This window comes from Ischnura elegans, chromosome 1, assembly GCF_921293095.1.
Source record: "Ischnura elegans chromosome 1, ioIscEleg1.1, whole genome shotgun sequence".
NCBI lineage: Eukaryota > Metazoa > Arthropoda > Insecta > Odonata > Coenagrionidae > Ischnura > Ischnura elegans.
In genome coordinates this window covers 108449345-108521433 of record NC_060246.1, presented here as the reverse complement: position 1 = coordinate 108521433, position 72089 = coordinate 108449345, and the positions used below count along the sequence as shown (strand labels likewise).

General features: G+C 37.9%; 1 long non-coding RNA gene and 4 other non-coding genes across 5 annotated transcripts; 3 read left to right on the top strand and 2 right to left on the bottom strand.

The window, feature by feature from the left end:
* Nucleotides 1–22193: 22193 nt before the first annotated feature.
* Nucleotides 22194–22356, top strand: LOC124173808. Its single transcript, XR_006868769.1, has one exon. It is a non-coding gene; the product is annotated as a U1 spliceosomal RNA (small nuclear RNA).
* Nucleotides 22357–32733: 10377 nt separating this feature from the next.
* On the bottom strand, nucleotides 32734–33494 carry LOC124153450. The gene is made up of 2 exons (XR_006863653.1): nucleotides 33410–33494; nucleotides 32734–32896 (listed from the first exon to the last, which is right to left on the bottom strand). It is a non-coding gene; the product is annotated as an uncharacterized LOC124153450 (long non-coding RNA).
* An 8904-nt stretch (nucleotides 33495–42398) lies between these two features.
* LOC124173777 lies at nucleotides 42399–42539 on the top strand. Its single transcript, XR_006868747.1, has one exon. It is a non-coding gene; the product is annotated as a U4 spliceosomal RNA (small nuclear RNA).
* An 8294-nt stretch (nucleotides 42540–50833) lies between these two features.
* Nucleotides 50834–50974, top strand: LOC124173776. The gene has a single exon (XR_006868746.1). It is a non-coding gene; the product is annotated as a U4 spliceosomal RNA (small nuclear RNA).
* A 16942-nt stretch (nucleotides 50975–67916) lies between these two features.
* On the bottom strand, nucleotides 67917–68057 carry LOC124173775. The gene has a single exon (XR_006868745.1). It is a non-coding gene; the product is annotated as a U4 spliceosomal RNA (small nuclear RNA).
* Between the last annotated feature and the right edge of the window lie 4032 nt (nucleotides 68058–72089).

Sequence of the window (72089 nt, the reverse complement as noted above, 5' to 3'; positions counted from 1 at the left end):
AATTATATTAACAACTTCCCCTAGTGCCCTAAAATTAAAAATGTAAGCAAAAAATGTGCCAGATATCAGGAAAGAAAGGTATACCGAAATCAAGTCATAATTACCACGGCCATTGCGTTAAAGTATATGCAATACATGCAAACTAAGGAAATGGAATTTATTTGCTTGTTTCAATTTATGAATAAGCTTTGTAAGTGGAATTTATAGCTATCTTATGCGTGGAAATTGAGAAGGAATTAACAATGGATACAACCCACCAAGCAAATGTTCACTAAATTATTTAATTGTCAACTGTTTCGGAGTTCGAAAGAGGAAGGGACGCTACTTTCATTTTATTGTTCCGTATCCTATAATAGGAGCTATTCGCGGAGGAAAATCGACGACCGAAGTAACTCTTTATCACATTTATACATAATATACACATTATACATATTATATGGAAAAATTTATGCACAATGATCGAATGATTATAGAACATAGTTCCCTTTAAGTTCATGTTTTAATGTAATCCAATGAAAATGTTCAATGTCATTTTAATATAGCGTCCACTCTTCTAAATAATCTTTGCTGTTCCTAAAGAAATTTTTAACGTGGTTAATGATATCAGCATGATTTATTGCACCCACTTCGAGCTCACTTATGCTCTTTCCTTTAACACATTTGCTCACGGCTTATAATCGGCCTCTCGCTTCCCTCTCACATCGGTTGATATTGTTAAACACTGTAGAGAGTGATTATTTTTAGTTAGGGAACGGGTCTCTAGTAACGCGTTTATGAGCCAAAACTACAATGACGTCACCAACTTATTAAAAGTGGGTGGCAACTCATTCTCGCGCATTCGTCTCACGTGGTTCTTTTGTCATTAACTCTCTCACTCCACTTCTCCGCCACTTTTCGGCCTCATGGTTGCGTCTTGTGGGGCTCGTTTGTATACACACACTAACTCAAGGCCTGTTTACACGGTACATTAACACGTTCGGGTTAATGTCTAAATCTATGAACGCGAGAATGAGCGCCAAAATGCACCGTGTAACCACCCAACTTGTGCGAATGCATGAACAGAAAATAGAACCTGTTCTAATTTGGTTCATGCTTTCGTACATTTTCCGTTCCTGTCCACAAAAATCATTCACGCAAACGTACATCAACTCGTACGTGTTACTGTATCGTGTAAACAGGCCTTAACGAGTGATTCTTTCCGTCAATGATTGGTCCTCTCTGAACGACTTAATGAACCAGATCTTTCATGTCGTTGCTAGCTCATGAAAAGTTGGCATTTATTTATTTTCAAGTTGCATGCGAAAATAGTTGAATGTAGTAGATAATTTGTTTTTACTTGTTACTTTTTTTTCCGTTCCCTCGACCGATTCAATTACGTTAATTAATTTAATGCGATTTCGGGGATAGGTGAACGGCCTGGGAAAAGCTACGCGCCTGCCTTGCGGCGTGTTCTCTATTTTCCCTACAAACGTGTAACTCCGTGACGTCTTTTTCTTGTGGCCACCCTGGGTACCTCCCCTTCATCCCCGCCTTTTCCATCACCTCCGCCTCTTCAAGTGTTGGAAGGGATGGTACACTTCTCTCTCCTCCCCCCTCTCCATTCCCCTCCGTTGCCTGCCCATAATTCTTCGCGCTTCCTTCTCCTCCCACCGCCCGCCACGAGGAGATTGAGGAGATTTCTCCGCCGTCTCCAGGGTAGGAAGGGTCGCCATAGTTCATCTTCGTCGCGTGGGCAAGGTGTTCAACCACGATCCTTTCCGTGTCATGTACTGTGTTTTTTCGTCGTGTTGTGAAGTGCCAAACAGTTTATTTTCTTCAAGTTTTTTCTTCTTCTTGTTGTGCTTCTCAGCCAGTGTCGTGTGAAGTGAGTCCTGCTGCTTCTCTTAGGTATTGTGGCCTTCTCTAGTGTTTAAAATAGTGTGTGTTTTATTAATCGCCCGTGAAAATCTCTGCTCTCCATAACATTTAGTACTTCGGTGTGCAAAGTGATCCCATCTCAGTCGTTCTCGTGTTAGAAGAGTTTATTTCCCGCGGTCGAAATCATAATTCTCTTGCTGAATTTATATTTCTCTTTATGGTGCTAGTATTTCGTAACGTTTTACTGTTCTTCGGTGTTTGAATATGTTCAGTTTTGTGTGTCACGTTCTAAGCACGTCACTGCGGTTCATACATTATCATCTATTTCTCTGTTACTTTAATTGATTGCGTGTGTTATTTGTCTCGTTTCAATATTTCAGTTGTTGCATGAGTTTTCGATTGGCTATGAATGAGTAAGGTTATTCCTTTTCTTAAGATTTATCCGTTCACTTGCCACCGTGGTTTTTCTTCGGAATGCGACGTAGTTTTTCTGCACAGTTTCCATTGTAGCTGTTGGGGTTGATGGAATGTCCTTGTGAAATCTCCGAGTCCGACATCCTTGGCTTGTGTCGCTGGGACGAGAAGTTTCTTTCTTGCATCCCGTGTTAAAAAAAATAATCGGTGTTTTATTTTATATGACTCAAATTAATATCCTTTGGCGAGTTAATAGCTTGTGGGCAGCGTGTTTACTTTTTGAAGCTTTCTCTAATCCATATCAGTATCTTTTATTGTTCACAAATCGCACTAGTTAGGTTATAAATAATCAACTCAATGAATAGTGTTTCGCGTTCCTATCATGATGACCGGTGGGTGGCTTTATTGGTCCGGTCTGAGTCAGCCTCCAGTATGATTAAATAATTTTTCTGGGTTCGGGATCGTGAAATTTTCCTGTTGTAATTCAATTACTTTGTTTGCAATTATGTGCGCTCTTGTGTGCCCTGAATCATGTTGAGATCTTTAGGTGAATTAATTCATTGTGAAGCCATATTATTGTTCGCGAAGCGTTGCTTTCTAATGTCCCTTTGTGATTTAGCTCTGATTTATTCATGCGATTTAAATTAACTGTGTGGATCGGTGGATTTTTCTCTCACGTCACGAAACTTTTATTGACTTATCTGACACACTGAACAGGGTATCGGTCATGTTAAGAAAATGAACTTAATGCTAATTTATCGAAATTTGCTCAATTGTGTTTTTATCTGGTACACTTGTTCTCTGGCATGAGGCAGTGGTCACGATAAGGTTGTATTCTTAAGCTTTTTTATGTTTTTAAATTTATGCCATTGTCAGACAGTGACGCATGGACCAAGTTTTGAGTCTCGCATCACGTAATAATTCTAATGTAGCCGTGGTTCGGGATTAAATCTTGCAAAATGTGTATTTTCCCACGCACGTAATTATACTTATTGTGTCTCAGTGATTGATCGAAGTCTTTTTTTTTTTCTCTTTTTAACTACGATGTGTTTTTCTTTTCAATTAGACCATCAATTTTGGATTCACCTCCGTTCATTATTTGGTATTAATGAGGGATTTGATCGTGCAAATTGACAATTTCATCGAGTACCTATTCTCTCTTTTTATAATCGCCGAAGGTCAACCGGATACCTTTCAATGTATCGCTGATTACTCCAAACTTGGCGATAAGTTTTGAATCATATAATTGAATGCGGTGAAAAGATATTGGCTTTCTAGCGTGGGAAATGAGTAGCAAGAATTTATTTAATATTTGATTCTGTCGCGCAATGCGTCGTCATAATCTCGGATAGAAATTCTCCTCATGACTTGGCTCATTGAGACCCTATTGAATCAATTCGTGAAACGACCCCATTTGGTGAAAAATAAATTTAACGAGGAGTCAATGTATCTCTGCTTCCGTTATTTTTTAGTGATATTTTAGCTTGGAATTTTCGTTCTTTTTGGTGGGTGTTTGTAGGATAATTTCCTAGGCGATAATTTAATCACTGCTGTTATCATCTTATAAATACAGGTGCTTTTATGACTGCAGCTAAGGCAAAGTCGACAGAAAGGGTCGGGGAGGACGCTAGGGTATGGTAATTATCAAATGATTTTCAATCCCAGTTAATAGAAGAATTGTTCCAAGTATTTTCGGTTAAGCGGCGTGGTATTTTCTGTATTCTTTCTTGATTTTTCTATGTACGATACATATGATTCAATAGCCTATTCTTGTGTGCCCTGGTAAATATCTTAGTATATTTAAATATAAGTACCCATTTCCTCTGCAGGCTGTCCAGGCAGGCTGTCCACCATGGCATCTGCAGGAGGCAATCGACGGTAGGGTGAGTACGAATTTTAAATTATTAATTTTACTGTAGTAATTTATCCGTATTGTCTTATGCTTTCCGTTGCTATACGCTCAATGATAAACTAAATAAAAAACTGAATATTGGAAAAGGTTAATCGACTATTAAACGTTAGAATATAATTGGAATGGTTAAATCCGTGTTCACGTGGTGGTTTTTTAGGTTTGTCTGACAATGAGTACGAGGATACGTTATGTGCTCATGTTGTATATTTTTAATTTGACCTCTGTGGAATCAAATGCTCAAGGAAAAAAAAGTTTCTGGATTTTGATAAGGTTTATGCGTATGTATTTTCATTTTGTCTTTTTCCATTTATGGTAATGATACTTGTGTTGTGGTTTCAATGTGAACCATAAATTTTAATGAGCAGCCACCAAGACTGCTTTCTTTATGATTACATATGGAATTAAGCGCTTTTGAATTCGACGCATTAAATTGGTGGCGTCCAATTACGATGCATGAAATGCCGGTTTATATTTATGTGCAATTCGTAACTTCAGTATGCATTTACTGCTTGCTAATAAAGGCAACGGTGGTTACCGCAGAGATGATGAGGGTTAAAGGATGTATGTTCTACGTGATCGATATAATTATATGAGAATTAATGTAAGGGTAACTTGGGCCCTAAGTAGCGTGGAAAGTGAAGATTTCGAGTTTATTTCATCGTTTCGCTGTTGAAATGTTAGGTTCTTTCCAATTTTGATGCATCGGTGGACATGACTGCCGCAAATACTAATTGTTATTGTGATCTTTCCAAATTGCCAATTTCGCAGTAAAAATTTGATGATCAGAGAAACTAGATTTCTTGAGAATATCCTATTTCTGATTTGGGAAGTTGCGTTGCACCTCATTTAAGCCCCTGGGAGTCGCGGTTAATGGAAATGGATGTGGTTTACTAACGGGGTAGTGATTCATGTGCGGAGAGTCATCTCAAAGGCTAATTTACGAATGAAACAAATTTATTACTGTCTTTTCACCATTCGATTCCGTATATAATATTCTTTCGTTATTACGCATGTGGTAAATGTAATCGTTTATTATTGAGGCCTTTTTCAGTGTGAATGAAGAAATATTCAATTTATTTTTTCCGAACTCTGCACCCGTATTAGCGAGGTAACTTAAGTCACCTTTTCATGGTGTGCTCTTATTCTTTGAGGTTGATATTGGATATAGTTCTGGACGGGGAAAGAGATTATCGAGCGGAACAGCAAAAACATACCAATGAGGTATTTTTCGTTCTGATTGGTTGTAAATTTCATCTCGAAGCTAGTGAATAGATGCTATGACGTTCGAGAGCTGTTCAAACGTTTTTATACAGTATTTTGATGGGCGAAATATATATTCGGATTCAATCCTCAAATAGGCATTTATACGCCAATATTTGCATTTATTTGGCACTTACCTTCTTTAACCCATCGTTATGGGAATTATTTCCCTCTCTAGTACGAGTTCATCTAGGTATAACATGTGAAAAAGTGATTGAAAATTATCCCAATATTCGGCTTCCAAATAGCTAAATTTGAAGTGATACCACACGCAGCTACACATTTAGAGTGGCACGCTCTTTGCATTTACTCGATATTATTGGATCATTCTCACCTATCGTATAACAATAAAAGTTCCTAGGAAGATTTCAATATTCGCCAAACATCTTGTATGTTATATCCATCATTACCTAATGGTATTACTCTCAAAATTCAGCCTGAAATTTCGCACCGTGCTAAGACTTCTTTAAAGCTATGGCGGCAGTGGGTAGCATTATCTGCGATTGAAAAAAAAATCGGATATGAGACCCTCATATAAGTTACCAATTTTCCCGCGTAGGACATATTTTAAGCTGAAAAATAATCATTTTCTGCCCAGCGTAGTTAAGGCGCATATCGCAATTGAAATACTGATTATGGCTTCTCTTGCGTTAGGCATTGTTATAAAATGACGCTTAAATTAGGATTTGCGACAAGGTTGATGCCGAATAAAATATACGCAGAAAGATTATTTATGTCAATCCTATTCTTATAAGGTAAGGTGTAATAATTTTTCGTACAAAATTAAACTCTCAGCGAAATTTTGCACGTCTCCCTAGAATTGCAATACGTTGGAATTATTGGAGCCTCATCTGTGTTGTCTCCAAGCATACGATATGCATACGACCTTGTCGACTGCTTTGCGACACCCACGGTAGCACGTCCCTTGTCTACCCAAACATGCCCAAGGATCCTTTCAAAAGGCTCAATGGAGGGAAGTGTGTTCCTCAGGGTTATTGTTGGCGATTAGCAGACCTGTTGGCCCTCCCATACTCCACGGGGAACATTGGGGAAGGCGACTGCCGGATTTAAAGCCCTTTTGAAGATTCCGAAGACCTGTCTGGCTCGAGTGTTGAAGGGGCTCAGTGAAGTGCAGCATGGCCTTGTAAATATTTTAACTGCTTCCCCAAACCCTTGGGAGTGCATTGCGAATGTTATGCAGCACGCGAACGGCAGTGGAGTGGGATAGGATCCTTAGAAAGGGAAAACCCGTTATGGAAGGGAAAACCTCGTCGTAAATGTGTATGGCAACACAAGCTGGCTGCATGTGCTGAACTTGAGGCCGTGAAAATTCGACATCAATATTATCATGGGAAATGGATAACATTAAAGAGTAAATTATTTTAATAATCTTGATAAATACTCCTCTTTCGTCGTGTTTTATATTTAAAAGTAATAATATTTCCTATGGAAATGAACACCTCGTACACGAAGGCCACAAGGCATGGGGAAAGCATATTCGAGTTCCCAGATGTTTGCATTCCTTCCCGATAGGTTAACACCAGTGGCGTAGCCACGGGGTGAGTGTAATTATCGGGTTCGCGGGTTGGTTCCTTGGAAGGGGTTGCATTCCTGGGCTGAGGTTCGTTCAGCCCTGAAGATGAGTGCAGAGACGGTACTTGAAACGTTGGCCGATATAATAACATTAACCCGGTGGGAATCCCGAGAAAAGTTTACCCACATTATTCGCCGGGAAAGCATTAAATCATATTTCGAGATATCATACTTGTTAAATTTTCCGTTTTTTCACGGTTCTGGAGTCGATTGTGGAATGGTTCCGTTTGCAGAAGGGTTATTTATAATAGACGCAAAGAAACTTAAGTTCTTGTTTATGGCCTCGCAAGGACTCGCCTCGTAGTTAATAAAAGCATCAGAGCTGGTCGCGCCGAAGCATGATAAACTGGGCTCGCAGAAAAAAGTGCTCGCTTATACTTTATTTACCGTGATTATAGGCTCGCCAATAAGGTTTATTTATTCCGAAAGACCTTGATTTGGAGATTTGGATTGGATTTGGAGATAGAATGAAGAGGCTTCCGTTTTTTATGAATTGACTAGGGAAGTAAAAATTAGGAGGGAATATTGGGTAATTTTCCGTGTAAAAATATGTTTTTCTATGATTTTAACGTCATTTTTACTGTCGTCGCTTGGCCCTTTGGGACCATGGACGAAGCAAGAAAACAATTTGGGCTTGCAAGAGGTCTCTACCTAATGGTGAGCCCGATTGTAAAGCTTACGTGTGGCTTGGCGGTGGATGTGATATGTTTCAAGCTTTCCTCTTGATAAGTGGTGAAAGTCACATACCAAGGGGAAAATATTATGCATGCCTTAGTCGATATGTCCACTTCAACTCTGGTACAACCGCGTCTTGTAACTTTCTTAAGTTGTGTTTATATTATGTACTGATTATTTATCTTTTGGCACCGTTAACCGTCGCTTTCATTTGAAACCCTCCTATATCTATAAAAATTCTACCTGGTAGCGGAAAGCATTTTCACCCGCTGAGGTGCTTATAAATCCCTAATAGGAATCTCCTGCCTTCTTTCCGGATAAAGCTCTCGTTCTCAGTACCCATAATACTGATCTTTAAAAACTCAATTTTGATATTACGGTACCACTTCACCGTAGTCTGCTCACGCCCATCTGTGTATAAAAATCTACATCTACCCTGCAGGTCACCTCAAGGGTGTTTGGCAGGGGGTGTTCAATCATCAGCATGTAGCTTGCAATTGGACTCCCACATGCTCACCACATGGTCCAAAATCGCCAAGCATAATAAAAAATTATCCTACCACATGCTGTTAGGAATAATTATAAAATTCAGAAACATGCATTAAGTTATGTATAAGTTATTAGGCTACACTTCAAGTCATCTAATATATTTGTGATTTCTAACGCTGCCGTCATAATCTCTTATTGATGGTGGAAAATAATTCATCCTGAATCTGTCTGTTCGACGGTCTCTCTTATTTTATTTATATGATCAACATATCATCATGATAACATATCCTACAGTGTTTTATATATTTCTGGAGTAAAGTAAGTTAATTTTAAAGGCTCTCACCAAAAGTACGTTTTCACACATGAGATTTAATGATAATAATAATGATTTTTATTCCATATTACATAATTTGAACTTGAAGAAGTTTTTGTAGTAATGTGTACTTAGAGATTTTAGAGGTTTATACACAATGATATGTTTGTAGGTGGCTGGCGTACCCCTAAGCATAAGTGCTCTGGCCTGTTCGAATGGAAAGATTTCTTGACGATCCTATCAGTTCTACCTGTAAGGATTCGTGGAATTAAATCCCCACCATTACTCTCTCTCCGTCGCCCTTGCTCCCTAGTAGATGTTAGTTACTGAATGGCTGATAGAAATGCCAGAAAATAATTTGAAATAGATGCTTTTATCCTGGTTTCAGTAACACCAATCTAAAATACAGCGCTATGACAATAATTTAATTTGAATTCATCGGAATAAGCATTAACGATTTTACCTTATGAAGAGAGATTTTCATATTTGCATCCGAAGTCGAAAGTTCGGATTTTTCACCTTTTGGATATGTCCATCACTAATAAAAAATAATACAGATATTTTTGTGAGTTAATGGCTGAGACGGTAGTTCCCCCTGACTGCCGAACAAGGATATTGCAATTTCTTATCCATAGTAAATTTTTCGCTCTGCCGTTCTTCTTAAGATCTCTTTGCTCCGAGTTTCGCATGTTGTTGGGTTAGTAATCCCTATGTAAAGGTTTTAGAGGGGAAGGACGATACATTTAACTGCCGTCCAATGTGAAATTTCTCTTGGTAGTCGCATTCTCTGGAGGTGATATCTTTTTCCTTACTTCCTAAAGCTTACACCAATGGCTGGTGGAGTGATTGGAGACTTAATTCGTGAACTTGTAAAATACAAAGGAAGGCTGTGCGATTCCTGAAAAACTGCTATGGGCCTGCAGAACTCAGTGGGCTGAAATCGAGAAAAGCGGGTCAAAAATCAAAATATAGACTTTTTATTTCGCACCGGGATTAGTATATCATCAAGTTAGAATGTCATGGGCATGTGAAACTGATGTTAATATTTAAAAAAATTGTTTAATTTATGTAGCTGGTCGAAAATCAATAAAAATCTACGATATCTTGAGTTTTCGACTTTTACGAAAACGTTCAATGTATGTTTCCCAAGCAATGAAGTACCGTTAATAATTTGGAATTTTGTAGGACATTCGTTGATATTACTATTCCTATAATTAATTTAAAGTGAACTTTTGTTGAAGTCATATGTTTTTTTGAACTTCATGATTTGTTGAAAAAATCACCGTTTTTCGTTAATTTTTACCTAAAGCCAGGGGCGCCGACTTACAAAAATATTGGGGGGGCCCAAACCGGGGATCTTGCCCCGGGAAATTTTGTAAGTAGTGAGTTTTAAGTTTTTTAAGCATTTTAGAAGAGACTTATGATCAACATTAGAACCCTGATAACCGACATCTGGACAGTCCGGGGAAAATCGACAAGCCTGACACATTTTTTTTCTCTTATCCATAACGAATTTTTGAGGGGGCTCGGTCCCCCTCAGGCCCCATGGAGTCGGCGCCACTGCCCAAAGCTAGGATGAAAGATACCGCCGCTCCAGAGATATTTACTCCACGATAGCCTATATTATTAGACGGAAAAGATAAATCTTGCTCCTACTTGCAACCCTCCGATTTTTTCATGGTAAAGCGAAATGATGTCGGGCGGATGTCGCGCCCCGTAACGCGCAATACACGGCGTAGGCATTCGGGAGTCACTTGCATAGCAGTGCGTTAGAGAGAATCAATTATCCCTAAATATTGAGTGCATTACATTCAATTACTTCTTACTTGCGGTGTATGTATGGTACGTACCCTCTTCTAATGGTTTTACCCCTGATTCTTTGTGCGCAAGCTGCGTGCGTACGGCAATGAACGTAAACGGTACGCGCGCTCCCCAAATCCTTTGTCCTTGGCGGCTACCTCTTTATGCACCCGGATTTGTTATTTTAATTTGAACACGTGCAAATGTTTCCATTCTACGTATAGTGTCTCCCAAATAATGCCGTCTATGCGATTGACGGGCCTTTTCCATTCGCTTCTGCTTACATCAGATTCTTATATTTCTTGCTCTGTGGGGATTACCCGTAAAGTAAAAAAAGATACTAGAGGGAAAAAAAGGACGTTAAAAATTTTTCTAATTAATAGCGAAATATTTTAGAACGTTAGAAGATTTCATTCTCTGACTCAGAATAAGATATAAATTGGCACGTGTTTGTTTTGAGCATGAAAAACATTTGTAAATGCTATTCTTCGTTATTATAACTTATTAATGACCAATCATTGTAGTTTATAAGACTCTATAGCAATTTTAAATCATCACTTACTATATTAAAAGCTATTATATATCCAAATCGCTGTTAACAATAGAGGAAATTGTATCTTTCCCTTGATACTCCCGCATAAAATTTTCGAGTTTCCACCTATTTTAAATTTTTAATGCCCTCATGAAAATAGTATGGTAAAGTAGTAGACTGCATGGCACAAATTAAGTGTCATTGTATCCTAAAAATACACAATTCGCAAAAAGTTTCAATAATTTAGCAATATCTAAGCCTACAGCGATATGTGGCATACTTGTCTCGATTTATGCCCACTGTGCAGCGTTGGAATTCGGCTGGGAGCCGCTTGAGACTCGGAGGCTGCGCGCAAGGCTTATTGTGAGATTTCTTGAACAATTGAGAAAAGAGATATTTAGGAGCAACACGGAGAGAACAGCCCCACTGTATTTCCAGGTCCGACGAAAGTGATAAATTAAGACAGATATCTGCAGTTCTCTCATCGTCGTTATTTTTTCATTATTCTCGGCGACTTTTGCAGGTATGTATATCAATGCAAATCAGCAGGACTTTCCCTAATTTAATTAACTGTTAGCTATGACTACTGGCCAACGTTCCCCAGTTATTCGTTCTTGCGGATTTAAAAAAAAGCAAATTCTGGTCACATTTGAACTTCTGTCATTGATTTTAAATTAATTTATTCTATCATTACCATTGTACGCTCGCTAGTAATACTCCCCAAATAAAAGTAATTCTCACCAAAATATAATATCAATTGAAAGTATCACAATTTAGTGCTCGGATAGCAATGTGAAAGACTTCAGTGCCGCAGTTAGTCTGTGAAGTAAAATCATTTCATTGGGATCCATTTGCGTCAGTTGAAAATTTCGTCGGTTGGAAGGGATCCAAGGAAAGTAGTTTTTTATCACTTCCCAGCGTTTCGTATTTCACTAACCGTTTCTCTTTCCAATAAGGGGCCGGGGGGCGGGCTTCTCTGATTTCCTTCCCCCCAACACCTGCACCAGCTTGGAGCGTGGGAATGGCTCCAGACTCAGGTTCCCACGCAAGTGGTCGGTCGGGCGAAGCAGGGAGGGCCATGCACTTCACTAATTGGTATATCCAATCATCGTGGGAAAATAACTATCCTGTTCTTAGCTTATTGGCATTCCGGGGTGGTACGCAGGGTGTTTTGCGACCGAGAGGAATTTCTCGTATCATCTAGAACTCATAGGAGAACGCAAGTAATTAGCATAATTTATTTCCCTTTAATTTCAATTGTTAAAAAAATTGAATATTAGAGAATTGAGGTATTAACAACGTGGAAAGAAATGAATGCTATCGATCCGTACGACTTGAGAACATTTTTTATATCGAATGCTTTTAACGAGCCAGAAACTATATTATGCGGGTTTTGTAAGGACTGTGCCTTCGGTTAGGCAGTGTTTTTTTCTTAGGAAGCAATGACGTGAAAGGAGCATTGTATATAACTTTTATCGTCGTGATAAGGGTGCTCATTTCTTATTTCAGCATTCATGCGAGGAAGCGGTGAAAAAGCCATTTTTCTTAAATGTATTGAAAATATACTCGACCAGGAAGAGTTGGTCAGTGCTTGAATGTTACAGTTTGTAAAATACGCCAAGAACCCGTTGATTTGCGTTCGTAGACGTCTGAAAAATTTGTCGCCATGCACAATGAAAAATTGCAACGAGGAGAGAGGTGCTTCCTATGACAATTCACCCTTCTGGAAATTTGAAAGTAAATAGAAATATCACCAAAATATTAGTAAAATGTTTCAGCAACAGATGGTAGGCCTGTGAAGTAATGGTGGAAGACAAATCGCAGAGGGGAGGGAATTGGGTTTTTCAGCAGATGCTTTGCTCGGCAGTGACCACCCACGTGGGAACCGGTGTTTGGACCCGTTCCCACGATCCGGGCTGCCGGAGTAGGGGAGGTTATCAGTGAAGCCTCAGACGCCCCACCAACACGAGGGATGTTCCAAGTAATATGATTTGCTGATAAAGAAAACTAGTTTTTGTCCCCCCTTTCCAACTGACTAAATTTTCAATGGTGAGGTATCCTAACCAACTCAAAGGAAATGAGTTGCGTCAGGCCATCATTCATAGTGATATATGAAGGAAATTAAAACAAAAGATGATATGTATAGTTTTAATATCTCCATATTTATTTAGCACTTTAATGAAACATATTTAAAAATATCGATTTTTGAACGGTTCTATTATTGGTCAAATGTATGTGGTCAATTTCGTTCGCAATTTCAAGATTCCGTGGAAAACATTTCTTTTTTGTATCATTATGTTCTAAAAAAGTAATGGTTCTCATTTTTTTAAAGTTACGATATCATTATGTATCAATACACTCTTTTAGGAGTTCGTTGTGCGGCGAGCTCTCTTCGTTTTACGACTCGTGGTTACTCTGGAAATTGTTTATAATGGCCATTATCGTTAATCCTTAATCTTCAAATCGAGATATCTTCCGAGTTGAAATTCCATCCTCTTTTCAATGAAAATGGAAATTGAACTGCGATTTTTATATGGTTTTTTTATTTATGAAAACAGTACAGTCATCATTATTTTCGTTTTAAAGATTTTTTTAACCTCTTCAATGTATCAACGTTCCTGCTTAATTTTAGGTGTCATTTTCTGTAAATAATTATTGAAGTTTAATTTATTTTTGTTTGTTCGCCGCGCGGTACATATGTAATCGCCAAAGTCAATTATCATAATGATTTTGTAAGTTAAAATATGGGGTAAAATATGGGGTATAAAAAAGGGGTGGTAGTGTGTTTTTTTTCAGAATTTATATCATGTTCAAAGGGCGAGGGGGTGTCCAATGACAGGGAAACCTGGAGAATCGAGAATTATGTGTGAATTATCCGTGAAATATATCACTGAAACGGAATTTAGAGATCTGTTAAATCAAATGCATTTCACATTACATTTTTCCAGTTCAACGCCCATTTTATTGCCTAAAATAAGTTTGCCGTAATTTTAAGTACGGTAGCATCGTAGATTTTTTACTGCGTCAACGATACGTGGAATGTCAGACAGGAAAACGGAATCTAGATGTCAAGTAAGATTCAAAAACACGTGGAATGCCTGTCGACGTGAACATCTACTTATGATTTCAATGCAGCTTCTTGGCTTGCATTCCCAGGTTGTCCAGCTGCCGGGAAAATCTGGAATTGATCGTGAATTTTTAGTCCCTGAAATTACGCACGAATTATTCCTGGAATTTTTGCTCCAACCTGCACTTCAACAGAATCGATATGCACTCTTCCGCTGTTGACACAAGTAAGATACGAAAACACGGAATAATAGAATTTCAGCTGACGTCAGCATCTACTTAGGAGATCGAAGTAGCCTCTTGGATTTTTGCATTGAATAACTTTAAGTTTTACAAACCATGTGTGCTAACTAACCGTATTCCTTATCCTCGTAAATATTTGATATAGTATAATTTAAAAGTATTGGATTATTTTGGGTATTTCGAACGTCATATCCGTCGCAGTAATCACGTAAGATAAACCGGAAAGTTTGTAAACTTACCTTGTGTAACGTTTTTCGGCCGTCATATACAAAATATCAAAGCGTATCGTTTGTTTTCCCAGGGGCCCATAGACCGTATAAACTATATAGAAATAGTTTATATGGTCTTTGGTGTTCGGCGGAGGACTCTGGTTTTTATGACCCTTGGTTACTCTGAAAATTATGCCATTTTTTACGGCCATATACATTAATCAATATCTTTTATTTATAATTAGAGATGTCTTTCGATAGGGAATATTGTCTAGTATTTTTGTCTAAGAGCCATTGATTTCACAATATTTGAACAGCCGTCACGTGAATCATGTTCACCGCAACCATTCAGTTAACAATACAATAAATAAATGTGCACATCTGTTTGCGTTGCGTGTTCAGTGTGTTATTTTTGATAGCAGAAAGTTAAATACTGAATTGAAAACATAGGTTAAATGATATTTTTGTCTGAAACTTTAAGGTCACTTTTTTTACAGATTTTTTATTTTTATTTTCATGTTGTTTTTCACTTCAGCTTATGATTCTTTTTCGTATGAATATATTAATTTTATTTTTTAATTGCTGGACTTATTGCAACAAATAAACAATTGATCCATTTATTCAATTAAAACGTGAAAACATTATTACTATAACCATGAAAGGCATACAGTATACTATTAGAAGAGCTACTTGAAGAAGCAGTCTAAAAATAGTTTGAATAGGGTGTTTTCCTATTTTTTATAGCTTAAATCGAAAGATTATTACTCCTGCAGCTCGGTTCTGTAAATGTCATACCTGTGCTTCGCGTGGTTCGAACCACAGTGGAGTTCTCACGCCTCTCACCGTGAAAGACGTTCAAGCGATCCTGCAAGCCTGTGTCGTAAGATGTTTGACGGATTGCGAACGATCACTTCAGTTCCTTATGTTGGTAGCTGTGCGGACGCGAGGAACGAATCAGAATCTCCGATACAAACTTACTTCAGCGGCCAACTGCAACTTCAGTTACCATAGAGAAACATATACAATGCCGTGGAATATTCACTCCCAAAGTAAATAATACTTCTTTACTCAATTTTGAGTGAGGTCTTTTCTTTTAAAAGTACCTATTGATGATAAGTTACGGTTGTTTAATTAGTTTATAGCTATAAACTGTACATTACCTCTTTTATATGTTGTCAAGTGCTGCGTATCAAAGTTAGTTATCACGTAGCGGGCTCGTAATTGCACAATTAGCCCTAATTTCCTCATAATATGGAGCTAATGCTTACGCGGAATGAGAACAAGTGTTATTCTATTATTTAATAATGGTTCATTCTCGTACGCGTTTGAGCTGTTCTCATCATTTCAGTACATAATTTTAAATGCGCTGTGGTGCGTATACATGTATGTCTGATTATGCAAGCACATGCCACTATTCACGATTTATACTGATGAAAATGTTTCTGGCGCGAATACGAGTAGATTATCAACAGTTTCTGCTAGAGGACGAGATGCTTACATGTCTTAGTATTTCTATGTCAACAGAAAAACGAATCATGTTGGTCGTGTTGCTGAACGGCAGCAATAATGCATGGAAGAGATGGAATAGATGATCAATGTTTATCTTAACGTACTAAAGTATGCCCCGGCAAGCCATCTAAACGTCTATACGAATTAATCGTGGTGTAGTGATCCATCGCCAATCTCACGTCTCGAAGGGATTGTTGATATCGCGTATCTGCCGCCGAAGTATGTGCATCTATTGCCTCCGTCGACATTGGTGCTCATGCAACAGTAGCGGAGGTATGTAAAGAGCCTCCATTCTCGTTAATAAAAACAAATTGAAGGCTTGAACTTACGAAACAAATATTAAATAAATCTGTTAACATTCAATACCGCACAATACTTTTACCGTTGGTTCTACTCCAAATTATTAAGAACATTAAGTTGTGAGTATTTTACTTGTACATTCTAGAAGATGCACAAATATAAGATAATCGTCAAACCCTCAGCGCAAGGTTTAACTTCCCACCAACTTGAATCGCAATGAAGGCCAATCAATTTAAATAGGACGCGAATGTAAATTTAACTTTACGCATTTCTTTTATTTGTTTTTAATACATATTACTTATGGGAAGTGACAATATGAAATAGCCACCATCGTAATTAATTAATAATGTGCTATTAATTATCAATTACAGCGTAAATTCATAATGAAAAATTAGAGCGCATTGCCGCGACGAAGCTACCACGGGCCCTCTTGGGCGTGAATACTTTCACGGACGCGGCTGTGAGAGTGACGTCACTACAAAGTTTCAGAATCGCTCCAGCGTCAAAGCCGTGAATACATTGACGAAATCCGCTTGTGACGGCCATATCACATTTACAGAATCGAGCTGCTGGTGTACGTATTTCACGCTTTTAGATCATTAAATAACGATATCAATTTTTTTCGATTAAATGCTAAGTGAATATTCTCTAGCGCGCGAAAACGCGACGGCTAAGTATGAATGCTGGGAAAAGCCCGTTCGACGTCTGGCTGTTGCTGTGTGAGGCCACCTGGGCGCGAGGCTATGAACGCCGCTACGATGCAGGCTGCTTGCTGCCGAGCATTGCGGTAGCGTAGAGTATCCTGCTAGCAGGTAACGTTTGGCTTAAATATGGATTATTAATACCCTTTCACACGAAGGAAACTTTTCTATCACATGCAGTTTTAGTAGGTGATTATTAAGGGATGTTTCCCTGAGATCTGTGCTTCGTGCGAAATTTGGTATTGTATTGGTAATCTCAGACGATTTAAAGCTCCTATTTACTCGTGTAGTATCTAGGTCCCTGTGACGTTGCGTGGTGTGGCATCGCATGGGCGCCAATCTGGCCTTTTTCAAATAAGGTTAAAATTGACCATTGACATTCGTCTAAACTGGGATTTCTGACACCAAACAATTTGTATATTATCAAATACACCAATGGTGGGTGACAAATCGCATTCAATGCCTTTTGTTATCTTTGATGAAGGAAACTATCATATTGGAGGATCTTAATTCTAAGCTTCTGTTAATGCGATGTTATTTGCCCCGAAACTGGACTTAAAACTATTTACTTGCTGGGAAATGAATTTATATACCCTGGGTGTACTATAAAGTGATGCCGATGAACTTCTGGTCAGGAAGATTCAGGAGGAGGGATTTATTTTGGAATACTTCGAGTTTATTGCGAATGGTTATTATTAATGTATATTATGGGCGAAAATGCCGCAGCATTAGCGGATAGTGTGTCTGACTATCGTGGTTTATAATTTGACTGGATCTGTGGGAGAGTGGAGAAGTACGGGAGCATAATGCTAAAATTTCTTGTCTTACGATTGATTAGAGCTTCGGCGTTGCAGTATTTCAGGTGGTGTTGGAAGGTTAATTTATTAAGTAGGTGACGAGAAATAGTGTGAGGGTGCTCTTGGTATTCATTTTTCCTTGATATGATATGACATTTGTGGTGCGTGAAAAGTGTATGTGTGTACTGTTAGAAGCATTGATCTGTATTGTCCATGTTTGTACCCTCGCGTGAATCAGTTTTAAATGTTTATTAAGTTTATTTATGTAAGTGTCACCCCGCCTTGACGTCGCTGCAATCGCAGTGCTGTGTGTGTACATCTGTGGTGTTGTATTTCCAGTGGATGTCCTGTCATTAACGAGTAATGTGAAAAGCAACATACTTGGGGTAGATCCTTGCGGAACGCCTGCTTCCATCGGCCGCAAAGATTCGGCGAATCGGAAATGCCTTTGATGCTGATATGTAATGATAAAATTGATATCGTTAGGAGAGCATTTAATTTGGTGAAGTTTATAAAAAAAGGCCAAATAAAGGCGGAGTTTAAAGAAAGGGATGAGAAAATTGTTTGCCTGATTAAAAAAATGATATAATAAATCGCCAAATGGCTTTCCAACGATATTTTGTTACAAGATTTTCCAAGTTGCATGTGCCTAAGTTTCCTGATTTCATTTTTTACAATGTTTGAGTGACGTTTAAGTTAAATTTTATCAGTTTGAACTCGCGCTCGCCTATCACGACGGGCCGTTTGGCTGCGTTTGATGAGTTTGATTGAATATTACGGGAATATGACAGGATTTTTGGAAACGGTGAATCAAGGATTGTGATGCCGTTTCTCCTTCAGAATGAGGTTAGGCTGGTGATTAATACTGTTTGTTGGTCAATTGCTGCGGGAGAAGGAATTGTAACTTGTGTAATTGAGGAAAGGGAATCGTCTAAAATATTAACTAATTTAACCAAGTCGGTGACGGTGAATTTTGACGGCAATACGGGCTAACTGTATAAGGGAATTGAAAGCTTAAGCTGTAGGTGATCAGAAGTAAATGAATATGAATTTAGTGGGATACCAATAAAAAAATTTCCTGCAACTACCATCTTCTCTACGCGGCCCTAGTCCAGAGAGGCTCTTGGTTTTACGACTCGTGATTATGATGGAAAAGTTTAAGTTATATTTAGTGGTCCTGTTCATTAATGAATGTCTATTATTTTTAAATCGAAATGTTAGTCGATCGGATATTCGCTCTTGATTTATTGTCAATGACTCAATGAAAGTTTACCTGCATCTACTCTTTCCTACTCCTCTCGTGGTCTGGAGAGCGTTCTTGGGTTTCTGACCCATAGTTACTCTGGAAATTTTTTAAATGGTTTATATTGGCCATATTCATTTGAATCTCATTTATCTTTATTAATGGAGATTCATCCCGATTGGCGATTTGCTCTTATTTTACGTCGGTCACCCGATGAAAATTTGACACCAATTTTTCTCAACGTATTGTGATTATTATTTGATTTTTCTTTATATTTCTAATATATAAAGATATAATGATATATATTTCTCCGTTCCCTAATGACGGTTCGAAGATTTCCGCGGCGTTGATTAGATGATCTCTGCATTCTATTCGGGTCTTCACCGCGTCCGTTGTGATTTGGCGACAACAGTTTCGCTGACTTTGCAGTCAGCGTCTTCAGGTCGAAGGAGAATGTCAGCGAAAGTGTTGTCGCCAAAACACAACGGACGCGGTGAAAACCCGAATAGAATGCAGAGATCATTCCCTAATGACATTTACAACAAAAAGTGGACGCATTGACTTAATCATTATTTTTAGCGAGGCGGGATGACCTTTTTTGCTTTCTTAATCTGCGTTAGGTATCTTAATGATGGTATTAGGTATCGACTTTATAACATATCCAGTAATGCAATTGGCGTAGAAATTGACTTATGGTCAACATTTGATGAGGTATACCGTCGGCTACTTCAGAAGCAAAAAAGCTATTAAGCAAGCACTGCGAAAATTTCTCCATTTTCCGTGATATCCCCATTCTCTTAAGTGTTACTACATAGAGTTTATCACCGGAATCACAATTCTGATAATTTAGTGACTCTGGATCCCTCGAATGCTGTGTGGTATGTTGCACTGGTAGACATGCGATATTTCCGCTTTAGCTGTTCTTTTTTCCCTGCAGCGCTCGTTTCTGCTCTTCAAGCCATTAGATATTCGTCTGCATACTCGTACTAGTGATTAGCGATATATCGTTTACTACGATGGAATTACCGTTACTGAAAAGTAGCAGTCACTGTCGGTGATTTAATACTCACCATAGCAGTTACTCATGAATCACTGTGATGGTGTCACTGGCTCCAGTGAACATAGTACAGGCTGCTACCTAGTGATGAGCAATATGTCGCTGTGATTGAAGGGAAGTAGCCGATCACTGCCGGTGACTAAATTACTGAATACGCGAAATCATTGCGACTGTGAATGAGGTTAAGATAGCTCCGGCTACTACCAACAGTATTATAAAGGATGTCTTATTCATCTTTTATGAATAGAGACATACTTTACGAAATAACAATGATGAATTATTCATACTTTACCAAAACATACAGCTAGCGGTTTCAATCACGATGGTTAGAATATAAAAACTATGTTAAAAAAAATGCCGACGGGATTTTAACGACTGCTGCGTATCTATTCCTTCACCACATCAAATTTACGTTATTATCGTAATACAAACTCAGAATCAGCACTATTCCCAAAAAACATTTTGCCTAATTTTCCAATTTCAATAAGTTCATTAGTTCGTTTTGAAGAGAGCTCATTCTTGGAATTGGACAAAGTATCAGAAATAGCAGCACCACAAATCACCGCTGACTATAAAGAGTGATATTTCTCGGTGATCGCAATCACAATTAGAAATCACCGATGCTGATAAGTGGAGAGTACAGGTCTCGAGGTGATTGCAGTTCTTGCCACCGGCGCAGCGTCACGGGGATTCCAATCTCATTCGCGGACGTAAGAGCCATCTGTCGCCACTCAGATGCAACTACTTCGTCTCTGTTCCTTGTTCGTGGTCCGCTCTCTGCTTAGGCCAGTTGGGAAACGGCTGGGCAAAATACAGGACCAGGAGTGTTTGAAATACTAAATGCTGCTGATAATTAATCACAGTTCTAATGATAACGAAGATAATAAAAATAGATAATCTCTGATGCATAACGTCACAGAAGTATCATCAGAGCTGCTTGAAAAAGTATTTTACAAAAATATTTTTATTTTTGCGTGGGCAAATACTAAAAATGTTTTAAAAATTCTAAAAATCGTTTCATCAGGTCGGGCCACTCAGGTTTTGTATTTAAAATACCGAATACATTCTACGTAATTATTTCAAATACGTATGCTAAAATACTTACATTTAAAATACTGGACAGCCCCGTCGCGTCGGTACAAACATGAAACTTAACATTCTTTGCTGTTTGTTACGATCTTTTAGCGTTTCCGTGCATAGATAAATTCTTTGGGGAAATGTATCTTGAATATTTGATTGAATAAGATTATAAAGACTATAAAGAAAGTTTGAAAAGAGGGATTATAGCGGCTTTTATATGGCATGTTTCAAAAGTTATAGGTTTCATTTATTTACTCGTTGCATTCAATCCTCAGAACTTAAGAATGTTAGACGATGTATTATATTGTACGTGGAGGATAGTAGGTACCCGGTTTTCACTGGTCCTTTCTTTGCAGTCCTTCATTTATTACTGGAGCGCTTGTGTTGTATGTCTTCCGTGCAATCATTTTCGTTTGGATTCACCCGCTCCGATTCTGATAGCGACAGTCGCATCGATCCCCTTATACATAAGAGCCATCTGTCGCCCCTCCGTGTAACTTCTTCGTCGCTTTCCTCGTTCAACGAATAAACCGAATTGAAATGAACTCTAGCATTTTGTTATGATGCTATAGCACTAGTTTATGTACATTATATTTTACACTGAACCCTGAAATAAATACCTATTTTCCATTTCGTTGTGACACTGTATCAGTAGTTTACGTACATTAATTTTATGCATGGTATATCAACGTTGGTCTTTTTTGGAAAGATATGCTTGCTAAATATTCCAATGATATTTTATTTTGTATACAGCATTTAAAAAACTTACTTAAAATTATGTATTCGGACTTGTATACTATGCACCCCGATCGCAATAAATAGAGTTGAAGTCCTGGTAGGCCGTCTGATGCATGTCCAATTGCGAATTTGCGAAGTTTAAGCAATACATGAAGTGTGAGGGGTTCGTTTTACCTCTAAAACGTGACCATTCATGCGTTCATTTTCCTTGGAGAGAGAGCTCTTGAAAGAAATTCTGACGGATTCAATTTGAGGTTTGAAGTATTTATTTTCAGTTCATTCAAAATTATTCTCTAAGTTCATAAGTCCGATGTAGTCTACAAGACTTATTCACTCTTATATCAACAATCACAATGTAGATGTAAGGCGTTTTGAATGCCCTTCTCACGAATCAGCAATTTAAGCATACTTACCTGGCGTAGGGGCTTACCGTGATCCTTAAGGCGGTTCCCCCAGGACGAGGCTTGCCCATTGCACTCCGGGCAGGCTGACCCCTGCGATTGCCCCAAATGTGGGTAACTCGGGCGCGTAATTTTTGATAGTAGGGACTGCGTTCGCGCTGTCCCTCCCTAATCTTTCCACTGGTTTAGAGAAATGCGACCACGTCGCATATGTCTTGCGACGACGTCGCAATGCAACGTCGAGTGTGTATGCTGTAGAGGTGGACTTAGTCGGTCATTCTCGTGATCCCAATCACGGTGACCATTCATTTGAGCGACTCTGTCATGAACGGGAGGTCATGGGGGCCGATTGTGTAACTTGGCTACCTTTCGTTCGTTGGAGATCCGTTCACTCTCGATTGAGTTCCCAGTATTCGAACGTTAGCTGTAAGTGCGATTGTGTGTGGACGATCGTCAACAAGCAATCGAAAGTTACGACGTTGTCATATTTACTTGGAATTGGGAATAAGTTTCGCGATTGTTTTCCTTGAGCGCATGCGCAGTAAGGCCGAGAGTGGCTGTGTTTGTTTTGAATAGCGAAACTAAGTTAACAATATTGGTTTCAGATACAATCGGCCAATTAAGTTTATATTATTGAAAGAATTTAACTTTGCGTATAAATCAATCTTTCTCAATTCAGTATTAAATACCTTCCTTTCCGTTGGAGCGTAGCTGATATTTGGGATTAGTAGTTTTTACTCAGATATCGCTGACTATTTAGAAATGCCGCGGTAAGTCTCCATTTCGTTACTTTTGCAATTCGCTAAATAATAACTTATTTGTAATTGACTTAATTCATTTAGAGGAAATATATGAGCGGATATTCGATATTGATAGGCTCTCGTCTTCGCCTTTGTGTGTCTGTAAGGAGCAATGCCGCAGAATATTGAATATTTGCAAGAAATAAAAACTGACGAGTGTGAATTAGTACGACGTCTTAATAATAGTCGTAAGGTAAACAGTTAAAAAAGCACGTAACTCATGAAATAAATAAGTACGTTAATATTCTCAATCAAAAACATTCTCATCATCACAAACCTTTCACCTATTACTTGAAAGAAAAAGCAAATATGCAGAGTCATCTTTGATATCTCCTCTCGTCTCAAACACCCGAATATCACTTCAAAAAATTTACCCTTTTTGAGGAAACCATATCGCATCAGAGACATTAATTGAAGTACATAAACCACATAAATTCAACTTAATTTAAGACGTCATTGAGAAGTTAAAAAAAACTATTTGAATACATAAATTAAATCATTTACTTGTCAATAACTGCCCGATGATCCGAATTAAATTAAACATAGTAGAGAATATAATTTTGGCAATGTATTATAGCACAACTATAATTTACCTAATATACTATAGTGGAACCACGTTTAAATCAAGCATACAAAAAGGATAATTTCATTTGAATTGCACACACATCACATAGCGAAGCAATTGTAAACGTCCTCATCTTTGTATCGTATAGTAAACTAACACGTACAAATTGTATTTATCGATGTAATTTCACTACTTATTCACGTTATTAAAAACATAACACAATGATGTATAAATTAAATAGAATGTTTAATTCACTTAATTCCACATGAGTTAATTTCATTTCAAATGCACACACATAACACAGCGAAGCAAATGTAAACTTGCTCATCTTTATACCATAGTGAACTAATACGCACAAATCGCAATTATTTACGTCAATTCACTACAAATTCACGTAATCAACAACATAACACTGCGATTTATGAATATAATTGATTGCATAATTCACTTAATCCCAAAAAAAAGGACAAACAACGTGGCCATGAAAGGTAATAAACATTTAAATTCCATCCCAAACCTCACCTGCGAACGATTCGATAGCCTTATCGTCAAGTAATGTGTTGACGAAGAGATGCTTTCGATCGAGAGCCGGAATACTTTCGAACGTTAAGTTACACAATCGCTCCTTCAATTGTTTTCGAGATGTTGATCTAAAATCCACGGGAACCGGATCGTTACGTTCGAACGTAAAGTTACACAATCGGCCCCATGATTGTGGAAAGTGGACGGCAATCACTACCCTGTTGTCAATCATGACCCGCTGATCGCTCTCTACTTATGGGCAATACCTATGTAGCTTGTTAAACGAGACATGAGTTGTTATTATTATCATTAATCTATAAAGTTTTTTCATTGTTAAAACCAGAAACTAGTTAATTTTTAACTTAATTACTTCCAAAACATTTACAAATACAGAATGTGCCTTAAATGTTGTTTATTACACTCATTTTATTGTTTTTCAAGATACAGAATCAACGATAATATCCAATCATTCGTGGGGCATAGGGTTAGTGATCAATATTTTACTCTGGAAAGTCAATATAAATAATGGAACTGATTGAAAGGCATGAGAGAAAACTGGGCTCTCTCAAGATTTTCGGCATATCACCTGAGATATGAAGGCCATAGGTACCATGAAATGTCGATTATAGAAAACTTTACAATTATTACGAACATTGCCCCTATTGGTGATTGCAATACCATGCCATTCATCACCACGGGTGAAAGAACGGTCAATTCAGGTCGCGAGTGACGATCACCAACCGCGACATCTTCGAAGAATGATAGGGATTGGACTGTGTTTGAGAATGACCTATGCAATGAGCAATCACGAATGACCCAATGGCTGGCGATTGACGGAGAACGACCACGATCACGAATGACCTGCGTCTAGAACAATCATGAATGACCGACGATCGCGACTGATGGAGAACGTCCACGGTCACGAACGCGACGTGAGGAAATGACCCTCTCGGTCATCTGAATGATCCCGTTCACCGATCAATCTCGGAGATGACCCTGGGGGCCGATTGTGTAACTTGGCTACCTTTCGATCGTTAGAGATCCGTTCACTCTCGATTGAGTTCCCGGTATTCGAACGTTAGCTGTAAGTGCGATTGTGTATGGACGATCGTCAACAAGCAATCGAAAGTTACGACGTTGTCATATTTACTTGGAATTGGGAATAAGTTTCGCGATTGTTTTCCTTGAGCGCATGCGCAGTAAGGCCGAGAGTGGCTGTGTTTGTTTTGAAAAGCGAAACTAAGTAAACAATATTGGTTTCAGAGACAATCGGCCAATTAAGTTTATATTATTGAAAGAATTTAACTTTGCGTATAAATCAATCTTTCTCAATTCAGTATTAAATACCTTCCTTTCCGTTGGAGCGTAACTGATATTTGGGATAAGTAGTTTTTACTCAGATATCGCTGACTATTTAGAAATGCCGCGGTAAGTCTCCATTTCGTTACTTTTGCAATTCGCTAAATAATAACTTGTATCATTTGTAATTGACTTAATTCATTTAGAAGAAATATATGAGCGGATATTCGATATTGATAGGCTCTCGTCTTCGCCTTTGTGTGTCTGTAAGGAGCAATGCCGCAGAATATTGAATATTTGCAAGAAATAAAAACTGACGAGTGTGAATTAGTACGACGTCTTAATAATAGTCGTAAGGTAAACAGTTAAAAAAGCACGTAACTCATGAAATAAATAAGTACGTTAATATTCTCAATCAAAAACATTCTCATCATCACAAACCTTTCACCTATTACTTGAAAGAAAAAGCAAATATGCAGAGTCATCTTCGATATCTCCTCTCGTCTCAAACACCCGAATATCACTTCAAAAACTTTACCCTTTTTGAGGAAACCATATCGCATCAGAGACATTAATTGAAGTACATAAACCATATAAATTCAACTTAATTTAACACGTCATTGAGAAGTTAAAATAAACTATTTGAATACATAAATTAAATCATTTACTTGTCAATAACTGCCCGATGATCCGAATTAAATTAAACATTGTAGAGAATATAATTTTGGCAATGTATTATAGCACAACTATAATTTACCTAATATACTATAGTGGAACCACGTTTAAAGCAAGCATAAAAAAAGGATAATTTCAATTGAATTGCACACACATTACATAGCGAAGCAATTGTAAACGTCCTCATCTTTGTATCGTATAGTAAACTAACACGTACAAAATGTATTTATCGATGTAATTTCACTACTTATTCACGTTATTAAAAACATAGCACAATGATGTATAAATTAAATAGAATGTTTAATTCACTTAATTCCACATGAGTTAATTTCATTTCAAATGCACACACATTACACAAGGAAGCAAATGTAAACTTGCTCATCTTTATACCAAAGTGAACTAATACGCACAAATTGCAATTATTTATGTCAATTCACTACAAATTCACGTAATCAACAACATAACACTGAGATTTATGAATATAATTGATTGCATAATTCACTTAATCCCAAAAAAAGGACATACAACGTGGCCATGAAAGGTAATAAACATTTAAATTCCATCCCAAACCTCACCTGCGAACGATTCGATAGCCTTATCGTCAAGTGATGTGTTGACGAAGAGATGCTTTCGATCGAGAGCCGAAACACTTTCGAACGTAACGTTACACAATCGCTCCTTCAATTGTTTTCGAGTTGTTGATCTAAACTCCACGGGAACCGGATCTTTACGTTCGAACGTAAAGTTACACAATCGGCCCCCTGGTCACATGATTCGATCGTTCATGACCGACCCATCACTAGACTATGCTGGTATTCAACTTATTCTTAACAGATGTGATGCAGGATTAACGTCCGATGCAGTCCGCCCATACTCTCCTTTGGTTTTATGATGATATAGTGATACATGCATCTTTCTATTATGAGCCACAGATTCTTCCCTAGCAGTTTATGGTGTCGCTGGATCTCTATTCATTCGTCGACATAGCGGAGGATTAAGGGTATTACCCCTTCATAGTTTTCTGTTGTAAATAATCATGCGAGTGAAAGTCTTTAGAAAAAGGAATAAAAGCAAATTAAATTGTGTAATTATTATGTTGACCTGTGTAACCCGCCGCCCATGGGCATGTTCAGCCTAAAACGGCCGTTGCGACGCGTAGAAATAGTCGATTGTAGGGAAACTCAACTTAGCAAATGACTATTACTAATAAACAGTATTACTGCACTCTTCCACGAGTTCTTTATTCGGAGAGTGCTCTTTTTTTGACGGTTCGTGATTTACCTGGAGATTTTTTTGTGGTTTTGTGACTTCCATGTGAATTAATAAACATCTTTTATCTTAAATCCGAGATTTATATATGCTTGGAATTCACTCCTGTTGTTTGACGGACTCATTGAAAATTTGGCTAAGAATTTTCAAAGGCGTAATTATTAAAAAAAATTCAGAAACATTCTCGTTTTAAAGGTTTTATCCTCAACCTCGTAAATGCCAAAAAATTTAATTTGCCAAAATCTGTTAAAAACGCTAATATTAAATTTAAGGTACGTTAAGCTTGCGCTCATGCGATACATGTGTAATATGCCAGCCTAAAGTCAATTATCGAAGCTATGCAGTTAGAAAATGGATGGTGTGTACTTTTATCAGCTTTTTAACCGTTGTTTTAACAGGTCATGGGTCAAACAACTTTTTTCGGCATGTTGAGGCGGTAAAAAAAATGATTTCTTGATCGCCCTTTTAAGACTCGTGGTTACTCAGGAAATTGTTTATGTGTTTTGTTTTGGTCATGTTCATTAATGAACATACATTGTATATAAAGCGCGATGTCTTTAGATTGGGAATTGACTGAACTTTATTTGTCAATGATACAACGAAAATCTTCCGGGATATACTCTCTTCCACGGGGCCTTTGTCCGGAGAGGCTCTTGGTTTTACGACTCGTGGTTATTAATATACATTTTCATAAATGGGCATCATCGAAACGTCTTTCGATTGAGGAATTCACAATTATATTTTTTTCATTGACCCAGCGAAAATTTGGCTTCAACTTCTTTCTTCCACGGGCTCGTTGTCCGAAGTCAGCTGTTGTTTGCATGACTCTGGAAATAGTTGATGTCGTTTTTTACGGTAATGTTCGTTAATTAACAATTCTGTCGCCTTTTTCGTTATAACCAGATGTTTTCCGATAGGGAATTCGCTCTTATTTATTTGTCGATGACCCAACGAAAATTTTTTACAACGAAAAGATTCTTACCATTGCTGTTGCACGATTGATTGAACAAGTTGTGGTCCTCTGCTGGAGTGTCAGCATAAGCTGCAAACAAATACATATTTAAAACGTGCAGTGATCAGTTTCAATATGTTTGCTATTTAAAGGTTTCGGTTTAAAGCTACATAATGAAATGAAGTCAATAAACTACAGTAATAAATACATTATAATGAAATATCAATTTTAACAAATTTTCTCATCAGACTTCTCTACGCGTAGAGTCGATATCATCGATTTTTTTATTGGCACTAGGTTTTCTAATAAGGGTTGGATAGGTAAATGAACTAGCTTGGAAATTTTTTGTTGGTTTCAATGTGGCTCTAATTGGATATAAGTCACGTTTTCTGGCGCGGTTTTTTTTCATTCTTGTGGTCGGGAATGCAATTCGGAACTATTTCTGCCACTCTGGGTAGTTCGCGGTGTAATCTGACATTTTTCGTGATTGGCCATGCTTTCTTAATTTTGCAATTTCCCTCGCTGCGCCTATTTTCGGCCTTCCGTATGAATGATTTTCGCTTTCATTCTCGCGCTCTTGAGTGATACCAATGATCTGGTCGCGCCAAGGCCATATATGTTATGTGAAAGGTTCTGACAACCCTACCCGGCGGCCATTTTGATTCCCGAGGCCGACGATCTTTGCTTGTATGTGAACGCTTACTACTCGCCAAAGTTACTGTTTATTTTCTTTTAGCGACAGAATGAAGGACTTTATTGTTTCGATAGTACTCCTAATCATAGGCGGATCTAGGGGGGGCAACGGGGGTACCAACCCCCCCCCCCCCCCCCCAAACCCTTAAAAAATTCTCAAGACTTTTAATAAGGTCCCTTTATCATTGCGTTCATTTGTATTACGAGGTATCCTTAAGCCCCCAGAGCAAAATCCTGGATACGGCCTTGCTTGTGCCCCCCCCCCCAGAAAGAAATTCTGTGACCGCCCCTGCTTCTAATTACTAATGTATCGTCTCTCAGCAGCGAATGTACTCCTGAAGAAAGTAACAACGGTGTAGGGTACTTCAAAATGTTTGGAAAATCTCTGCATTCGTATTTAGAAAATGAGGCAATTCATCTCCTATTTGTGGCATCAACGCGTAGAAAACTGAGCGAAAATTAATGAGCGGTGATGGTCCAACGAATGCTAGCACGTTGATTAAAGTTGAAAAGGAAGCAAATGTTCAACTATTTTTAAAGACTGGCAATAATTGCTTAAAAAAATGAAAATTTGAGTTGAAACAATCCAGTGTACTAAGTAGACATATAGTGCTACATATACTATATAAATAATAATATATGAAATGAGTTATGAAATATAATGTACACGAATAAAAATAGTGTTCCTCAACCTTAATTAAGCCTGGAAAAAGTATTACTAATAATCTCTGCTAATGGTAATAAATATTTAGTAAAACCAACAGCATTGAATACGCACGTTATTTCTTTCTATCAATTTAAGGGCAGTTCTGCAGATTGTGATAAGGCACTTCAACTACGAGGCAGTCACGTCACAGGCTAGAATACAGTTCGATTACCTTTTTTATGATTACTGGAACAGTCGATCATGGTGCGAATCAGCAGGGGTCTGACAAACCTAAAAACAAGGCGCGAGGAAATTCAGCTTTGATTAAAAAATGGGAGTGAAAATTGGAAAAAAAACTTTTTATTTCACAACTTTTCTCATGAAAACACTTCGGCTACCATGGCCTTGTGGTCGAGCAGTTTTTTTATACTCTTCAGTCAGGGCTTTGGCATGTACGTCAATCCTAAAGCAAAAGAATTTGCGCAAAAATAGAGACCGAATATCATGACATTTCACCAACTCTGGTGTCGCAACATTCATTTTTTTACACAAAAATTCTACAACATTACACCTTATTGTGCCCAGAATAGCCTTATAATTTTCAAAAGCCCCTTCTGCCTCTTTGCTGAGCTCCCAACACCACTTGCTGGGTCTTATGAGAGCACCTCCTTCTTCTCCTTTTTGGTCAACAAGGAGGTATTGCTGGAACCCGCATCACTCCCATCCCCACATAACATATTGATGCAGGTGTCACACTGTACCAACCCGCAAACCTGTTTCACCACGAAACCACTTAAATAGTATAGGGAGCCCTGATCTACTGCATCCAAAGGAGTAATTGGTCGATGTCCCTCCTCTCGCTCCCTCAAAATTAGTCGATGTCTCCTCCTCTTGGACCTCCTCTACCCTTGGTCCAGAAACATTGAGGAAGTCTGCCAATTGAGCTCCCTCATCGGGATCACTATTCCCTTTGAAGGGGACAAGCATAAATTGACCAATGCTTATAATTTTGATGGCATTTTTGAATTGAACTGGGGATGGAATTGGGTTTTAACCCGCACACAGGAGAACAAATTCTCTAGTGAGTCCTGGCAAAACCTTGACGTTAAAACATAATGAAATGAACAATCATTTAATAGATAATGTTGTATTTGCAGCATAGTCTCTGTAGTCAATTTAATTCCAGTCTGGACAGGTTTCCACTTGCCATCCCCAACACTCATCCTTTCGGTTACTCCCACAAAGTATTTCAAAAATTGAATACTTTTCTCATATACATCCAGTCTAAGTTTACTGAGAGCCATTACAGTGTTCCTTGAGCACATTAACTCAAACCACCTATCGACTTGCTCAAAAAACCAAGCGGTGGTGAGAAATTCATTATTCCAACCTAAGTGCACCACACAGTACCTAATTCCAGCAGCAACATCATGGCTCATCAGTTCTCTTGCAGTGCGCACCCTCATTTTTTGGTATTGCCTCACTTCCACATGTCCCTCGATCAACTTGGGAACTATTTTCAGTTCCCTGCTCGCCTGCAATTCTATAAGTTTCCTCACAGGATCTAATGAAACTCTACTACTAGGTAAACCATTATCCCTTACATCATTTTCATTAATACAAATAAATTTGCCATCAAGAAGGTGGTTGCGCAAATTCTTAATTATATGACAAACATCTGCCATGAAATATACCTTAGAGCCAGTGTTACTTGGATGAGGAAAAGTATTTGAAGTTACTGAATACTTCCCACAAGTAACTCCGAACTCCCTCCACACAGCCCGATTACAACTTCCCATGTCACAAGTAACACAAGTTACCAACAAGCCAATATCGAAGGTTTTTTCAGTTAAATTAATAATAATACCCTTTACATCAACGCTATTGAATGAATTGCCTGTATAGTGGTAAGCCACTGTTTGTTTCCATCGTGTAGAAACCCCAGCCAACATAAAAACCAAGGCATGCGTCGCCACTGCCTCAGAAGGAGGCAGTGTCGTGTAACCAAACAAGGTTTTAGAGCTCCTGTCAAGCTCCACTCTTTCCTCAATGGCCATTTAATCCATTAACAGAACGCACATTCGCTCCTTCTCATTCATGAAGTCCACCTTAATTCGGAGGAATTCAAAAATCTCCTCTTGGACTCCAGGATAAAACTTAAAACCCTCGAGCCTTCTGCTCAGAGTTCTATCACTGGGCAAGGCACTGGGTAATTTAGCTTTAAAATGCAATTATAGCCTTTCATACCGCACGCAAATCTCAGCTGTAGTGCACTTTTTACAGTGATGTTTGACCATTTGTGCCCCTTCCTTGATTTCTTACCCAGCGCTAGTATTTGGTCGGGGTTGAGGAAGTCATTTAGGGCTTTAGTGGTCCTCTTCAATAGGGTGGTTTCCTATTATTTTTTTATTGCCTAAATCGAAAGATTATTACTCCTGGAGTACGTATTTCACGCTTTTAGATTTTTAAATGACAATATCTATTTTTCGCGATTAAATGAAAAGTGAAAATTTACAAGCGCGCGAAAACGCGACGCGTGAGTAGGAATCATAGAGTTTACATTACTATTACGTGTAGAGTATTTATGGTAGGAATGATGGGAAATCTCTCCGTACGTCGTATTTCTGGTTCCCCCTCCGCCCGGTGAGGTGACCTTGAGGCGAGGCTTAGCGCTGATACGTCGCAGGCTGCCAGCGGGTAGCCTAGTGCCCTGCCGCCTGGTAGCGCTTGGCTTAAATAAGGAATTAATACCTTATCAAACGAGGAAAACTTTCCGACCTTGGCCAGTTTTAATAAGTGATTTTTAAGACATGTTTCCCTGAGATCTGTGACTCATGCATGCATTGGTAACCTCAGACGATGTATAACTCCTTTATTCTCCTATAGAAACTAGGTCCCTGTGACGTCACGTGGAGTGGCATCGCATGGGCGCCAATCTGGCCCTTTTCAAATGAGGATAAAAATGGACCATTGCCATTCGTCTAAACCGGCATTTATAAAACGAAATAATTTGTATATTATGAATACACTAATGGTGGGTAACGAATCGCAATTATTACCTTTTGTTTTCTTTGATGAAGGAAACTACCCTATTGCTGCTCCAAAGTCCTCACCTTCCTTTGCAATGATAAGACTTTCGATTCCAGCCGTTTAATTTTCTCATCCTTGTCCTCCTCTGTCCCTTCTGCCTGATCCAAAACTGGAGCTTCAGCTGGAGCAGTAGCTTCAATGGAAGCTGTAGCTAATACTGGTTCATCCATACTGGGGTCCAGGAATGATTCATTATCTGAAATATCCATGGATGATTCATGAATTGCAATGGTTCATTCTATGTGCAATCCACCAAGTTTTAATCTTTTTAAGAGTTAAATATTAGAATCCTTAACTTAATAGCTTAGGAAATAAAGAAATTTATCCCTGAATGCCTATATTTTTCACTTGGATTTTTAAAACACAGGTTTCGAATGACTGATCACTAAGGAAAATACAATGGAATCTAAACTAAAAAAATTTTAGTGATGTCTAATGCGTGGACATATATCATCACATTCCTTTATAACCAAATCTCATAAATATTTTCATCGGAGGTTTCACTAACATAGTTATTCAAGTCCACAGTCATCAACTACACAATCAACCTTTCATCCGTTCCTTATTTACAATTATAACTGAAATAAATTAGTCATCTAGGCCCTGAATTATGCCATCGCTCGTTACAGAGAGAGATTTTATACGTGGATATCTTAAATACGTTTTTACCAATACTATATATACCAGATAAAATAGCAATCATATTCACCAATCAATAGGGAACAAACATCTCTTTTTGCTGGTGGCTTTCGAGGAGCTTTCGCGGGTCGGTGAGCGAAAATCTCTGGGATGGCAAATGTTTTAAGGAGTTTACGACCATCAGCTCTCTTGTTTTCAAAATGATCAGAACTAAAGTGAGCCTATTAAAAAAGAAAAGAAATCGTAAATTTTAATCTTCTAATCTGATTACAAATCAAAATAACACATGATGCATAAATAACATCAGCACATTATCTTTTCATTCAACGTTTTCCTTGTGAAAAACGTTCTCGGGCATTCGTTCATGAGCAGTTTGCAATCAGCGTGAAACATCAATATAATTCCGAATTCGCTTAGCATAAAGCTGTGATCATTTACGTACTATCACTTACAATAGAATACTGTCTCATTGAAAGAAAAGTTTAGTGAACACTTACCTCGCATACCATGCTGTACGGCGTGGGCTTTCAATCATCGCGGCGAATCTTAGCAATCCAAATTTTCTTCCGCTCGGGATCTGCAGGAAACCGAAATAACCTAAATCCCTATTCCGATCGATTATTGCATCCAACAGCACTACAGCAAGGCATGATCTCGCAGTCAACGAAATAGTATGCTTACTATTTCGTTGCCTTGCAATGTGCGGATTTCGATTACTATTTAGATCAAATATGAAAATTAATTTGATCTGAACGTTTGTAATCCTTGTAAGATTTCAGAACGGAGTAAAGCGGCCAGATAAAACGTTTCCAGAAGACACGAAATACTCGAGAACACCAGTATCAACCTGTCGCAAAGGAATAAACAAATAGATTGAGGAATCAATATGGCGTCGGTGAACACCGTTGTCAGGAGAGGGCCCAACAATGGTTGTCAGAACCTTTAACATATATGGCCTTGGGTCGCGCCAGAGTCCTCTATATTGCCATATAATAACTACGGGTCGCGCTGGACATGAGAGCCATCTCTTGCCATTCGGTGTAACTACGTCGTCTCATAAATTCTGGAATCTGCTTCCGCTCTGATGTACCGGTCGACACAAACGTCTGTTAATCCGTTATTTGGACTTTTTACTATATTTTAGCTGTAGCATTTACACGTATTTGGAAGGGTGTATCCCTTTGGGGGTTAGCTTAAGTTTGGCTAAGGCGTTCGAGATAAAGCAATGCGACCATATTTCAAACAGGCATTGTGCCTCAAATATCCTCCACAAGTGGGATGCTGCCCTGGAATTATGCGAAAATAAATTGAAAACTCCTTCTTTACCAACCCTTTCTGTCTCTTTCCATCTAATGAAGCTTTATAAATATCCTCTACGAAAAAACTATTCTTATTCCCTAAGAAAATATGGCCAAAAACGGCCACGAAACGTTGGCCTACAAACCGATTAAGTAACGCAGGGCACATCAAAAAAAAAAAAAAAACATAACCAGCAACTGCAATGACCCGCAAGAGCTTCAACTAGGAAAAATTGAACTGAAGTTGCTTGCCATGTGTAAGCTTATCAGTTAAATATTGTTATAACTCTTCCCCGTAATCTTCAAAACGTAAGTGTATATAATTAAAGATCACAAACCCAGTAGGCTAACACAAGTGAGTACCACGATAGCCTCAAGCGGCGGGATGTTGAGTAATTTAGAGGCGAAAATCTTAGTTATCTCGGCATCTACACAATACCCTGCACATAAGTGAATCCAGAAGTGAATTATCACCATCATGCACCAGAGAATTAAAATTTACTTCAACGACCATGCTCTACGCAAAATATAAGCGTCATCTACATCTACCTAATACACTTCAAGCCACCTTTAGGATGTTTGGAGGGCGAACGCTTAATTTGACGCATATGCTATGGGATTAATCCTACTAATGTAGGTAATTTGCCTATGTAGAACGTGCAAGCCAAACATTCTGTTAGAAAATCTAGTTGCTAAGCTACATTAACCTAACTATATGTAAGTCCTAACGCTGACGTTTTCGTCTATGTTCGCTCGTGGATTAAAACGACATTATAAATCTATCTGTTCTACAGGCTATTTTCCTTTTTTTATTTTTATGACCGTTGTATGTTGGTTGTCGTAAAATATGACTAGCGTCGTCGAAAAAATGAAGTACTCTTGAATTTATATTTCTGTATGTTGGTGATTTAAAATTTACTTACTGCATGCTGGTAATTAATCACCCCCTGCCAAACATCCTAGAGGTGGCTCGCAGGGTATTATATAGCTGTACATAGTAGTTTGTCATATTTATAATCTATGGTCTGACAGTGACTCCCATCCGAGTTGTTCTGATTGTAAGAGGTCAATAGCACTAACGAGACTATAATAACGACTTTTCACGTACCAGGCTGCTCTTCTCTGTACACTTTATAACTCTGTTTTTCAGCCTAATGAGGATCATTTCCTATCTCAGGCCTCAGCTTATTTCATGAGGATCCCAAGCACTGGCGGCATGTTCCAAATCGGATTTAACGGGAGAGAAGTAATAAAATTACACGGATAAAGTCTCTTATTGATCGTGGAAAAAAGATATTCTTAACGTACCTTTTCTACTATATATTTATATATTATTTAATTTTTAATGTGATCTACCGGATTTGTTGGCTTTCGTTGGATATGTCAAATTTCGTCGGAAAATAAATTGATCTTGAAGTTACATAATAGGTTTACTCTAGTTTTCAATCTACGGTCTGACGGATATTCCCATCCGAGTTTATCTAAGAGCTCAATGGAGCACGTGTACTGTTGTGGGTGTATTGTGTTGCCTGTGTGAAATAGAAACTTAAAACTAATATTTACAACAGGAATATTGGCTATTTGGTTGCCATTACATCGGTAGCAAATCAATGTCAATACATTTTAAACATGTTTTTTTGTTAATTATCATTATATATTATTTAATTTTTTGTATTAATTTTTCACAAATATTTTATTATTTTTTTGCCAATTCTTTTTTATCATTCTAAGTATTTATATGTTTTATCTTTGCTGCATAGCATTAGCAAAGAGATTTTCATGTTTTTTTATAAATCAGTTATACAAACAAATATATACCTTAGAAGTTTGAATTTATGAATATGAAAGCTACGATTAGGAGGTCACGACAAGAGTAACTTGATGAGGCAGTGTATGTGTCGTTGGAATATGAGGATCATAATTCCAGGTGTCTGTAAGTAATGTATTTTTGGTGCTCTTCAGCCTGGACTTAGAATTATTGATTAAATGGGAAATAAAATCATTTATTATGGGGAGTTTATGCAAAGTTAGGATGTCTGAGATTCCTACAAGACGACTAGTATGAAGAAGATGCCGAATTGATTTGTTCTGGAAGATATATAAGGCTCTTGTATAGCCGTATTCGAGATCTGTGGGAAAGTGGAGAAGTAGGGGTGGAGAGACCGGAGATGGCTTGACGCACAGCTATTGCTTTACTGGTGCAATATTTCAGATGAGGGATAACGGCTAATTTACTGTTGAAAATCACTCCTGGTAATTTGACCGTGGCTGCTCTTGGTATCGCTTGTTTTTTGAAATGTGGTTATGTGCGTGAATTGTGTGTTGTGAGGTATGAAAAGTGAACGTGTATGCTTTTTGTTGCGTTTATTTGAATTTTCCATGAGAGAGTTCATTTCTGTAAGAGTTTTAAGTGTGCATTTAATTTGTTAATGTTGGTGTCTCCCTTCAGTGATGTAGCCGCGATAGCAGTTTCGTCAGCGTACACGTGTAAAGTGGTTTTAGATGTAGATGGCATGTCGGTTACAAAGAGTGTGAATAATAACGGACCTAGCAATGAGCCCTGCAGAACGCCTGCCTCCATGGGCCTAAGAGATGATAACATTGGTCCTTCGGCGACGCGGAAGTGTATTACTTAGATAGGAAATTAAAAAGTTAATGTCTGAACGGGGGAATATTAGCAGGTGTAGTATGTAAATTATTCCCCTGTGCCAAACGTGGCCAAACACGGTCAAAAGCCCATGCCACATCAAGGAATACCGCATCCGTAGAGAAATAGCGATTAAAGGAATGGCTAATTTTTTCTACAAGGTGGAGTAGTATGGCGGACATTTTACGTCTGAAACCAAGCTGATCAGGCCGGATTATTTTATGATCAGAAGAAGAAGATCCAAGGCGTAATAGAATAATAGATTCAAATACTTTAGAAAGATTAGAATAGTGAAATGAGACGAGAAATGGGACCAGTAATTTTGGGATCTTTGCCCAGTTTGGGTATTAAAATGATTTTAGGTTGTTTCAATGTACTGGGAAAAGAAAGAAAAGAATAAGCGTTGATGAATAGATCAGAAAGAAGAGTGTTGAATTTGTTTATACGGCTAGCATATTTTTTTTTAAAATTAGAAATGTTATCGAGACCAGGAGCTTTTCTTCCGGGAAGCGCGGAAAGATTAGTGCGAACAGAAGAAGGAGTTGAAATCTGAAAGGAGTTGGGAATATCTGTTAATTTATTGTAGAAAAGTTTAATTTCTTTATCAATGGGTGAAAAGGAAGAATATAAAGACATAACTTTTTGGAGGTGATCAGCTTGTACTTCTACTTGGTGCGAAGGATCGAAAATAAGTCTGGAATATGAAGCAATAGGAGGATGAAATGTTTTTAAAGTGATTTTATTGTCCGCCATATTGGGCTGGTATATATATCTGGAGAAATTTCGGGTGAATTTTCGATAGTCAAGGTACTTATCAAGTCTAATCAAATCTATCTAGTCTAATAAACTAGCCAAGGTTCCCATTGGGCTTGGCTATGCTTGCTAATTTCTTTTTTAACTAGATTAGATAATTTATTGTAAGCCGATTTATCATTTTGAAGTCTATAAATTTGCCATGTTCTACGGGCGGCGATTTAATAAAATTTAGCAAAAATGCGGAGATCTGTTGGACTTACGAATACGAGATAGGAATGATTTAGTTGCTCGTTCCTTGGCTGAGTTAAGAGCTGATGTGATTAAATCTGTTTGCTTATCGAGGGCATCAGGGGACGGATTATTAATAAATGGAATGTCGGCAATTGAATTTTCCAAGATTGCGGAAAATTTGTCCCAGTCGGTAACAACAACATTGGTCGTTAAGAGGAGAGATGGCAGAGAGGGGAATGGAGAATGTAAGAGGAAGATGATCGGAAGTGAAGGAAAAAATGCGGAAGGTTGTAAGAAAGGCCGAAATCCATTACGTCACACGAACGTGGGGCGTAATGGGTTGGTTGCAAAGGAGATAAAATAGAGAAATTTCTGTTGCGAATGAAAGAGTATAATATTTTACCGTCGGCATTGATTTCGTTGGTGTTCCAACTCGGGTGCTTGCAGTTCCAATCACCGAAGAACAGGCCGTGAGGATAGCTGGTACACGCAGGCGTTCTAGAGACTCAATGCTAAGTCGTTTGGAGAGCATATGATATACAGAGATGTTAATGGGACCGGCTTTTGTGTTGATACCAGGAGCTTCGAAGGTGTCCGAAAGTGGTGAATTTAGATGTTTTTTTCTAAGCGTGGAGTATTATATAGTCCACTCAGAGATATTTTACTCATTCTTCAGTCTCTAATATGATACCGTGAAAGCAATAGCTCTGCTGTGGGGAATCAATGTTTTCAGGGAAAACTTCTGACTCCGTCGGGCCTAGCACACGTTCGCTATGAATGAATTGCCAATAAAAATCCCTATGTAACAGAAAATCTGATCTTCAGGTAGCGAGATACGAATGCTGAGTAACTTGGCATACTGCCTACTAACCAACAACAACCCGTCAATCTCAGTAATATTTTGTAACGAAAATCGAAAACTTGTCATGTTGCAGGATACCCTTAAATATTGAATAATGAAAATAAGGTATATTAAATCTATGATAACGCGATTGGTGGAAAAGATAAATTTTCACGGTTAAATTATTGAAAATAAATACACTCTTCATCCCGAATGATTAAAGAGAGATAACTTAAAGTGGAAATACGAATGATGTAACAAACCAAATAAACAATACGCCAAACCAATATGAAGTGCGATATGATGATCAATAAGGCTATTGACGTAAGAAAACTCAATTGCGACGCCATGTGATGGTACACGTAGAGGTAATTTAACCAATATTGTAAGTGTAGCTCTCAAAATACAGCCGCGAAGGAAAATCATTTTTGGATCAAGTCTGAATTAATCCCTGGTAAAAAATAAATTAAAATTGTGCGTAATTGTATCCTGAAACTTTATGACAGTAGATAATATGTTCTCAAGGACAGACTCAATACCGCAATACGCAGTTAATTCCTATTCACGGAAAATTAAAGAATAAGGGATCGCACTTGTTTTTAAGTGTAAAATAGAAGCAAAATAACATCCAAACACATTTAAGTGTTATGATTTTTTTCTCCTTGAAAGCCAGCGATGAATGCTTACTTTCCTTGCCATGGACGCGGTTCTAGGGCTACTGTAAATATTGTTGGCAGGCGATCTAATTAATCCTTTTGTTTGCACTAATCATAAGAGGGCAGTTATTTTTCAACCTCCGTTGGGTCATGAACAGAAGACGAAGGGAATGATTAATAATTAGTTCATTGCTAAATGTTCATCTGTATCCACATAATACCCCTCAAGCCGCTGAAAAGGTGTGTGGCAGGGGGTGTTAGGACACCAGCCGTTTACAGATAAAAATGAAGTGCTCTAACAGAGTCGGGACAAGCGCTTTAAAGTCATTTATGGTTCGGGGGAAAAACGAATTCTCATAACTATTCGTTTGGTAAATTATCTCTCTTAATTTATCGCTTCTATCGGACCTGGAAATAAAGTGTGGCTCAATTATTAGTATATTCTCTGTGTCGCTCTTAAAGATATCCATTCTCAATTGTTCAAATGTTGATCACACCTGTGGTATCCTTTAGACATAATCGCCACGTCAATTGAGGTATTGTTCAAGGAGCAGTCAGGGCCAGGGGCGCGGCTAGGAATTAAGGCTAGGGAGGGGGGGGTTTAGGAGCAACTAATATAAAGTAATGTATAATAATAGCAAATTTGTACTCTAGGGAATATAAGAGATAACGGATTTATCACAGAAAGACAGAATGAAACAAGATTGAAAATAAAGGGATATCTCCATTTTGATAAGTAGCAAAACTAATATTTATTAATGAACACAGACAACTTCGCAAACCTTACAAATACAAGAGAACAAAAAAATGCAAGGGTGTAGGTGCCAAATGAGAAACAGCTATAGTATATAACCATATTAATTTAAAAAAATAAAGACTTTTGCTTTCGGGATGTTGGGGAATAGCAATGCTGCATTCCATCGTATAGAAATAATGTAATTACTCAAGTGCGTAATATTATTATATTTCAACTCAAGCAGGCCAACGGGCAAACTTGCATTATTTTAATTCTCTCCAACGCGGAAACTAAGGTAATCGACCTTATTAGAAACTCACCTGGGAAACCGGTATTAGTAAATAATGACAATGCAGAATATAATCTGCCTTTCACATATTTTCTCAGAATTTAGTGCGATGAATATTAGTGAAAAAATTATCTTTAAGGTATCTCGATTTTATTATTTACCATTGGTGAATTACTTCGGTGGTTTTTGTGTTTTTAATACATATTACGCATTAGTTTCACGTCATTTGACGCGCCGCAGGCGCGAATTCCGCTGTACCGATGAACCATATCACCTTAACCAGCCAGTTCACAAAAGATTAAATATTTTGCGCCTTTGAATGTGTTGTTGTTGTAGTGTGGGGTTTGTGTGAACGGAAACTTACATCTAAACAATTATATTTGACATGAACAAATAAATTCCTTTTTGAAGATTTTGTTTTTTTATATATTTTTAAATTTTATTATTTTTTTTTAGTTCTTGCTTCTCATGATTTGTTCATTTTTTATTGCATTTTTGTATTATTTTCTTGTTATTTTTTTATTTTGCAAGTAGCAGTTATTAGTTTTCTTCTTCCTTATGATTAACAAATATTTTTACATAGATATTATAAAATTGTTTTTTTTTACAAACGAAAATTTTGAAAAAAAAATCCCCGACAAAAATCAACTAAGATTGCAAGAAGGAAAAGACAAAGGAAAGACTTAAAGTCGAGTTATTTGTTAAGGCAGTTTGTATGTTGTTGGAATTGATGAGTCATAATTCCAAATATGTGTTAGCAGTGGGTGTTAGGTTGCCCCGAGCCTGGACTTGAAATTGCGAACTAGCTTATTTTTGAAGTGAAGCCTACCTTTGGAAGTTTATGTGCGGCGAGGACGTCTGACATTCGGGTGAGGTAGGGTAGGTCAGAGAGGAGATGAGAGTCCTCGGGTAGGTTCAGGAATTGGCGGAAGGTTTTATTTTGGAATGTTTCCAATTTGTCCCTGATAAATTTTGAATTTGCGAAGATTTCGCAACCGTAGAGTAGTGCGGGACGGATGATTGTGGAATAGAGTTTGGATCTGCAGCTGTGGGATAATGCAGAAGTACGGGAGGGCAATGAAATTAATTCTTGCCTGATTATCATTGCTTTTCTTGTGCAATACTTAAGATGTTCGTTGAAGTTTAATTTATCATCTAACAAGACGCCGAGAAATTTATGAGTTTTTGCTCGTGGTACCCGGATTTTGTTTATGGTTGGTTGAGTTTGTGTTGCGAATTTTGGTTCTGCGTGAGAAGCGTATGCGTGATCACTTTTATATCAATGAGTTGGTAACGTTCTGAAAAGGAAGTGTAGTGATCTTTGAGCGGCCGGCTAGCTCCCGCGTAATGGCTTCAGCTTGAAGCGTGTGGTCATGTTACAGAGGTAACGCGGTACTGTTATTTATAGTGAATACCATTTTCCAGGCAAAACAAATTCTAAAATATAAGAAATGGTTTTAAGGCACTTATATTTGTGCCCATATTGGTTTTACTAAATGTCCTTTATAGTATCAGTGTGCTTCAATATATTGTCCCAAGTTTTGTCTCTCACATGGAGGTTTGTCGTTACTTTCAAAGCCACCCCTATATTTTCAGATTGTAGGTAACTTTGCGCAGTGGCGATATCGTAACCAATGAAGTTCTACTGAGGTGCGATTATTGCTAGTTGAAAACTTATACCAATACCCCGCCGATTCGACGTGAAATATCGTCGGATCTGGCAATTTTTGGACGCTTCTACGGAAGCTAATAACAACTTTAATCAGCATGGAAATCCGAAGTAACAAATGATGACGTATTTCTCGTTCATCTGGCGTGTTTTCCTAAATCCGGGGAGATCCTATTTCTCTGCTCTTTCCTGTCTGAAAATATCATCACATCCTCCGCTCCTTCGTATTCTTTGAGCGAATATTAAATTGAGGTTCGCTTTAAATCCCGCTAAGCTTTTGGCGCCCTTTATCGGCTCATTTGGTGTACTTTAAGTGAGTGCTACATACATCGTGGTCTTTTAAACATGATGCTAATTGAATTTCACTTCGCCATGGTCGTAAATGCTCAAGAAGGGAAGAATTCTATAATCATGAAATTACTTTTTCATTGAACTCATACATGCAGATATCCTCCGAGCAAGGAAGGCTTACGGCTTCTTTGAAATTATATTCATCCATTATTGCTGCAGTTTATCCTTAATTCTTTCTTTTCTTCGGCTTTCCGCTCGTCATATAGACTCATCTCAACAGGCAGTTCTTAGCATTCCATATTACGCGGTCCTTACGACGACATCAAGTAGTTCGTACATTCTCCGTCGCTGGCGCTGCCAGCGCTGCCGTCTAAAAATCAATACTGGCGTGGCCCCGAGGTCGTTGCACGTCTGCTGGTATGCCTCTTTATTTTTGTATCTCTCATCAGACAGAAATTCGTTGCTGGAAATGACTCTGAGCAGTGGCGACACTACCGGCCATTTCGAGAAATATATGAGCAACGCATGATTTTCTCGATTGGGTTGAAAGTTGAGAGGCTGCTGTCATTGTGGATGGTCAGGGTATATTAAGGTTACATATTTATCAATTGAGTCCTCTTGAGTTAATTAAGTATAGATTTATTTATTTTTACATTTCGTCTATTGAGTGTGCAGAGACAAGTGAAATGATAGTGTAAGTCTACTTCGGTTGATAAAAATGTCAGGCGACATTTAATTAAACCTTTGTGAAGCGTAGATATTAACCAATCTAGCATCGTCGATATAAGTGCGTAAATGGTACACAAGTTCTTGTTGAAATTGAAGTTCCAGTGTACACTCCATTTGTTAACGTTGTTTAGATGCGTAGATGAAACTTTGAAGTCAGCGTGATCACTAATTTCACGAGAAAGAACAGGGAAATGGCCGCAATTTCTCCTAAGCATTCTGTTTTTAATTAATGTTGAGGGCTTGGTCTTGGTCACTATTCTGGGGGCGCGTGCCTTATTTCTTTCTGCGGAGCTTCGTTGGTTTGCAATGCCTCTCAATGATAATGCGTGATACATGGTCCCTCGAGCGCCGAAGGCGCGTATCACTCCGCCGGAGTTGCATTGAATGCCACCACTGAAGTACTAAAAAATAATTAAAATAAGATGGCAATGTGATTCATTTTGTACGTAAGGTGTGACTCGTGCGATCAAGAAACTTAATATTACATGCCTAAGAAATTTTCAATGCCAACTAAAGCTAAAATCAAAAAGTATTTATTATATTTTTTATTTTATTTTTTATAGTAAACTATTTATTATATTTTTTAAGTTTTATTACCCATTGCAATTGTTTGTATTTTGATTTACAGTCCTTTCATTTTTTTAAATCTTTCATTTTTTGACAGGATTATAAAGATATTTAAATTTTTTCCAATTATGATATCTTCTCATTATTAAATGTTCTTATGTATTAATTTTCAGAAACAGAATAATGAAAGATATAGGAGAGATTAATAGATAAGTGATGTGTTTTGCCAGCGGATGTGTAACGGGTACATTTTCGTCATAATTCCAAATATTGATTAGTAACTGTGATAATGCGTCTAGTGCAGGTCTAGTTATTTTATTTTAGCAAAGATTTGGCTTTATCTCTTTTGATAAATGAGGTGGGAAATAAAACTCGCTAGTAATATTGTTAATATTTTTAAGATTTCTCAAGAGACTGAAGGTAGATAAACCTCGTGAATCATAAAGGGAGACATTCTCTTCTGCACTTCAGTTGAAGAGAAGTAAAAAACAAGAATAGTCAGCCATGCTGAAGCTCATTTTTTAAGTAGGGCCTAGGATTCATAAGGATCCTGATAAGGTTGTAGCAGTGGCGGATCCAGGTCAAGTGGTGGTTTAAATTCCAGCAGTAGTGGGGGTCGGAAAAATTACCATTCTATCTAGTATAAATTGGATACCCACGGGGGGGGGGAGGGGGGGGGGGGGCTATAGCTCATAGATCTGCCACTGGGTTGCAGAAATATTCTGCCATCATCTGCGATATAAAATCTTATGAAACATCTCACTTTGCTATTCGCTTGTCGTTCCTAAATCCTATAAGAAATGGTCCAAGTGAGTCTGTAAATAGTATAGCTAAACAGTCAGTATTTCTTCCAAGGTTTATTAAATTTTTGGGCATCACTTGTCAGCATTGTCATTTCCAAGGAAATTGCGTATAGTGTCAGAAAGTGGCCTCCAAGGAAATTGCTCAATCTTATTCCTGAATTTCATGTCATTGTTCTCTAAAACTTCCTGCTTAAAGTTTCTCTGAACTGTTTTTTCAGATTTTTTTCTTCCCACGTATGCCAAGCTTGGCATTACACGAGGGTGGTGTGAAAAGTTCTCGGAATGGAATATAAAAAATGTTCTTACATCACTGAAACTTATTTTATTTTTCAATATAGCCTCCTTGTAGATTACTAAATTTGGTCTAACGATATTCTATTGCTTTGATTCCATCTAGAAAATGAGATTTCTCTAGGCCTGCAAAATAGTTGTCAACTCCGGCTATCAGTTCTTCATTTGAAGTAAATCATTTTATCCACCATGTCCACCATCAAGAAATTTCAATTTGGGGAAGAGATGGAAGTCTGACGGAGGCAGTCAGGTGAATAAGCGGAAGTGGCAACAATTAATACCATAGTTCGTGTTATTTTGCCATGGCGACAACACATGAATGCAGGCGCGCATTGTATTGATTGAAGATGACTTTCTTCCTTGCTAAACCTGGCCTTTTTTCGCGTATATTTTGTTGCAATTAGTCCAAGAGGTTAGCATAGTATTCTCTAGTAACTGTTTGCCTAGTGAGGAGACAATCTATATACAGAATCCCCTTCACATCCCAGAACACTGATGCCATGACCTTTCCAGTCGAAAGCATTGTCTTTGATTTCTTTGCTCTCTTTCCCTGGATAATCGTCATGTTTCCACAGCTTTGGCTGTGTTTTTGTCTCTGGGGAATAGCAATGGACCCAAGTTTCATTTTTGGTCACAAACCGGTCCAAAGAAACTTGTTCGTTTTCCCTAAAACGGGTTAAACATTGTTTCGATATGTCCATTCTCATGCGTTTTTACTCCAGCGTCAAGAGTCGCGGCACTCATCTAGAAGATAAATTTTCCATTTCTAATTTTTCAGTTAAAATATAATATACCCTTTTATATGACATCTAGCAAGCGAGAGCAATTTCACCCTCTTTCGATCGGTGATCCTCCATTACCATTTTGTGCACTTCTATAGTGATTTCTGGAGCAGTGACACTTCTTGGCCGACTTTTGCACGGACCATCATATAAGCTCACCCGACCAAATTTGAATTCATTTGTCCTCTTAGTAACAGTTGACCATGAAGGGGCAGGGTCCCCTAGTGTATTCTGGAACTCGGCATGAATTTCCTTTGCTTTCATACCTATTTTTACAAAGTACTTAATCACTGCACGAATCTAGATTTTTTCCATCTTCGCAAATCACTATGCAGGAACAACAAAAAAGCTACCTCACCGCCACAGTTATTTTCCACGAGCATTGATGTGGTATGTATTTACAGCGAACAGTCCTATGGATATCACGTGAAAAGTTCGTTGCACTAGCTCTGACAACTCTTGGTGATTCCGAGAACTTTTCAAACCACCCTCGTATGTCAAGCCCATTGAGGAATTACTTTATGGCCTAGTTTTATGTGCAATGGAGAAAAGTTGATGTTATTTCGTATAACTAAAGAATTGCTTGGTACATTTTTCTCTCCAACAATCACGGTTTCTCTCAGGCCACTCCTTCATCACCCAGTGGTTTTCTCTGTCCCTGCCATCCAATAAGTCATGAGAAACGAGGATATTTTGTGACCATGATATACAAGAAATAAGTTAACAATTTTTAAATCACGGAAATCACTCATTGCTGCTCCTGATACTTATCCAGTAGGTACCAGAGAAGCTGTGACGTTACTTCTTTCAAATTATCTGAAACCGTATTTCCTGTTGAAGTAATCGTGTTTCATTGTGAGTTCAAGCATTTCATAGCTCACGGAGGATTTTTAAAGGACGCCAATCATTGGGAATAGATACAGGAGGATCCATTTTATTCATAAATCCACGGAAATATTGACAGGATATGATATTGTATTTTTCTCTCTTATGTTCCCTTATAGTATCTGCTCCCCGCCCATAGCCTAGTTCAGGGTGAACTCTACCCTCACTCGTCAGAACCAGCCTTCAGGTGGAATCGCAGAAGGAGTAATCTGTGTTTCGTTCTCAGGTATTCAATATTGTACAATTGTCAGAACGGAATCCAAAAATAGCAATAGTATTCTTCTGTCGCGACAGACTTTTTGCAAATGAGGTTGTTAAAATATGCCCAAAAAGTGAAAAACAAAACTGTAGAGATTGTGACGAGTGAAAACGGTCTGTGAGCTGAAAGTTAGCTAAGTATGGAGGATGACTTGACTTACTTATGGGGACACTTCATCCAATACTTATCCATACATCATCCAAAGTTTCTATTTTACGTTGGTCTTAAATATTAAATTTTATAATTCTTGAAGCAAGTTTAAATTTCGTTTATTATTTTTTAGGGGATTCATCGCGTAATTCCTCCATTTCTTATGCCCACAAATACGAATTGAGTAAAATACACTGGACGGCAAAAAATAATTTTTTCGCGAGCCCTGATACCATTCCAGCTGATTCTCATATAAAATGGCCTCCTGAATCCGAGTATGACATCCGTTTTCCTCCATCACCCACCATTTTTGAGGGAAAGCCCCCCTCTAATTTTCATCACTTTGCAATGATTTGGAGGAATGAAAAGGATTATAATAGCTTTTATATTTCTTATTAGGGTTTTTAGAGGTGGAAAGTTCTAAAACATGATCGTTCACGGTAAGTATGTAGATTTGGGGGATTAGTTTCCGTTAAATGATAAATTTCGAGTAAAGTTTACCCTCTCGGATAAAGTAAAAAATGTACTACGACAGGTCATATCTGCAGCGGTTACCTTACACTGTGACGCCCTTCTCCCGAGCACCCGGATTATCTCTCAGAGCCCGAGAAAGGGATCGAAAAAGGGTCGCCCTACCGTTCAGTATACCTGACCATTTCTTTGCCCCACAAAACTACCACTAACCGAAAATACATTAAAAATGATCAACCTTTCCTTTTTAGCAATTTTTTCACCGAATTTCTTCATATTTCAGCTCCCATTTCATCTTCTTCTACTTAAAATATCCCAGAATGATGGAAAACTATTTCAACAGCTTTTATCTGCAATAACACTAGTATTTAAGAACACTGAATAGAAAAAAGTGAAAATGTGAGCCAACAGTTAAGAAGGTGCGCTATCACGCTGGCGCCCTCAATACTATACTCGCATCGACAAAGAGTAAAGTAACAAATGTGAAGAACGATGAATAACATAAGTACCTTAATTTGGCATTTGATTTAACTTTATACTCTGCGGTAGAAGTTTCTCATGCAAAAACCAGCAGTAGACCTAATATGCCAACATGCCCGCATTCAACTTCCCTGAAAATCTCCTCTCAAATTTGGTGATGTCTTCATGGCACCGTTCCCAGTGTTATTCTGAAACTGCTCCTAAATATTCTATGAGAAGGTCCAGGTGTGAATGAAGGAAATGTATTTTTAGTGATATGTTACGCCCCATGACCGCATACGCTAACAGCAATTCCTCGACATAAGCGACATATTCATCACTCTTTTGTCACCCAAAAAGTTCTAACACATGTTTCAGAATCCAAGCCAAGCTAGATTTTCTTTATGATTCAGGTGTTTTGTAAATGTTGAATCTTGGAAAATTTTCCTAATCTGGGGGCCCACGAATATTACTTCCTAGGTTTTAGCCTCAATTAGACGAGGAAATTAGGTTAAAATTTGAAATTCAGGTCCTGTCTTATCGATTGCTTTCACAAAGTGATTCATCTGCCCTATTTTGATGTGCAATGGTGGCATATTAATATTTTCTGTCGGAACCAGGGAAACATGAGCGACATTTTCATAACCATGTGTGAAGGTTTCTCGCTGGGACCAGTTTCGTACGATGTCATGTGTTCTCGGGCACGGCTGTCGTATTCACAAAGGAAGCAGCAGTATTTCGTGAAGCCTAATTGCAGTCCCGTGAGTAGAGCGGCAACTTTCAGATCAGCGCTAACTTGCCATTTATAATCACGATAATTAATATTTTCAAGGATTCGGCTGATATATCCGTACGTCTTCTTTATATTAGCGGAGTATGCAGACAGGACAGAAGGTAACTCATTCCCATTGGCCAACAGGACTACTTAAAAGCTTGTCTTTAACGAATCCATAAACAGTCTCCATTTTTCTGGGTCACATGGCATCATCAGTTCTATCAACAATGCATTTAATTACAGTAAAAAACCAAGCCTTCATCTTCCGTAAAAAGAAATTTCAGTGTAGTCTGTTTTGTCCTATAGAGAATGATTTTTATGCCCTTTTCAAAGAGATTGGCATCCATTTACGCGTGACTTTAGCCATATATTACTGTAGTTTGACCAAATATTTGGTTAAACTACTGTAACAAGTGGTGCAGGAAACATTGGAGCCCAATCTTAATCCTAGCCGCCAACTTGGCAGCCAAAGTAAATTCACCGCAAACAAAGCAGAAGCATGAGGATGATATTTACACACGCGTTGCATAATTACGCACTAAATCACGGATATAATCACTTAGTAAAACGTAACAAGGAAGAGTAAAACAAATTACCTTGTTTTACACAATTTAAACTACATGGAAAATAGGGATTCCTGTCTAGAACTCCGAAAGTGTTGACTTTGCGATCGCTAGAGATATACCGAGGGAAGATGACAACTTCAATACTTATACATAATTGATTTGAGAGGCTGATACTTTGTGGAACTCGTTGACAAAGGAGAAAGAATAATTTTTAACTCCAATGAGAATATAATATCTCAATATTATAATTTTCGTGGAATTAGAAAGCATTACTTTCCCTTTTTTTTAGCTACGAAAGCAAGAGAATTGCCGTCCAAGCCTGAGCGAGCGACGCATTGCGAGGGCCAGCGTAGTAAAGTGAATCTTCCGAGCTTTTGATTCATATTTTTATTATTGTCGCTATGCTATGCAGTAAAATATTTTTATTTTTACTGCTTTTTCTTGTTGTTACATATTTTTATCATTCGGGGTAGGATGATGTGAAATGAAAGCTGGAAATTTAAAAAAAATACGTGAAAATTTGAGAAAAATTGGAAAAATAGCAGATCATTCTAAATTCTCTTTTATACAATTAACGGAGACAAATTCCCCCAAATCTACCTTCTTGCCATAAATATTAATTATATTTTAATATTGCACCCCTAGGAACCACTAGAAAAAAATTAAATGCTAAAATAATCCTTTTAAATGTTCCAAATGACGTAAAAGTGATCAAAATCGGAGGAGGGGGCTCCCCCGAAAATGGGGGGTGATGGGGAAAAACGGAGATCATATCCGGATTTAGGAGGTCATTTTACATCAGAGTCAGCAGGAATGGTGTCAGGACAGATTTTCATGACGTCCAGTGATATCGAAAAGCTTTATTCTATGTTTCGATGTGAAATTGGACTCCTCATACTTGCTTCACGCTATCCCTCACCTTGATCTCTATCACGAGCGTGATGTGCATACGGTCGTAAGTTTAAGAGAAGTGAAGCCCCGTGGTGCTTGAGTCGTTCGATTTTACTGCCAATGCTTCTACCTGCCCGTCCTGGCTTCCAGTGACGTCAGGGGTCTGATGCTTGTGTGGCATACTGGGGGTGGGGTCCCGGTAAAGGACTAACTGATTCTCAACGCGAATTCTTCTGGACTGCCTTTAAGGAATTGATTACTTTATTGGGCTAGATTATTAATGGAAATGGCATCAGTTGAAATCAGGCTCATTTATCATAAAATATAACACTACTGGAAAACTTGAATTGAATTGGTGTCAATCACTTCCATTTGTAGACATAGTTTTTGCCTCTCGCGTTATCTTAAATGGTCGCTTTTTAAGCGGTTCTACAGGTATGTTAGAAGTACTTAACTTTGCGCAGTGGCGATATCGTAACCAATGAAGTTCTACTGAGGTGCGATTATTGCTAGTTGAAAACTTATACCAATACCCCGCCGATTCGACGTGAAATATCGTCGGATCTGGCAATTTTTGGACGCTTCTACGGAAGCTAATATAAATTCAACATATGGAGTAGAATCCGGTAGTGATGGGCAAAGTCGATCACTTTAGTGATTCAATGATTTTGTCTCGAGTCACTTAAATGATTCAATCGTTATGATCGAGGAGACTCAATCAATGAATGTAAATAAATCACTTTGAATAATCGATAAACGCCTCCATTTCTTCGTCTCTTTTTTCAATTTTTTATCATCCAAGCTTGGTGCAATGCATGACAGTTAGAATTAAATTTGAAAAAAAGCGTAGTAATGAATGAATTGAATGAATTAATGAATTGATGAATGAATGAATTAATGAATTGATGAATTAATGAATGAATGAATTTATGGAAGAATGATAACTCCCTTCAAAGTAGCTATACCATTCGGTGCACCTAATTAAAGCAGGGTTCCCACTCAACCGTGAAAACCTTAAAACCGTGAATAAGCCGTGAATTTCGTCTACCGTGAAAAAACCTGGAAATAGCCGTGAAATTCGTCATGAAACCTTAAAAACCTCTCAAACTTGATTTTAGATCTACGATTGACGGATCAAAATGATAATAGGTCAGTCACTCGCAGATACTGTCCCCGTATTTATCTGCACCTGTATATTCGAAGCGCAAATATTGGTCCGTCTGTAATGACGACACAGACCTTAAGGCTGTGATTGGACGACCTTTAACCAAAGTGATCATTAACCCTGGCGAGAAATCAGACACCTCTTCACTTTCCTGTCACCTTCCTTTTTCTCACTCACAACCTTAAGCCGGCCCTAAATTTTGCTAACGATAGGCGACGTCATAGGAGCACTTTCATTGCTGCGTTTTGCATTCCCGGCGTTTATCGCGTTTGCTATATTTTTAGTTAACGTGCGGCCAGTGATTTTTATGAGATCAATATTTCTTCCTAAAATGGTTTATCAAACAGACCGTGAATTTGACCCAATTTAGACCGTGAAAACCTGGAAAAAACCGTGAATTTTATAATTAAGTTAGAGTGGGAACCCTGTTAAAGGCAGTTGCATCCGTGAAATACTTAAAAGTTAGACTCAATAATTATCTATCGTGGGATAAACATATTCGAGAATTAAACGGTCAAGCTAATCATAAAGTGGGTTTTGTTAAAAGAATATTAGGAAAGTGCGACAACAAAGTAAGAGAAATTAGATACTTCACCTCGTTAGACCTAATATAGATTCCAAAATTCAAACCTATTTTATTATGTTCGTATTACAGACCACCTAACTCAGATATAACGTCAATGTTGGATTTTCAAACTCAAATAAACAGCGTAGCATCCAAGTATCCTGAAAGAAACTTGATTGTAGGTGGAGATTTCAACTTACCTTCTATAGATTGGGAGACTTATAGATTAATTCCTAGTGGGAGGGATAAAGTGATTTGCGAGGCCTTATTACACACTTTTACATCCAATTCATTGTTTCAAATAGGATGCGCACCGAACAGAGGAGAAAGTATTCTTGATTTATTAGCGACAAATATGCCTCATCAGGTAATAAACGTTAGCACCGTCGAAGGAATAAGTGACCATAGGGTAGTAACTGCAAAGTTTTCTCTAAATACCGCTGTAAACTTTAAAAAAGAGCGTAAAGTTTTCATTTTTAAAAGAGAGGATTTTGATGGGTTTACAAGTCATCTGAAAAATGCTTTCCCCGCGTGTCAAAAATAATCATTAAAGTTAAACGTAGGGGATACTTGGTAAGATTTTCTTACGCTCGTAATTTCGGGAATACATTGCTACATCCCCAGTAAAACAGTAAAAGAGGGTAGCGAACCGAGATGGTACGACGCGGAGGTGAGAAAATCATTGAGGCGACAAAGAGCGTGTCATGCTAATATGAAAAAGTCAGCACGGATTTATCCGCTAATGAAAGCGAGCTAATAATTAAAAAATATAGGATGACTAAAGCCGCCACGAAGGAAGCGTTCAGGACTGCATTCACGAATTTTAAAATAAAAACACTAGTAGAGCAGTTACGGGATAACCCAAAAGCATTTTGGTCATATGTTAGGGAAGTTCAAGGTAAACGATCTACCATATGTTCGCTGAGGAACGACATGGAGATGTGTTGACAAACAGTTGTCGATGAAGCCAATTTATTAAATTCCTTTTCAAGAGCGTGTTCACCGAGACTCGCCCGTGACCGTTGTCAATCTATGCATACGAAAGATGCCGCCTATTGACATTAGTACGCACAGAATTGAAAATATATTGGAATCGCTCAGTCCAAATAAATAACCTGGTCCAGACAAAATCCCTTCTCACTTGTACAGAGAACTAGCATCAGAAATTGCCCCCTAATTGCAAATAATATTCTGTAAATCCATCAAGCAACATGAAGTACCCAATGACTGCAAAATCGCTAATGTAACGCCAATATTCAAAAGTGGAGACAAGGAATACCCATGTAATTACAGGCCAATATCTTTAACGTCCATCTCATGCAAAGTCCTTGAACACATCGTAGTCAGCTCGGTAATGAAACACCTAGACGCTCAAAACTTATTAATGGGAACTCATCATGGATTCAGGAAAAGCAGGTCGTGCGAAACCCAGTTAGCGCTTTTCGCCCACGATATTTTAGTCTCCGGAGAAGACAACATTCCAGCAGACGAGATTTTTCTTGATTTCAAAAAGGCATTTGATAAAGTACCCCACGGAAAGTTACTAATAAAGCTGAAATCTTATGGCCTAGTAGATGATGGCATTTTCTAGATAGGGGAATTTTTGAGCGACCGCGTCCAAAGAGTAGTATTAGACGGTGCAGTCTCCAATGAGGTTAGAGTGACTTCTGGCGTTCCTCAGGGTAGTGTCATTGGCCCACTCCTATTCCTTCTTTATATAAACGACATTGGCGAAGTAGTGCAGAGTAAGTTACGATTATTTGCAGACGACGCTGTAGTTTACAGAGAAATTCGTTCCAGCAAAGATATAGATGAACTAACGAATGACCTTGCTGCTATCCAAGCTTGGTGCGATGCTTGGCAGTTAGAATTAAATTTGGAAAAATGCGTCGTAATGAATTTCTGGAAGAAGAATAACTCCCTACAGCGTAACTATGTCATTCGGGGCACGCAGTTAAAGGCAGTTGAATCTGTGAAATATCTAGGGGTTAGACTCAATAATGATCTATCGTGGAATAAACATATTCGAGAAATAACCGGTCAAGCTAATCGTAAAATGGGTTTTGTTAAAAGAATATTAGGAAAGTGCGACGACAAAGTGAGAGAAATTAGCTTCTTTTCCCTCGTTAGACCACATTTGGAATACGCTGCCAGTGTTTGGGACCCTCATGAAAAAGGCTTAATAACAGAGTTAGAACGCGTGCAAAGAAGAGCTGCCAGGTATGTGAAAGGTCGTTACGATAGTCTTGTGAGTGTAACTGACCTCTTAGATACACTCGGATGGGAATCTCTGTCTGACTGTAGATTGAAAAATAGACTAAACCTTTTAGATAAATTAAAGAGTAGTGTCTTTTCTAGCGAAGTTAATCATATCTTACGGACGCCGACAAACTACGGAAGTTCACATCATATAAATAAAATAAGAGAGATAGATCGTAGAACAGACGGATTACGAATGTCATTTTTTCCACGATCAATAAGAGATTATAACGGCAGCGATAGAACTCATAAATAGATTGCATGACTTGCAGTGTAGCCTACTAACCTATGTAAAACTTAATGCATGTTTCTTAATATTATTTTTATATCTAACAGCATATTGTAGTATAATTTGTTAGTATACGGAACGGTTTTTGGACGGTGTGGTGTGCATTTGGGAGTCCAATTGCATGCTGCATGCTGGTGATTGATCACCCCCTGCCAAGCACCCTTGTGATGGCTTGCAGGGTATTATGTAGATAGATAGATAGAATAAGCTGCCAGTGTTTGGGACCCTCGTGAGAAAGACTTAATAACAGAGTTTGAACGCGTGCAAAGAAGAGCTGCCAGGAGGGCAAGTCTGTAACTCTGTTCTCTCCCGAAAATGGGAGAAAGGAGATTCGTGAAGCGCCTGCGAGAGAGTTGTCGCCCGCCCCAAGTCTCTAGGGCGCCCCGCCGGAGAAAGGAGACTATTTGTCGCCTGGGAGAGTACTAGTGTCCCGACCCAAGTCTGTAAGCCCCCTCAAGCGCCTTCCGGCGCCCCAGACGGGCGCTTCAGTTATGTCCCCCTCTAGAGCCCGACGTATCTCTTTCTCCCATGGAGAAAGTGCGTATCTCGACAGTGTTTTGTTGTATTTTCTCAATATGGCGCGTTTTCTTTCAAACCATAGAATATTATTGCTCGTATATGAGGTGCATTTAAAAGAAGTGGGGCAATTACCACCAGTGAGAAATTGTTGCGGGATATAAATAAACCGTTTGAGGCGAGGGAGGAAGATTTCCGGCCGCATTAGCGGAGAAGGTTGTCCTATCCGTCCTTCGATGGTCCGATTCTCTACCTGCTGAAAATCCATCAGCAATACTTAGCTGGAGGGCCTCAATAACAGACAAAAACACCGCAATCCTATGAAATAACAATAATCTGTAGCTCTGCATTCTTTTCGTTTAAGTAGCGGGGTTTAGAAAGCTAATGCTAATTCAGAGAGCGCAAGAAAAGCAATTTAAATAATGGAAAATAACTTCTAAGCAGTTACCTATATAAAGAAATAGATAGTTAATGAAACACAAGATATGCCCTTATTGTTAAAAGAAACTTGTCCCATGACAATGTAACAGAGTTTCACTTTTTCATTTGTTTCACGAATACGACTGCTCAGAAAAACCGTCTGCACACATGTGAGATCGCGAATCGGTTCCGCTGTCAACACATACACACGCTATAAATGTACTTCAATAATAAATGAATATCCACAAACTAAATACTAGCACACACCGTAAATATAAAGTGGGACATAGGCAAATAACATAATGAAAAACTGGAAATCACTTCCACTCTTTTATTCATCACGAACAACTTACAATCACTAAGCTCGTTATGATGAAAACAACTATTAATTCACTGATTTAAAGCCAGAAATTAGCATACGAAAGAGGCACAGGTGACTTCTCTCACTATTATTCGTAAATATACTAGAAAAAGAAACTTCACACACAGCTTTGATCTTGATAGCTTGATCGTGAAATGTCAATGTACCTATACCACCTATACGATGAACAACGGAGGTGAACACGACACTGACAATGTTTACATTGCTGTCAGACATTAATCGATACGGTAATAGCACTGTTTACAATTCAATCACGATGGAGCAATGATAATTACAACTCTTAGCCGATAATTTTCAACTTATCCAAACTTTGTACATTGCAACCACTGGCACTGTGATTATCAGCAGAAGATTTACGAGAGTTGTCACATTGACATTAACACAATTTTGGCACAAAAGATGTTTGCACAAATCTGCAAGCAGCGAGCAAAAGCTGTATTCATATTTGAAATATACTCTTAATTTTCAACTTTGGTGAGGTTGTAATTGACACGAGATGAAGAATTTAACAAGGGGACAAGCAAAATTTACCGGCACTTGCATTGAGCCTTGCAACCGCTTGCAAGCGAGGAATCACTGCGCGCGGTCAAAAAAGTAGTCCCGACTTTGGTAAGTCATAATGAGGTTATTATGTATTCAATTTAGAAAATATTTGCATGGCTGAATTTTACATAAAATTAAAAACATTTTAAAATGGCACACGATTAATTTTTCGATAAATCAAGCTCCAATATCAAATTCGCCTTAGAAATTTTTCATACTACCCATCGGAGCGAGTTGTCTCCCATCCGGTCGGGAGAAACAGTTCTCTCTACCGAGTTACCGACTTGGGTCGGGAGACAATTTTGGGCGAGAACTCTTTCTCCCAAACGAGGCGCCCCAAGTTACCGACTTGCCCTCCAGGATTGTGAAAGGTCGTTACGATAGTGTTGTTAGTTCAACTGACCTCTTAGATAAACTCGGATTGGACCGTAGATTGAAAAATAAAATAAATCTTATAGCCAAATTCGAGAACATTGTCTTTTCTAAAGAAGTTAGCCTAATCTTACGGACGCCAACATACTACGGAAGATCAAATCATATAAATAAAATGCTGAATGCTGGTGATTGATCACCCACTGCCAAACACCCTATAGGTGCCTCGCAGGGTATTATGTAGAGATGGATGCATTTGCTAATATCCTATACTTTTTGCTGTAGTCACATTCGTAATTTATCTTAAGGGTGTTCTATCCTAATTCAAAAATCCAAATTCAACCGTCGCCGGATTTTTGTTGCGAAGTCGGCCGCAACGGCCAGTAGTGTTGCCGCGAGACGAGACGAGACGAGACTTTCGCCAGTCTCGTCTCAGTCTCGTTTCCTGACCTCTGGTATCGTCTCGAGTCTCGTCTCGTGAACCCCAGTCTCGTCTCGGTCTCGAGTCTCGGACGAGACTCTCGTCTCGTCTCGTTTCCCCCACACTAAATTTAGCGTCGTTTCCATGCGTAAGCGTGCTGAATCGCTTAATCGATAGTCTTAAAAATAGGAGAGCCATTAATATAAATTGCAAGCACATATTTATCCGGACACCAATTGCATCAAACTGGTGCTAAAATCATTGATTTTATTGATAATCAATTAATAAAATAATAACATGAAACGAAAAATTTCTATAAATGGAATGTAGACATAATCCTAATCGATCACCGAAAAAAATTCAAAAAATTATATTATCTTAAACATTGTTTGAACTTGATTATTATTAATACGTACTTACAATTTTCAGCGCCGTTTACTTTTGCCTGCTCCCTGTATGCCGTGTCTAGTAGTTCAAAAGTCTGTGGGGTTTCTCAAAACACAGGTTCCTGGGCAGTTTTACATCTGTATCTTGTCTCGTATCTCTTTATGTTTATGTCACTCACTGCACACTTTCTTCTTTCAACCCTATATGTTTCAATTTATGGGTTTTGTTGAACAAAATATGCCGTCTGGTCGATCGAGCACATTCCGCATCGATATCCGAGAGCCGTCCTTTGTGCTGTTCTTAATTCTGTCGTGCTATAATTTTGTTCATTAAGATTCAAATATTCACTAATGGGCGAAAGGTTATAGTGAAAGCGCATTTTTTTGGAATTTTCTTTGTAAATTTTAAAGAAACTATGCCACGTAGCGGTTTGTCTCAGTCACTATAATTGTAATTATTTCATCATCGAAAAATAACTCCAATTCCAAGGATCCTTTTTACACGAATAGGCGATATTTCTTTTCAACTAAATCACACGCAAAGGTTAGAGGCGCGTCTTCACGGCCGATCTCTTCCCCATTATTTTCTTGAAAATTCACGGAAAAATTAGATGCTATAAATCTTCGAACCTGGACTCAAGGGAGTATCCAATTGTAACTTACGAAATCGTATCAGAACATTCTGCACTCTTTTATTCCAGAAAGTCAAGCACACTGTGATCGGACCACTCACGAGAGCTAGAAGGCATGGTCAACTAAGAAGGGGTTCAGATACGGAAGGGGCCCAAGGCCGAAAAAAATAAAACCACCAAAGCAAACACAAGCGCGAAAAAAACTCCAACCCTCAGCTTCCAACGTCATAAATAAGATACCAGATGCTGGCAGGTCTTCGAGGTTCCGAGAACTATCGAGTGACAATGCCTGGACGGTCCAAGCCTTCACTATCATTGCCACGATGAAAGAGAAAGGAAAAGATGAGACAGAAGATGAGATGATAATGAACCACAGAGGAAGGCATTCAGCGTCCCCACATTGAACATACAATCGCTAAGAAAGCACATAAATCGGAGCGTAAGTGGTAGACTATCTTCCATGGGCGTCCACCAGTCGCCGCTCCTAGAGGAAGCATCCTGGCATCAGCTGGAAAAAATATTCTAAAAAAAGTCGACCACACAAACAGAGGCAATTAAGAGGCACAGAACGAAATCAGACAGATATGTCTCACATATATACTCACTGAAAGTACATATATGGAAGATTAAGAGATAGGAATACCTAATGAAACTTTCAAACTCATACAGTGTGTCTTTCACGCTTAGGAACGACCACGCAACGGAACGACCACGGGAATTTAAAGTCATGCTTGAGGGGTTAAATAGCAATAATAGTACTCCCTCGTTTGTACCGGCGAAAAAATACCGGTATACTGGTACATTCATAATTTATAAAATTTGTTAATAAGTTGAAAATAAACGTTCGTATTAATCTATTAAAATTATCCGGTGTTTCCGAAAATTAGATTATTATACAGGACAATTACACTGAAAAAGTCATTCACAGGCATTTATACGAAAACCCAACGGAAAACTTCATCAGAGGCTCAATTATCGAACTGTTGAACGGTGATAGCGGTGTAGTTGTCAAAGGCAACGTCATACAAACGATTTCGGGGCATACGTTTTAATTTTTGGTGTTTTCCTAGCGAATGATAAATTTGAAGATCTCTCAGACAAGAAAAAGACACTGTCAGCAGAACGTCTTCTTATTCAAACACCCGACGGTGGCAATCCGACACAAACTTTGGCTACTTATACAACAACCACTCACTTGGTGCCCGAGAAAGCTTTTGTCATTTTAATTTCTGCTGTATTTTTGTGTGTAAAAATATTTTTACACTTGTCTCATGTAAAGACATAGTAGTTTTTACATTTCTAGAATCGGAATTAGCTATGCCTAAAATACTGCGATCGAATAAAATTAGATGTGTAGGTCACATTTCTATTTAGGTTAGAAAAATATATACATTGTACGGTTCAATAACATTGATTTTCTTGCCTTCTGTGGCTAAAAAAATCTTTTATGGCCATAGTGATAAACAGTCAAGCATGTAGCCATGGTCAAAACACGTAATAATTTTGAAAAAGGTTTTTTGGCTGAAATTCTCGTAAAATTACTTTGCAAGTCATATTTAATTCGAATATTTTCATTTATAATTGATACTATATTTATCCCTGTACATCGCGGTGCGGCCAACAGCAGCCTCCTGCCCCCCGCCACAGGCTTTTCCCGGCAAGTGTGGCATAACTGTGTACGACACATTTTTCCACCGCCAATTTTAAAAATTTATTAAAATTGTAAAAAAATTAAGCACGACTTTTTCTCCATAAGTCCTTACAATATGCAATACATTGAAATAATTATTAGCTAACAGCCGCGCTAGCCACATTGTTTTGCAATTACATGCGGATCAAATGTTTCCGGACATGGCCTTAGAGATGGGACTACAATAGGGTAATGAGATAGCAATACACGAAGATACTAATACCACCTCGAAATACCCTCTACCAATTATGAACCGATTCGAATTTTTTCTCCCAGAAAAGATAAAATGCTGAGGCACGACTTTCATTTTCTCCGAGTATCTTCAAATGAGTGAGATGAAAAATTGAGGATACCATGACTCTTCAGCTTACTGAGATTTTAGTGCCAATGACAGCACCACAGACTTCATAGTTAAGAAAAACATGGAGTTGGCAGGATCTCAGAGGATTTCAGCTTGAATAACTATATATGAATTTTAATGAATATAATTATAAACACGTTTATGTCTCTCATGAAATTCACTAATTGTAAAAATTTTAGAATTTTAATATATTTTTCTTACTCAATGCATAACTTGGAGTTAGCACGGCGTGTGAAAACATTTCACCAATGGAGTTGAAGCGATCGAAATAGAGGTAATTTAGGATTCCTCTCAGCTGCAATAAAAATTATATTGTCGTTGCCATCTTAGGAAAAATTTAGAAATGAAGGGCGCAGTAATACGTATTACTGAAGTAATATTAACGTGAATTTTCTGATGAATTGCTAAAAAAAAACGGTAGAAAGAAAAAGGAAACAGCAATTTACGAAAGTCATACACGATTTCTGGCGTTCTCGTAACGATCTATTATGTTGTGCAGTATTGCTTACCGACGCGGAATAAGTCTCGTCATGCGTCCTAATTTTATATTTGTATAATGCAGTCTTTTGTTTACGATACTTCGATGCTTTCACAAGTGCAGAATGAAGAAAGACCTTGGAACCCTGAAGAAATCAAGAGGAAATAAATGCAGGAAATACCCAAAGCAAAAGATACCGAGCGAGGGGCTGACCACCCAACGTAACACATTTTTGTAACGCAATGCTGTGGCTCTCGAAAGTTTAGCCAGAACTTTTTTACATTAAAATAAGGCTCCAATTTTCCAAATTAATTATCCCAGGAAACACGGAAAAGTAGTCAGCCATTAACACTCACTTACTTGGCTCCATAAGTGTCGCTCATGCATTCAGAAATTGGTTTTTCAGCAAATATTCTAGTTTATAATTTGATCATCTATCGAAAAGTTATTATTCAGCTGTATTTAAAATACAATGCTTAAGAATAACGTAAAATGTGTTTCGTCCTAACTGAAGGATATAGTTTTAAGCATAAACCTCTAGGCATAAAACTATACCAAATATCAATTGAGGACGTCCATCTAAATTTCGAGACTTTCGAGAGTCTCTTGGAAGTGGTATCGTCTCGTCTCGTCAAAAGGTGGTCTCGTCTCGAGTCTCGTCTCGAATTCTACCCTACGGTCTCGTCTCGAAAACGAGACGAGACTCGAGACGAGACGAGAAAGTCTCGAGTCTCGCGGCAACACTAACGGCCAGTGGAATGGGAAACCTCCTTGGGCGGAGGGGAGTACCTAGTCGCTGACCGAAGGAAAAAAAAGGAAAAGACGAGGGGTCGAGCTTCGCTCCGACCGAAAAAAACACCCGGCGCTGTATCAAATTTCACTGCGGAGGTGCGATATTGAGAGTGGTCGGGATTCGGAGGTTGATTTTTGCTCTCTGGTGGCATTAGTCCCATCTCAGCCACTCGGTTGACGTTTCTTGGAAGAATCCAAATACGCACGCTCTCGACGAGGCTGGTAAGTACGGCCGGCTTCTATGAAGAAAGGCGATTACTTGCATTGTTCTCTCCTCATTCGACTCCCCCTCGAACGGGAGAGCTGGTCAACGTTCTCATCTCAAAATTGTTAAGTGTTCTTCAAAGCATCGTAAAAGTCAATTACGCAAACCGAAATGCGCGTACTTCGTGAAATTTTTTTAACGTACAACTTTACATTTTTACGTTATTCCTCAGTATGAATGAAATAGTAACCACCCACGTACATTTGAAAACGTGTATTCAATACAGTTACTTTCCGAAACATGTTTATTCAGTAATCATAGCGCTACAGGGAGAACACTAATGAGAAATATGACAAATAATGAATGAACGAAAATTGATTTTCAATCATCTTTAATATTTATTGATGTATATGGTAAGAACATCATAAATTGCATATTGCATCAGACATCACATACAGCTTTAATAAAGCCAATAACCCTGAATATATCGCATCGGGTAATATTGACTTTTTCTTGGATGTTTTTTTAACAAAATGATGCCATTCGAACTAGAGTTTTTCTGGTCTCTAATTTCTTGTAATTCTGACTGAAGTAACGTTTAATATTCAAAGTGTTCCCTAGTTTTGCTGCAACCGACGTTTTGACCCGATGCGACCGAAAGTGCTACAATTTATTCTCGCTACCGATTCATCGTGGAGACGATTAAAATTCATTCGCTCGAATTTGGCTTGATGAAATCGCCGATGACTCATCTTCCTGGAATACACCCATGTTCAAAGTGTGTATAATGAATCATCAGTATTTCGCCTCTTTTTGCGCAGAATTATTAGATATAATTGTGAAAATCACAAATCTCTACTTTAATTCTGTTTCTGGTAATTATGCAAGAGATCGTGATACAAGCAGTTCAGTGAAGATGAATAACTGAATCTTATTAGTCTCCTTTTTCTCTCAGGTGCGTATAAAATTTCCCATGTTGATATTAGGGAGATTTGGAGCAAAGAAGTCTATCAAATTGTTTCCCGTACACTGAACTATCGGATTTTTTTTCTACGGTGCATTAGTTTTTATGACCTCAGCACTAGACTAGAAAGTAAGAAAAGTGACTAGTAAGCTGCAGTTACTGAGTTCATTAATAAAATATCCAACAAATCTGAATTTGCAAATACACCATCAGAGTGCATCACGATCCTTGAGCAACTTATACCATTTCGAGGCCGATGTCCTTGAACGCAGTATCTATCAAAAAGCCAAAGAAATATGTTATTGAAGTCATTGCTGTGGTGGATGCTAGGAAATTTTACCTAAAAATTGAAATTTTTATGGGCAGGTAGCCAGATGCCCTTTCAAAGAATCCAATTCACCTCATGAAATTGTCAAACGCTTAGCAGAGCACATTGACTGCAGAGGAAGAAATATTACCAGTGACAGTTGGTGTACCAGCATGCCTTTAACAGTAGAACTTTATCAAAAAAAGATTGAATACGGTAAGGACGATGAGTAAGAACAAAGCAGACGTTCCTCCTGAATCTCCCCCAAGAAAAAATAGAACCTTACATCATAGGCGAGGGGCAGGAGGGGGGGGCAATTGCACCCCCTCCAGAAGCAAAAATCGCAGAAGTCCTCAAGCAAAATCGGTACTGAATTGAAACGAAAGTATTCAACAAATTTCCTTTAAACCCACGAAAAATGATATGCATTAGTAGGTATAAGATATGTACTTAACTAAAATAAAAATATATTTTCTATGAAATGATATCAGAAACTAATAATGCGCTGTTATAATTTTCTTAAAATATTTTTTTCATTCACCTTTTCCATGCTAAAATGTCACAACTTGGCTTGCGCCCCCTTCTAGACTATGGCTTGCCCCCCCTAGTTATGACCCTGGGTATGCCCTTGTCTTACATCCTTACCTTTTTGCTTTACTCCCGACATTTCCGCGTTGTAATACCTACGTTTCAATAAAATCCATGTAGTATTTATTTTCTGCCATTATCCATGACGCAAGTATTACTGCCTCAAGTGGTAACAAAATGCTTCCTGGCTTTATATGATTTTACAATACTATCAAGGGGGTGTGGATTCAAATGATCAGCTTTGCTTAAATTATCGCTGGACGGTATGAAAATCGGCCCTGACACCATTCCTGCTATTTCGTTTTTAAAATGACCTCCTAAATCCGAATATTAACTCTGTTCTTCTCCATCACCCACCATTTTCGGAAGAGCCTCCAATTTTTACCACTTTTCGGTCATTTGGAGAAATTACAAGGATTAATTTAGCATTTAAATTTTTTCTAGGGGTTTTGAGGGGTGTAAAATTCTGAAAAAAATAATATTAATGGTAAAGATGTAGATTTGAGGGGAATAAGTCTCCGTCAATTGTGTAAAAACGCATTGAAAATGACCAATTTTGCCATTTTTTCGCAAATTTTCACGTATTTAAAAATATTTCCAGCTTCTATTTCACATCATCCTCCCCGAAAGATAATAATACAAAGCAGCAAGAAACAGCAGTATTAATAAAAATATGTTGCAGTTTAGCATAGCAGCAATAATTAAAAATATGTAGCAATAGCTCGGAAGATTCACTTTACTCCTCTGGCCCTCGCAGTGCCTCTCCCGCTCAGGCTTGGACGGAAATTTTCTTGATTTCGCAGCTAAAAAAAGAACAGTAATACTTTCTGATTGATGATGTAATGTTAAGTAATGTAAGGTGAGTAATGATTTCTGAAGAATGTAAAACTGAGATTTTATAATTTCATTGGATTAAAAAAGTATTCTTTCTCCTTAATCATGGAATTCCGCAAAGTATCAGCCTCTAAAATCAATTATGTATATTGAAGTTGTCATCATCTTCCCTCGGTATACCTCTAGCGATCGCAGAGTCAACTCTTTCAGTGTTCTGGACAAGGATCCTTTTTTTCCAAGTAATTTAAATAGTGCAAAACAGTAAAAAATGTTTTACTCCGGCTTTTTCCAGGTGAATGTCAGTATGTGGGCTTGAGTTGTGAATATTACCGTGATTTAATATGTAATTAAATTACACGTGTGTAAAATCATCGTCATCGCTTCTGCTATGTTTGCGGTGAATTGACTATAACATCGCAACAATAATCTCTTTCTTTAATTCTTTAAACTGCTTATAAATTTTTCTCTGGCTGCCAAATTGGCGGTCAGGGCTAGGATTAAGCTCCAAGTGTTTGCTGCACCACTTGTTACAGTAATTTGACCAAATACTTGGAGAAACTAATGTAACATATGGTACGAAGTTGCGCCTATATGGATGCCAATCTCTTACAAAAGGGCATAAAAATCTTTTCCAGTAGGACAAGAGGGCCAACACTGAAATTAATTTCTACGTAAGATGAAGGCTTGGTTTTTTTACTGTAATTAAATGCATTGTTGATAGAAATTATGATGCCATGTGACCCAGAAAAATGGAGACTGTTTATGGATTCGTCAAAGACAAGCTTTGAAGTGGTCCTGTTGGCCAATGGGAATGAGTTACCTTCTATCCTATCTGCATACTCTGCTGATATGAAGGAGACGTACCAATGTATCAGTTGAATCCTTGAGAATACTAATTATCGTGATTATAATTGGTAAGTTTGCGCTAATCTGAAAGTTGTCGCTCTACTCACGGGACTGCAATCAGGCTTCACGAAATACTGCTGCTCCCTTGAATACAACAGCCGCGCCCGAGAAAACATTACATCTTACGGAAATGGCCTCTGCGAGAAAGCTTCACTCATGGTTATGAAAATGTCGCCCATATTTCCCTGGTTCCGACAGAAAATATTCACTTGCCACCATTGCACATCAAACTAGGACAGATGAAATACTTTGTGAAAGCAATCGACAAGACAGGAGCTGAATTTCAATTTTTAACTAAAATTCCTTGTCTTAGTGAGGCTAAAACCAAGGAAGAAATTCTTTTAGGTTTTTAGAAGACTTATTTTAATTCCCACTTTCTTAGCACTCCTTCATTACTTACTCATTCGATCAATTTTATCTTCATCATTCTTCGGTGGCACCACATTTCGAATGCTTCCAATCATAGAGATCTCTGCTCCTATCAACGTCCAAGCCTCACTTCCCTAGAGAATCACACTCCATATGTAGCGTATGATGAATTGCTTCCTTACTTCTATGCTTGTATTCTCATATGTGAGAAGGTTCATCTTTTTGTAGTAAGCCCTCTTCGCCAGCGCTATTCTACTGACTATTTCTTTCTTGCTTCGTCCATCGTTGGTAATTCGGCTTCCCAGGTAAGAAAATCTTTATAATTAAGATAATATTTAACTGTTGAAATTCTTCGGCATAATAATGCGTCTAGAAATTTATGACAAATAAATGTAATTTCATTAAAAATTCTTCAGTTAAGAATGATACTAACATCACCGCAGCGCGGTTGTAGTCTTTGGGAAGAAACTAAAATTTCTCAGGAGCATTACCCGATCAATTTTTCTCTACACCTCATTACACTGTATGACCCTTCCGGGATGGAACCCTGCATTGAAGTTAGGTATTCTACTTGATATTTTTCCCATTTTATTAATTGCGAAGGGAATTTTAGTTCTTATACTCCACTATTATTTAACATGAATGAGAATACATATATACCAAGACTGTTATTTGCCACGAAAAATACATTTCGCTTAGCCGCGATTCAAACCCAGATCCTCCCGATTTCCGGTCAGCTACATTACCAAGTAATTTTTTTCTAGGCGAATCTTAGACACAAGTAAAAGGAGAATTTCATATTCAAGGAAAAAGGTTGCTTCGAGGTATAATTGGTAGCATATTTGACCGGCCATCGGGGATATCCGGGTTCGAATCCCAGGTTAGTCAAATGATTTTTTCATGTCGATTATCATACTTATTTAACTATGCACTAGTGTATTTAACTATGCACTCGTGCGCGTGACTGCGTACAAAGTTGCTTTTTCGACGCAGTACTTTGTATTAATGAGAGCACAAAACCTTTTGCATGTGACGCAGGAGTATCCTCTTTCACAAATAACTGTAACCACTGTACGATAGATAATATTTAGTTGCCGTTCCATGCTTAACAACTTTATTTGGTAGAATGATTAATGATTTTCAAACGCTCTACATATACTTAGTTCAACTTACAAATAAAATCCGAAGATTCAAACGTTATGGAGCGGAATTTTTCCATATTGAAACAAACACTTTCTCAAAATTTTCCACGATTATAAGAAAAGTTATTGTGACCTAGATTTCAATGATATAACAATATCTTCAACGTACAAATGGCGTGTTATTCATTCAATGTATCTTCTTGGGACTAAGTTATGTCTGATTCCGAACTAATGGATTCGACTTTGCCAATATTTGGCCCGCTTTAATTTCGTAGGGGATAAATTATTTCTAATGCCTTTACAAATTTACTTTGAAAAATTACGAGAAATATTCCTCCTTCCGTTAATTATGTATAAGATAAGGAGCATACGATAGAAATTCAGGGAAAAAGGTTCTGCCCAAAATAAAAGGATAATTATGGTAAAGCTTTTGAGTGATCCCTCCTATTGTTAATGAAAATCCCACGGTTGTGAGTAATATTATCCTCTTCGGAGAACACTTGAAATAACACGTACTTAATAGAGAGAAAATTTGATGAAGGGCCAATTTTCTTATTTACAATTATTAATGAAAATACCACGATCATGAACAAGATTACACTCTTCGGAGAAACCTTCCTTTTTAACACAAAATTTGATGGCGGGAACAATATACTTAAGGACAATAGAAAAATACCTTGTCACAATTAATGAATGGTTTACTGCTAGGGATAAAGGACTAAAATTTTCAAAATGTACGATCGCGACTAACTCGGGAAAATGGCACCATTTACTGAAGGCATCCATAATTAATGGGATATGGGTACTGTATATGTGTACAAGCAAGTACTGACGTAGGTACTAAGAGCAAGCGGAAAACCACGTGATTCGCATATCCTTTAACGATACTGTCAAACAGAAATTTTTGGTACTGCTCGCCTACATCTGAACCTTTTAGATTTAGTATTAGCTTCCGTAGAAGCGTCCAAAAATTGCCAGATCCGACGATATTTCACGTCGAATCGGCGGGGTATTGGTATAAGTTTTCAACTAGCAATAATCGCACCTCAGTAGAACTTCATTGGTTACGATATCGCCACTGCGCAAAGTTAAGTACTTCTCACATACCTGTAGAACCGCTTAAAAAGCGACCATTTAAGATAACGCGAGAGGCAAAAACTATGTCTACAAATGGAAGTGATTGACACCAATTCAATTCAAGTTTTCCAGCAGTGTTATATTTTATGATAAATCAGCCTGATTTCAACTGATGCCATTTCCATTAATAATCTAGCCCAATATAGCAATCAATTCCTTAAAGGAAGTCGAGAAGAATACGCGTTCAGAATTAGTTGTCCTTTACCCGGCCCCCACCCCCAGTATGCCACACAACCATCAGACCCCTGACGTCACTGGAAGCCAGGACGGGCAGGTAGAAGCATTGGCAGTAAAATCGAACGACTCAAGCACCACGGGGCGTTAATTCGCTTAAGGTAGAACCTGCGCTTCGAAATACTGCTTTCATTAGTTAGATAAACTCGGCAACAACGAGTTATAATGGCTAAATGTGTCATTTATAAAAATTAAAAGTAATTATAAATCAATCAAAATAGGTGTACAATGCATGCATTTTACTAAAAATGGAATAATCCCGTGATATGAAGACTGGCTGTTATATTGACTCTTAAGTATCGGAAGAATTTTAAAACTTTCTCTGGAAATACAGAAAAGCTTTATAACTACATCATTTGTGATGAATAGAATGAACTTAACTAATGAGACCTTTTGCTCTGTTAATTTCAACCTAATTTGGAAAAATGGTTTATTTATAATTTCTGACCACCAACTCGACAACGCTGCCAATACACCGTAGTTTCACACCGGTTGAGCACCTTTGTTTGTTTACGCTGCCGAGTTACGTTGCATTGTGACAATATTACTCGTTTTATTATCGAATTTACTGAGCCTTAAATTATTAAATATATCTTTGGGCTGAAGTGATGGCTTCATCATGCCGATTTAAAGGAAAATTTACGTCTAAAGGTAAGGGTAAGTGCATGGATAATCTGAGGAAATAAAATGTGGCCGAAAGTGAATCCATCAATTCCATTGAAGTGATTCCAAAGAGTGCACCAGTTGAAGGATGCCGAATCGTCGACGTGCATTTTTTGTGCAAGCAGATGATTTCTACGCATTGTTCTTCAATCTTGTCATTGAATGATATAACTGAAGAAAATCTAATCGGACTCGCATGTAATTGGCATATGACATGAAGAGCTTGCGGCGCTGTGAATACTGTCTTGACATCAAAATCTCAAGCCAAATCGTAAAAGATACGATAATCTACTGATTTTTAATTTGTTAAGAAATTTTTGCAATATTTCCCTACCTAAGGTGTCCATAATTGTTTAAATAATAAAATTTCATGCCTTGATTAAAGAATATTAAAGTCACTGCCCCTGAATGACTAACACAATTGTAGCTTTAGCTTATAAATGTTCATTTCTTTGTTGATATTTTGATTCAATAGTCTCATCCATACTATTTATAAGGAGTTGATTAGTGAAAATAAGACACTAATTTGCATTTATCACCCAAATACAATTCGAATCATTAGTATCAGTATAATTAAATAATCCTTGTTCCTAGTGCCTAAGTTTTCAGTAAATTTGGAAGGCCGGCATTGCAACTTCTAAAGACTCACTTGTAGCTGTCACCGATTGTTCGAAAATGCATCCTAATTTTTATCCTCCTGCAATGTCTTAATGAATGGATGTTTTTTTCTGTTGTGTTTTCAAATTATACTAATTGCACCTTTGGAAAATGTATCAAAGTGGATTGGTTGGACAGTGAAAAATAGTGGTACTTAAGAAAAAACTTAATACTCATGTCCAAATCACGAGTGGAAATCTCTGAAACCTGTCGATAGTGAATATGTAGGTATTGACCCATTTGGGAGAGTCATGACCACTCACCTAAGTAAACTGACTATTGTCTTGCTTCAAAGTGGGATCTAATGAATCGGCTATACGAGTAAACCAGTAATTTACGGAATAACATAAATAATAAGTACATGGAAATATTTTTATCAGAATAATTGATTGAGTTTCTACGAGATTCTATTTTATACTGTCGAAGAATTACATGGTTTTACATTCGATTAATTAGTATGTTCGCGGAGTTATATTTCCAGACATTACATAGTCGGTACCCAACAGCAATATGCTTGTCTCGTGGTACATTCATTTACCTGCTGACCTTTTCCTAGACTTTTAATATCAGTTAAATTGATGATGAAATTCATAGTGGGCGAAATGATGAACTTCTATTTGAATAATTATTTTCTACAAGTTGAAAACGATGTACATTTTTCGAAGTAAACGCAAAACAATTTTAAGTAGTAGTCTGAAGAACAGATAAACTGTCGCAAGTCGCAATGAATTCTATTATTGACGATTTTAAAGCGACAAACCTACAATTTCAAGAGATGTTTTATATTCCGGTCATGAATATTCGCAAGTTTAATAAAATGTGGGCGCTTATTGGAATTCCGTAAACAACCAGCACTGATGAATTATATATTTCGGTGCATAATTAATCGTCTGCAATCTTAACTTGAGGCAATGTTTTTGTTTACTCATCGAGCATAGTTGCCAAATTTGTTTCAATATGGCGGCTGTAAAACTGAAGTGAGGTTCGTCATCGTTTTTCAATCATAAATATCTTCCTTAAATGGTCGATAAGGTAACCTGAAAAAAATACATAGTGTTCTCTGATTATTTGACCGCCATACACTAGTTTTTGAGGTAGCCTTATCGGGGAAAATCTTGAGAAATAAAATGATGAAGCGAAGGACGTCTGCGTTTCGTCATAAGAGCAATGTAATTTTAAGCTGAATATCACGATTTTCAAATCCTGAATCTATTCCCGATGAATGGATGCTATTCCTTTCACAGTCCTGGGTGAGCTATGAAATGTATGGAGCGTGAACTCACCATGAAATACGATTAGTTCAATACGAATTACGGTCCAGAAAATATGAAAGAAGAGACGTCACCGTTTCTCTGGTACTGGATAAGTATCAAGAGCAACAATGGGTGATTACCATTATTTAAAATCGGTCAGACTTCATTCCGTTGTTCAGAGAAGGTAAACTAGGAAATTTTATACAACTATTCTGAGATTCCGTACAATTCATGAATGAGGTCGATCAAAATCCTTGTAGGTCATTTGCTATTTTTCAAGATATTTTCTTAAATACTATTAAGCGATGCCTAAAAATTTTAAACGTTGAATGCAATACTGACTATAAGCTTCACTATTTACGTAGTCACTTGGACCATTTCCCTGAGGATTTAGGAGACACAAGCGAATAGCAAAGTGAGGTATTTCTTCAGATTTCATACTAGCAAATGGTGGCAGATTATTGTCATAATCTGATAAAGAACCTTAGCAGCCCTCTGCCATTCCTCGAAAAATAGAGCCTCAGAATGGCTGGCTATTCTTGCTTTTTTATCTACAACTGAAGAGCAGTAGAGAAATGTGCTCCATACGTAATTTATGAGGAATTTCGACATTCAGATTCTCGAGAAATTGTAAAATTAATTATAACATAACATGCAATAAACAATAAGCGAGTTTTTATGCGTAATATCATTTGCACTTACACTTTCTAAAGGTAAATACCCAAATTTTCGCCAAACATGTCAATAGCTAGAGCTGCACAGGCGCCTTACCGCAGTTACTTATCAATACTTGGAATTAGGACGAATATGTACCGGTCGGTACCGGCTACACATCTGCTACCTAAACTTATCACTTCCCCACGAGTCTTCCCTATATCAATCTTTCTTCAGTTTCCGAAAAAATATACATAGGAGCTTATAAAAATGAAAAGATATCACAAAAAAGGAAAAGTTAAGCATCTTAAAAAATCTTGAATCTAGGCAACAAAAATTAGAAATTAAAAAAAAATAAGGACCATAAATAACAAAAACAAGCAACTGTAATGGGAAATGAAACTTCAAAAATATAACCAAAATTAGCCATTGTTTAACGTTCTTTTGTTTTCATCTTTAGCAGGCGCTGTAAATTGTTTAGCCGTCCATTATTAAGTTTCTTGTTCGCACGTGCCACACATTAC